Source organism: Apium graveolens, chromosome 3 (assembly GCF_009905375.1).
Source record: "Apium graveolens cultivar Ventura chromosome 3, ASM990537v1, whole genome shotgun sequence".
NCBI lineage: Eukaryota > Viridiplantae > Streptophyta > Magnoliopsida > Apiales > Apiaceae > Apium > Apium graveolens.
Genome location: NC_133649.1, coordinates 78,387,675 through 78,459,763, shown reverse-complemented (window position 1 = coordinate 78,459,763; position 72,089 = coordinate 78,387,675). Strand labels below are relative to the sequence as shown.

At 34.2% G+C, this 72,089-nt stretch overlaps 2 protein-coding genes across 2 annotated transcripts; both read right to left on the bottom strand.

The window, feature by feature from the left end:
* Positions 1-40,717: 40,717 nt before the first annotated feature.
* On the bottom strand, positions 40,718-43,593 carry LOC141712471 (putative LRR receptor-like serine/threonine-protein kinase At2g24230). The gene has a single exon (XM_074515440.1). It carries the CDS (start codon positions 43,328-43,330, stop codon positions 40,805-40,807), a length of 2,526 nt encoding a protein of 841 aa, XP_074371541.1. The 5' UTR covers positions 43,331-43,593; the 3' UTR covers positions 40,718-40,804.
* Positions 43,594-45,465: 1,872 nt separating this feature from the next.
* LOC141712470 (uncharacterized) lies at positions 45,466-52,889 on the bottom strand. The gene is made up of 11 exons (XM_074515439.1): positions 52,509-52,889; positions 51,753-51,867; positions 50,876-50,986; positions 50,003-50,175; positions 49,473-49,799; positions 48,862-48,987; positions 47,826-48,524; positions 47,650-47,748; positions 46,956-47,568; positions 46,718-46,811; positions 45,466-45,969 (listed from the first exon to the last, which is right to left on the bottom strand). The coding sequence occupies exons 1-11, from the start codon at positions 52,758-52,760 to the stop codon at positions 45,810-45,812; spliced, it is 2,769 nt and encodes a 922-aa protein (XP_074371540.1). The 5' UTR covers positions 52,761-52,889; the 3' UTR covers positions 45,466-45,809.
* Between the last annotated feature and the right edge of the window lie 19,200 nt (positions 52,890-72,089).

Here is a 72,089-nt window from a genome sequence, read left to right as displayed (position 1 = left end):
CACAATCTGCTGAGTGTTAGTCAAATCTGTGACAGAGGTTATCATGTTGATTTATTTGAAGAACACTGTGAAGTTGTAAGTAAATCTACAGGCAAAGTTGTTCTGAAAGGATTCAGGCGTGGTAACATTTATGAAGCTAAGCTTTCAACAAGTACTGATGGTTCTGCAATCTGTCTGATGAGTAGAGCATCAATTGAAGAAAGCTGGAATTGGCACAAGAAACTCTCTCATTTAAATTTCAACAATATAAATGAACTAGTTAAGAAAGATCTTGTGAGAGGACTGCCAAAGTCAGTATTTGCTCCTGATGGTCTTTGTGATTCTTGTCAGAAGGCCAAACAAAAGAAATCTTCATTCAAGAGCAAGACTGAATCATCAATTCTTGAGCCTTATCACCTACTATATGTTGATCTATTTGGTCCAGTAAATGTCATGTCTATTGCAAAGAAGAAATATGCTTTGGTCATAGTGGATGAGTTCACCAGATACACATGGGTGTATTTCTTGCACACAAAAAGTGAAACTGCATCTATCTTGATTGATCATGTCAGGAAACTGGATAAATTGGTCAAAGACTCAGTAAAGATAATAAGAAGTGATAATGGTACTGAGTTTAAGAATTTGATAATGGAAGAGTTCTGCAAAAACCATGGAATCAAGCAGGAATTTTCTGCTCTGGGAACTCCACAGCAAAATGGAGTTGTTGAAAGGAAGAATAAAACTCTCATTGAAGTTGCACGTACAATGCTTGATGAAGCAAAGCTTCCAACCTATTTCTGGGCTGAAGCTGTGCAGACTGCTTGTTTTACTCAGAATGCAACACTTATCAACAAGCAAGGAAAGACTCCATATGAGATGGTGAAGAAAAAGAAGCCAAATCTGAAGTATTTTCATGTATTTGGATGCAAGTGTTTTGTTCTTAAGACTCATCCTGAACAGCTATCCAAATTTGACTTAAAAGCTGATGAAGGAATTTTTGTTGGATATCCACTTTCCACAAAAGCCTTCAGAGTCTACAATTTAAGAACAAGGGTTGTCATGGAATCTTTCTTCTGGAAAGTGGATTTAACAGAGGAACTATAACAAAACACTGTTCTACCTCAACCATGGAAAGGACTTACTTCTGGTCCAGATTTATGTTGATGATATCATTTTTGGTTCTACAAATGACAAACTTTGCAAGAAGTTTGCCAAACTGATGCAGTCAAGGTATCAGATGAGTATGATGGGGGAACTTAGCTATTTTCTGGGCCTTCAAGTCAAGCAGAATGAAGAAGGCACTTTTATTTGTCAAACTAAGTACACCAGAAACTTGCTGAAGAAATTTGGAATGCAAGATTGTTCAAGTGCATCCACTCCCATGGCCACTACAACAAAACTGGACAAGGATACTGGTAAATCAGTAGATATTACTGATTACAGAGGTATGATTGGCTCTCTACTCTATCTAACTGCTAGTAGACCTGATATCATGTATGCTACCTGTTTTTGTGCAAGATTTCAAGCAGATCCAAGAGAACCTCACTTAACAGCTGTGAAAAGAATATTCAAGTATCTTAAAGGAACAGTTGATCTGGGATCGTGGTATCCCAGAGAATCAGATTTTAAACTAATAGGTTACTCAGATGCAGATTTTGCAGGTTGCAAAATTGACAGGAAAAGTACAAGTGGAAGCTGCCAATTTCTTGGAGGCAGATTGGTTTCTTGGTTTAGCAAGAAACAAAAGTCAATTTCCACATCAACTGCAGAAGCAGAGTACATTGCTGCAGGAAGCTGTTGTGCTCAGATTCTTTGGATGAAGAATCAGTTACTGGATTATGGGTTAACATATTTCAAAATCCCTATTTACTGTGATAATCAAAATGCTATTGCTATGACAGGTAATCCAGTTCAACACTCAATGACAAAGCACATCAGCATTAGGTACCACTTCATAAGGGAATATGTGGATGAAGGTACAATGGAATTGCACTTTGTTCCAACAGATCAACAACTAGCAGATATCTTCACAAAACCACTGTGTGAAGCTACTTTTACAAGATTGGTAAATGAACTTGGAATGGTTTCAGGTTCTTTCTCTAAATCTTCTTAGTTTTGTTTTGATGCATCAGACTTTATGATCAGTATTTATAGAATTACTCTCTTTGTGTATTCTGTGCTTAATTGAAAATTGCTTAAGTACTAAATGTTTTCTGATGTGACTTTCTAAACTCTGATAATGATATGTCTGTTTATGTAACTATTCAATCCTATGAGGATACATGTGATAGATGTTGACCTAGTAATCTTCAATATACTAAAGATCCCATGTTAGAAGTAATTATTTCTGTGGAAATCTATTAACACAAGCAAATTCTGATATTGAGCTTAGTTGAGTTTACTTTGTCTATCTTATTACTAAGTCACAAACTATAATAATGCTTCTCATCTGTTAAGTTCTGATGCTAGTACATCTATTGAATGTACGAAGTGCTGATAAACCTCACTTATCAAAAGAAAAAGAAAAGGAATCAAGGAGTAAAATCAGGTACTCCTTTGAGATCTAGAGTAAAAATGTGGAAGGGACGACCCAAGTGCATTGCTGGTATTAAGTAAATATGTATCAGAAAAGTAAAATATTTTCTTGGTGACTTTTCACACTTTATGATTACTGGAGAAATACTATGATAATGGCATAAATTCTGATAAGCAGTCGTGACTCACTTACATTGAGAAGCCACTGTACAATGGAATTTAAAAAGATGCACAAAATTAGCACAAAACAAGTGAGGTGGACTCAAGTATGAACTCATTCAATAGTAGGCCTCAGAATAATGACAGGTTTTTAGTAAAGTTTTAGTTATGCCTTATTTCTAAGATGTACTGAAGTGAATCAGACTTTACTCTATGTCTGATATTTAGCTTAATGCACACAATAAACACTCCATATAAATGATGAAAATTCCTGTGGTGATCTATGTTATTTTAGATGAACAGTTTATGTATCAAATTGCATATATTCTGAGGACAAGTTCTGATTGAACATTCTGATGATTAAGTTCTGTAGAATCTATATCAGAATTTGTGTGAGGAATTACAAAGATAGGCATTCATTTTTCGAGTTAAGAAATTATGTTCTGATGACTGTTAAGTTCTGATATAAGTCTAAGTTCTGATATTAAACTCAGATCCTTTATTTGACTTATTTGTGGATAAAATCTAAAAACAGTCTCATTTTAAATCAGAATATGTTTGGGTAGAATGTTAACAGTTAATATCATTAGGGATAGTGGTACACATAATGCATAGTAATTTTTTACTTGTTACTTGTGCGCATTTAACCCTGACTTACACTTCCAATGACTGTTTTTCGTCTTCCCAAGTCTAGGGAGATAAGGTAGAATTAATTCTACCTGTCAGCATTAAATTTCTTTGCGTCTCATGGCATTCTCTTTCCTATATAAATGAACACTTCACATCAGCCTATACATCAATTCTTCCTCAAACACTTACTCTCTTATCTCTCATATACACAACATCATGGTTAACTACAATATGTTTTTAAACTATGAAACCTTCAACATGGAGTTAAGCTGTGAAGCCTGGCAGCAGGAATGACACGTCACTTCCATTCCTGATGAGATATGGGACTCAGTTCCCCAGGAGGCACTCACCCACCTCCTATTTTTCAATATGGACTACCATCGCCATCTGGAGCGATTGGAGGAGGAAAGGCTGGAAGCTCTCCGCCAGCAAGAGCGAATCATCAGACTCGCTATTCTATTTGTCGAGAGTAGGAAGAAGAAATAATTTATTTTCTTCTTCCTGTTTTTCTTCATCGTCAGCCTTGCCCTGCTTCTTGAGCTAGGACTAAGGCTGTTGATGTTAGGTTTAGCAGCTTAGGACAATCTTGTAAAGTTCTGATGTAATTTAAATTTCATGAATGTATTCTCTTAATATATTAATGGAATTTCTACTTTTTTGCAAGTTTTTGTCTCTGAGATGTTTGTAATTTAAATGCACTGATAAATCCTGATATATCCATATTCTGATGACCATTTCAATTTTGATTTAAATTAAGTTCTGATCTTACAATATCAGTACTTGTTTACTTGATTTATTTTGGTCATTCTCACTCGATTTTTTTTTCAGAATATTAATGTTGCAGTGAAAAATAATTGAATAAGTGGGAACAATTTAAATTTTGAATTAAAACTGATTTACCTCGATTAATGGAATTACTGGGTAAGTGGAACGGTTTTTCCTTGAAAAACTGTAAGTGGGTAAGTAATGATTACTGTTTTCCCGTGCCCATTAACTATTCATTATTACTGCATGTCTGACAGGTGTCCAACGGTTATATTTTTTTTTCAAAGTATAAGTAAGACAGAGCGAGGATTTTATTAATCTTTTATTCACTTTTACACTTTATCTCTCTATTTGCTTTTACTCTCTTTCATCTCCTGACGTTGGTTTTTCATACAGACATTTTATCAAACACCTAACAGGCACTCTTAAATCTCAATTATTCTCATGGCACCTAAGGATTTAATCATTGATGGAGCTAAATTTGTTCCAAATAACTATGCTGCAATTCTTGATCATGCTGAAGCTCCGTCTGAGTTGCATTTTGTGCAAGATCTTCTTGCACACAGTGAAATTGGGTATGCATTGACCCAACCTTCAACCTTTTCGAGCCAACAAGTTCTGACGTTTTGGCGGACTGGGCACTTTGATAATGGTGGTACACATGGTACTCCCAGTATTGTTTTCGAAGTGGATGATTCTACACATGTGGTAACTCCTGGTACAATTCGCAAGGCCCTACATTTACCAGAAGGATGTACTTTTTCAACCCCAGAGGAATCAGCTCTTCAGTAGTTAATGGCCAGTTTGGGGTATGAGCAGAGTTTGGCTAAGCTTGGGCAGTTGAAACGGGCTCATATCAGAAAGGAATGGAGCTTCTTCTTCGACTGCATCACTAAAGCTTTTGGGAATAAGTGTTCCAACTTTGATTCCATCCCTATAATGAGTCAGCACATCGGGTATGCTATCATTAACCAAACTCATTTCAATTTTGCAAATGATGTGATAGGTTTTATTGGGGATAGGATGACAGAGGATAGGAATGTAGTTTACTTTGCTAGATTCTGTCAGCTTATATATAGTTTCTGTTGTGCTGATGAACCCCAACCTGCCAGTACCTTAACTCCACCATTTAAAATTGCAAAACGAGCCTTTAATGACTTGGTAAATGCTGATCTTAAGAAAATGGTGGTTAGACCTTTACAGATTCCTCAGTCTGTAAAACAGATCTTGGTAAATGCTGATCCTGAAACCTATAGATCTGTTTATTCTGATGTTCAACCTACCACCACATCCCAAACACCACAACAACCATCAGAACATACCACTCATACTACTCAACCATCCCTCAGAACATATCTCAAATCATATCTCTCAACTTCACCGACAGCTCAACCCTCATCCTCAGCACCTACTGTGAACCCTTCTTCTTCCAAGCCTAAGAGGATAAAGACTGTTCCTCAAACACCTCAGAAGAGAAGGAGGATTGTTTTGAGAGATGAGTCTGATAGTGAGGAACAGGTTCTACATCAGAACCTGTTGTAAAAGAAGCTGAGAAAGTTCCTTCTCAGAAGGATTCTGGAATTGGGGGATCTAAGCTTCTCAAAAGGCTTAGAAGAATGACTTCTGCTGAACCTCCCAAGGAATCCCCATCTTCAAAGAGATACAAGAAACAGAGAGTAAAAAGGCCAATTTCAGATGATGAGGAAGCAGCACCTAAGGAAGGAGATCAGGAATCTCTGATCTCACAAGAAAAGGAATCTGCTCAAGCCCCTGCTTCTCCATTAACTCCAACTACTGAAGCAGCTACTGAAATGGCTAACACACCATCTGTGTCTCCTGTTCATAAGACTGTATCTCCTGTTGATCCAGGCACAAGTGCTGAAATTGATATTCAGAACCTGGTTGTGCCTGAGGTACTTTACTTAGAAGCTCCAACAGCAACTAATCCATCAACAACACCTATTACTGATGCTGCTCAAACTCCAGAATTATCTACTACACCTTCTCTACATCTAGATGATGATGATCTGAATAAAGGTGAGCATCAGGACATGGCTGTTGATCAGAACTTGGATCCAGATCAGCACTTAGAGGATGATGCTGAAGCCTCAATTGCTTCTCATACTGTTGTTTTATCAGAAGATGCTGATTCTGAAAGTTCTGATGCTACCAATGCTGGAGATACTGGTGATGCTGCTCCAAATGCAGATGTTGATGAAGCAGGTCCTTCAGGACATGCACCTCAACAAACTGTTCTTAAATCTGAACTAATTAAGAAGTTTGTCATCAGCGAAGCACCAGTGCCTTGGAGTGAAACTCCTGCAGGACAGGAGTGGACTAAGGAATGGAACTCAGTTACCTGTGTTCCATCTGCAAAGAATCTTGCTGAGCACTTGACTAAAGCTGATGAGATGTTAATTACTGATGATTTCAAAACACAGCTTAGAGTCACTGCATTGAGTACTAAAAATCTACAAGGACTTAATTCAACTACTCATGCAGAGATACATAAGATTCAGGAAGAATTAATGAAGCAAAAACAAATTCAGAAGATTGATAAGAAAAAATTCTTCCAACCTACCTTTGACAGAGTTGCTTATATTGAGAAGACTCAAGAGAAACAACAAGCTCAGATTGATGATATTTTGAAAAATCAAGCTTCTCAGCAATCTCAACTTAATGAAATCCAAGCCTCAGTGGAATTGCTTGTCTCTCTTCTCTTACCTGCTGATGCCAAAAAGGGGGAGAAAGTAATTAAGTCCAAATACAAAACTGATAAGACACTGAAGGGGAAGGATGATGAAAAAGATGACCATGGAAACTCTGGAATGGGTAGAGGTTATAGTCAAGGTAGAGGTTTCTCATCAAGAAAAGCTGAAATCACAAGTCACATGACAAGTTCTGATACTGGAAAAAGAATCACTTCTGCTACTGGTAAAAGGATAAGTTCTGATGAACTTTTAGATCTTGATGAAGAAATGTCAAGATAGTTATTTCTTCAAGAAAATCCAGGAATGGACTTGGAGAGTTTAATGAAAGAAGAAGCCAGACTTAAATCAGAAAAAGTCAAGTCTAAATCTGAAGCTTCTGGTAAAAAGAAACTTCCAAAACTCAAAGGCATTGTGATAAAAGTAAGGACAAATACTGAAGCAAGCATGGCTAAATCACAACCGCAGATAGATCCAAGGTCCAAGGGTAAAGAAAAAGTTGGTGAACCTATCAAGGTTTATGTGCCTCCTGTGAATGAAGAAATTACTGATGAAGATGCAGATCTTGCTCTAACTTCAAGAAAAGTTTTTAAGACAACCTCTAACATGACTCAAGTTGTTCAGAGTCAAGAGATAGTAAGTTCTGATATTTCTAAGAAGCAAGTAACCTCTGACATAGCTCAAGTTAACTTGATATCAGAAGATAAATCAAAGACACTCCTACCAGGATTCACTAAAGCAAAATAGACTCAACCTTTGAAGACTGCTGCAAGTGGTTTTGAAGCAAGAGTGGTTACTGAAAAGGAAGCAAGAGATAAAACTGGATTGGGAAGTGCTGATGAAAGAGAATACAAAACACTACCAATGATCCAACTTCCTTAAGTGAACCAGGTATTGGAGCAACTCCTGAGAGATTGAATCAACTGGAATCTGTACAAATGGTTTACCATACCTACTTGAAAGAACACATCTTGTTGTACTTCATGACAGATGGTAGAGTTTATCATATAAGGGAAAATGCCATTCCATTGAAGTATTTTGAAGAACTGGAGCATGTATTATTCTTACTTCAAGTGAATGACAAAATAACAGAAAGTGCTGCAAACTATTTGAAGAATCAAATTCAGAGACAGAAAAGGCTTTATTCTGTTAAGTCTAACAGCACATATCTTCCAAAGTACAGAGATCACAAGGGTGATATAGTTGAAATGAAGCCCAACACTGCCAAGATTATAACTACCTTTATGGGTTACAGGGTTGTGGAATTCAATCTTGAGTCTGACAAGGCATATTTGATCAGACTGGATCAGGATATAAGAAAAGCTAGAATTAATGATCTCAGGGCTGCAATCTTTCAAATTGGTGAAGATACTGCAGAACTTAAAGATGCTAAAAGGAGGATGATTGATGAACTCAGATATGCTGAGAGATGTTTGTTGAAGAACTATCTCAGAACAACTCCTGACATTAGAGAGATCAGAAGATGAAGCCAAGTCAAGATCTACAACTGCTTAAATTCTGATATGAATACAGACTGAAGTTGTTATCAGAAGTTAAAGACTGGTAAAGCTTTAAGGACTGTAAGTTGTAGTTATCTAGTCTAATTCTCATGCATTTGTACTTAATGTTTTTGACATCATCAAATATATGTTGAACTTGTATATTATGCTAATTTACAAGTTGGGGGAGATTGTTAGATATATTTGATAATGTCATGGCTAATATGATTTATGTTTAGTTTTCAGATCTTACTTAAACAGGATAAATCAGTACTTACTGGAAGTCAGGACTTAAGGATATCAGTACTTATATTATCAGGAGATAATCATCAGAAGATGGATATCATAACTTAAGTACTGAAGTATAACACCCTCCAAATCCGGGGTATAGATTTGGGGCATTATTAACAACAATTACCAACTATACCTGCACAAGCGGAATATTAATATAATAATTACCCCGAACTATCACTACTCATGATCTTTTAAGGGTTGAGGTTGGAAACAAGAATCATGCACTACACTTTATTACAAACCTAACTAAATAAAACCTGTCTCAAGAACTCTCTTTATTACAAAACTTTATTCTATCTACAGTTTCACTACGCGATCTTTTATTCAACTACACAAAACTCTTATTCAACCCAACATCACTACTTATCCTGCTACACCTGATCTGGCAATTCAAAGCTCTCTTCGGGAATAGGAAGGAACACTCTTGGTATAAGAGGGTCCCGCTGCTTGACTCGCTTCTTGACTATGCGGGTCCTGATGGGTTTCATTCTCTACCTTAACTGTAAAACAATAGGAGTGACAATAAAAGAAATGAGCCAAAATTGCTCAACAAGCCTGCAATAATTTATATATATATATATTATAAAGAGAGAGAAATAAAGAGAAATAAATAAACCAATAAGCTGCTGGTTTGAACAACCATCAGTATCTGTATATGATAATAATTTGCCAATGATGGCGAGTGCCAAATGAACAAGACTGGAAACAAGAACCAACATATGCACTATAATCTGCTGATCAGTCAGAATATAGTACGGATCTATACCCAACTGCATAGACCCAACCAACATAAGGAGTACTCAGGCAACTATGGCCTATTAATTAATGGTCTGGGAAAAACCCAACCTTTATAGTAACCATCCAGTCCAAGGCTGAGCATCCGGAACAATCGGTATGCTATTGATATATCCCAACACCAGGATATACCAGAATATATGTAACAAGGGTAAAGGAATTGAAATATGAACAGGGAATTCAATAAATTGGGTAAATCAAGAATTGAAATGAAATGGAACAAGTGATAATAAATGGGTAACAGTGTATATGAACAATAATTATCAAAGAGAATTGATACGATAGAAAGGAAATATAAATCACTATTCTGAATTTAGAATAGGGGAAAAACTTGCCTTGCGCGTACTTAACCTGGTTTAACTTACTGCCTTCTGACCCTAGCTTGCTCTGCCTTGCTAACACTGAATAAATCATGGAAAGATAGGTGTTTAGATAATTTACTATATACGTGTATCTTGAATTGATATCACGCAACCTTATCAGTCTACCCATGCGTTTCTATCTGACTCGCATATATATATATATATATTTACACAACACATTTATGCACATAATCACATATAACACGTAACATATAAAGCACATAATTAATTTCTAGATTTATAATTATTTTTAGAATCAATTCTAGGCTTATACCTGCATTACTAGTCTTATCTGATTTTATTATAATTTTTCGGGATTTATTCGGCTCAATTATATCCCTACTAGGACCTACAAACTATCAGTTATCAACAAACCACTCTTTTTCAGAATAAATTATAACTTACAACTATTTTTATTGGATTCGTCTCATTTTTCTGAGTCTAGAGGTCTTCGTTTCACTCAAATCGGACTAACGGTTGAATTGTTATGAATTAAACACTGATAATTCAATTTATTATTCAATATAGATAATTATTACAACCTTTTAAATCCTAAAATAATTTTTAAATAATTATTTAAGAAAAATCAAAGTCAAAAATAATTTTTTTATAATTTTTGGAGTTAAAAATGAAGAAGTTACGATTTATTGAAAATTATGTGATTAATTATTGAAATAATTAATCACTTAATAAATAAATAACTAATAAATAATTAATAGATAATTATTTACTAATTTAAAATAATTAATCCCTAATTATTAGGATTAATCACAATTTATTATAATATTTATAACTTATCGATATTTATTCGATTAGATCGATTATTTACAAATAATCAATCGATTTTATTAACGGATACGCTATTTATCGAATATCTACTATGTGCTCGAATTATAATCTAACTCAACGATTAATTACTCGTATAAATACGAGCTACTCGCAATCCTCATATAATTATCGAACTTATTACATTATTACTGAAACTTATACGATTCGTTAATCCATTAATTATCGGTATTTAATTATACGATACAAATAATCACTACAATATTATTCGAATAACTATCGCTCGAATAATAATTCTCATTATCGAATCATTACTCGTAATAATAACTAATTATCGAATTATTAATCATATTATTTAATTATTTTTAATCCTTATTTATTAATTAATTACCTAATTATTAATTAATTAACTAATTATTAATTAATTACCTAATTATTAATTAATTAGATAACTAATAAATAATTAGATAAATAATTAAATAATTAATTAAATAATTAAATTCGAATTTATAAATCAATAAAATAATTTAGAAATTAATAATACTATTTTTCAGAATATAAAACTAATTTTTAATTAATTATTAGAATTTTTAAAATGATTTTCTGATTTATAAAATATAAATTAAATAATAGAAAATCCAGAAACAAAAATCTGGAAATGGTTTCAGGGTTGAGGGGATCAAACCCGGGTCGAAACCGGGTTGCAACCGGGTCGTCCCCAACCCAAACGGGTCGGGAAGAACACCGGCCAAGAACCCAGAACCCGACGCCGGTGTTTGATTCCGGCGGCCTTGAATCGAACAAACGAACCATGAAGGGACCTCGTTTCCTTGCGTTTTCGACCAAGAACAACACCAAAGCAACGTACCGTCCTTCCTCCTTCTCCCTTCATCGTTCTACAGCCGGAAACACAAAGAAGACCGCCGCGGCGGCGGTTCTCCGGCGACGTCAAAGACAACACCAAATCGCATGAAACCTGTGCCGTTCGACTCCCTATCCGACGATCTAAACGTCTATACTAACAGAATCATCAAACAACTACTCAATCACAAAACCCGAATTCAAGAATAAACCCGAAAATAATAAAATTAAATTCAAGTAATCCAACAACAAAATCATGTACATAATCAGAAACTACGATTCTTGGGCTTCAATTTGATTACTTACACTTCGATTTCTGACACCGGAATCACGTTCAAAAGTCCGATTGATTCTGCTGCTGTTCTTCACAAAAACCCTAACCCTAATTCCCTTTTTCTTTTTTCTTTTTATTTTCTGATTTTTAAGTATAATTAACTGATTTAATTAATAGTAATTCAGGTATTTATATTTATGAAAATAATACCCCTAAGTAAAATTAAGGGTCTAATTACACTCCTAATAAAAATATTTGGCCCCAATTTTTATAATTTTTGGGTATTAATAATGAATTTTTAAATATCCAATAAATACAAAATAAATACTAAAAATTCCCAAAAATTGTGAAAAATACAAAAATACAAAGAAAAATGATATATGATAATTTCATAATCATATAAAAATAAAAATGTGATTTTTGTGGGGTTTTTGGTACCCGAAGGGGTCCGGAAAAGTCGTTTTTCGCGAAAAAGGTCAATTTGTAAAACGTCTAGGGGTTCAGAATAGCTATACGGTATAGGGCATTTTTGGCAAAATAGGACCAATGATTTTGTTTGAAATACGGGCTTTTAAAACATAGTTTTGAGCTGTACAGGTTTTGATATAATATATATATAACTGACGATAGAACGCTCAATAAATATCCAAAACACGTTTGGATCAAAACAACCAACACATAACACATAGCAGTTAGGGTTCAACGATTTAACACATTTAATCACATAATAATACACATAATTTATTATTATTATAATATAATACAAGCGTAATTCCTCGGTCGTTACATGAAGGATGTTCATATAAGGACAGCAGCTGTTTAAAGGAAAGAAGATCGAGACAAACATAAGAAGAGATATGCATGAAGAAGAAATTCTATGAAGAATAGAATACTTGGAAGAAAAGATATCTGATTGATATATTTTAGGAAGCAGAATTATATTCCAAATCAATTAGCGATTATCTTATAACTGTGTAGTATATAAACACAGACATAGGGTTTACACTATAAGTGTTATCACAATCGAGAAGATTATTCATCGTAACCCTAGCAGCTCTCGTGATATTTGTTCATCACTGAGAGGTAACAGTTCCATATTGTAACAGAGTTTATTATTTCAATAAAGTTTGTTTCCTGTTACTTAACTTATTAAAGTTCGATTTGATTGTACGATACATTGTATTCACCCCCTCTACAGTGTGTGTGTGACCTAACATACTCTTTGTCTGATATTTAGCTTAATGCACACACATACACTCCATATGAATGATGAAATTTATTGTGGTGATAAATGTTGTTTTAGATGAACAGTTTAACTGTCAGTTGCATAAATTCTGAGGACAAGTTCTGATGGAAGTTCTGATGATTAAGTTCTGTTGAACCCATATCAGTATTTTTGTGAAGAATTACAGGAATAAACATTCACTTTTCGAGTTAAGAAGTCATATTCTGATGAATTTAAATTCTGATAATAATCAAATTCTGATGCTGACGTGGCATTATTTATTTACTTGATTTATTTTTGGTCATTACTTGAACGATCATATTTTTTACAGAATATTGGTTTATGTGAGATAAAATAGTCATACTCATTATGGGTTAGTGGTTAACGTGTATGTCCTGAAAAACTGCATGTGCACGGTAATTATTGCTTATTTTATGTGCCCATTAACTCTTGCTCTAACCATTTACTGACTGTTCACATGGTCCCAGGTGTAAAGTAATCCCATGCTTCAAACATATAGATGTTGAGTGGAGAGAGTATATATATGAGAGATAAAAGATTTTCTAATCTTTTATTTACTTTTCTATTCTAAATCTCTTTTACTTTCTCTCTCTCTCTCTTATTTTCTGAAGTTGTTTTTCTCTCAGGACTTTTCACAAACACCTCAAACTTCTCAACCTCAACCCTCAGCACCTACGGTGAAGCCTTTATCTTCCAAACCCAAGAGGACTAAGATAGTAGCTCAGTCTCAACAGAAGAGAAGGAGAATTATTCTGAGAGATGAATCAGAAACCGAGGAACAGGTTCAAACATAAGAACCTGTTGTTGTAGAAGCTGAGAAGGTCTCTTTTCAGAAAGATACTGTAACTGGGATAGAAAGCAAAGAGCTCACAGGGACACAGTTGAGTCAGATTCAGAAGATGAGGAAGCAGCTAAGGAAGGGGGTCAGGAATCTCTGATCCCAACAGAACCAATTGTTATTGAATCGCTTTCTTCTGCACAACCAGAAACTGCTCAAGACAGAGTGCCTACACCTCCTGTGTCACCTATAATTGAACAAGTACATACTGACGACCTAGGTACAAGTGCTGAAATTGATATTCATAACTTGATTGTGCCTGAGGTTCTGTACTTGGAAGCTCCAGCAACTCAACTCACTCCACCAACAACACCAATTCAAGATGCTGATTTCAATGAAGATGTTCCAACTACACCAATTAAGAATCTGGATGATAAAAATTAGACTTTACGTGGGCATCAAGATTTCGCTGTTGATCAGAACTTAGCTACAGATCAAAATTTAAAGGATGATGTTGAAATTTCGATTGCCTCACATACGGCTATTCTATAAGAGGATGTTGATACTGCTGGATCTATAAGTCCTGAAGCTGATAATGTTGAAACTACTGGTGAAGCTGTTATTAATCTAGATACTGATGCAGTTGGTCCATCAGGACATGCACCTCAACAAACAGTTAATAAAGCTGATTTAGTCAAGAAGTTTGTTAGAGGGGAAGCACCAGTACCTTGAAGTGAAACTCCTAGAGGAAAGGAGTGGACTAAGGAATGGAACACAGTTAGTTTTGTTCCTTCTAAAAAGATTCTTGCTGAGCATCTGGCAAAAGCTGATGAAATGCTGATAAATGATAATTTTAAGGCACAGCTGAGAGTTACTGCATTGAGTACTAGGCACCTTCAAGGTCTACACTCAACAACTCATGCCAAGGTGAACAAAATTCAAGAAACCTTGATCCAGCAAGATATGAATGTGAAACTTGAAAAGAACAGATTTTTCAAGCCAGTCTTTGACAGAATTGCCTACATTGAGAAAACTCAGGAGAAGCAACAAACTCAGATTGATGAAATTCTATAGAATCAAGCTTCTCAGCAAACTCAACTCAATGAGATCCAATCCTCATTGGAATTGCTTATCTCTCTTCTTTTACCTGCTGATGCCAAAAAGGGGGAGAAAGTAATTAAGTCCAAATGCAAATCTATTCAATCACTGAAGGGTAAGGATGATGGAAAAGATGACCAGGGAAACTCTGGAATGGGTAGAGGTCATGGTCAAGGCAAAGGTGGCAAAGTTTCTTCATCAAAGACAACTGAAATTTCTGCACAAAGAACAAGTTCTGATACTGGGAGAAGAATAAGTTCTGATACTGGTAAAAGGATAAGTTCTGGTGAACATCTGGAACTTGATGAAGAAATTTCAAAGAAATTATTTCTTAAAGAAAATCCAGGAATGAACTTTGAAAGTCTAAAGGAAGAAGAAGCTAGACTCAAAGCAGAAAGTGTCAAGACAAAATCTAAAGCTTCTGTTGTTGAAAAGAAATTTCCAAATCCTAAGGGTGTTGTGATAACGGAAAGAACAAATTCTGAGGCAACCAAAGCCAAATCACAAGTGGAAATAGATTCAAGGTCCAAGGGCAAAGAAAAAGTTGATGAACCTGTAAAGGTTTATATGCCAGTCATGGATGAAGAAATAATTGATGATGAAGATGCTAGTCTTACTCTGTTGCAAAAGAAGATTTCTCAAACAACCTCTGACATGGCTCATGTTGTTCAGAGTCAAAACTTAGTAAACTCTGATATGACAGTAAAGCAAGCAACCTCTGACATAGCTCAAGTTGACTTGATATCAGAAGATAAGGAAAAGGAAACCTCTGACATTGCTCATGTTAAACCTTCAAAGATACTCCTACCAGGATTCACCAAAGCTAAATAGACTCAACCTTTGAAGACTGCAACAAGTGGTTTTGAAGCAAGAGTTGTTACAGGAAAGGAAGCAAGAGATAAATCTGGATTGGGTAGTTCTGATGAAAGAAGAGTACATAACACTACCAATGATCCAACTTCCTTAAGTGAACCAGGAGTAGGAGCAACTCCTGAAAGATTGAATCAACTTGAATCTGTACAAATGGTTTACCATTCTGTTTTGAAAGAACATATCTTGTTATATTTTATGACAGATGAAAGGGTATTCCATATCAGGAAAAATGTTATTCCATTGAAGTATTTTGAAGAACTGGAATATGTTCTATTCCTACTTCAAGTGAAAAATAGATTAACAGATGGTGCTGCAGGTTATTTAAAGTCATAAATTCAAAGATAGAAGAAGCTTTACTCTATAAAGTCTGACAGCCTATAATGTCCCAAGTACAGAGATCACAAAGGTGATATTGTTGAAATGAAGCCTAATACTGCTAAGATCATAACTACTTTTTTGGGTTATAAGGCTGTGGAATTAAATCTAGAGTCGAACAAGGCATATCTGATCAGACTAGATCAGGACATAAGGAAAGTTAAAATAAATGATCTCATGGCTGCTTTTTTTCAAACTGGTGAAGATACAGCTGAATTGAAAAATGCTAAAAGGAGGATGGTTAATGAACTTGAATATGCTGAGAGAAGTATTTTGAAGAACTATCTCAGAACAACTCCTGACATCAAAGAGATCGGGAAATTGAAGCCAAGTCGAAGATCTACAACTGCTTAAATTCTGAAGTGTATACCGACTGAAGCTGATATCAGATCTTAAGGATGGTAAAGCTGAAAGGATTGTAAGTTGTAGTTATCTAGTCAAATTCTCATGCATTTGTACTTAATGTTTTTGACATCATCAAATAAACTGTTGAACTTGTATATTATGCTAATTTACAAGTTGGGGAAGATTGTTAGATATATTTGTGATGTCATGTCTAATATGATTTGTGTTTAGTTTTCAGATTTTACTTAACAGGACAAATCAGTACTTAACTGGAAATCAGTACTTATACTGAAGTCAGAACTTAAGATATCAGAACTTAAGTTATCGGAACTTAAGTTATCAGGAGATATTTATCAGGAGATAATATCAGGACTTAAGGAGACTTTCAGATAAGGCAGGCGGTTGATTGAAAGGAAAGAAGATCAAAACAAACGCAAGAAGAAATATGCATGGAGAAGGAATTCTATGAAGAATAGAATACTTGGAAGAAAAGATAACTGATTGATATATTTTATTAAGCAGAATTATATTCAATATCAATTAGAAAATTATCTTGTAACTGTGTAGTATATAAACACAAGCATAGGGTTTACACTATACGTGTTATCATTATCGAAGTTATTATTCATTGTAACCCTAGCAGCTCTCGTGATAATTTGTTCATCATTGAGAGAGGACAGTTCCATATTGTAACAGAGTTTATTGTGTTGAATAAAATATGTATTCTGTTACGTGTGTTCTTTAATTCGATTTGATTGTAGTAAACACTGTATTTAACCCCCTTCTATAGTGTGTGTGACCTAACAAGGGAAAAATAAAAAAAAATCCGTTTAATATAATACATTTGGATTTTTCCATATCTTAGTATTCTAACCTAATTATGAACTTTGTAATATATTTGTCTGCAAAATGATATAATGTTTATGTAATCGCTTCTCTATTACAAACATTTACAAATTTTTTTAAGGCTTAATTATAAGTTGAACCTTAAAGTTTGATCATGTGTACACGTAAACCTTTGAATAAAAAGGTATACACATCGACCCCTTATGTATGGAATGTTTATATTATCGCCCCTGCCAACTTCAAACACTCATAAATCATTGACTAAGCACAAAACAGGCGAGGGTAATCTCGGAAGAAAAATGTGGCAGAAACATTGTACAGGTATCGGTACTTAAGATAAGAGAACACATTTATAATCTTGAAACCCTAAAAAAGCTTAAAAGTTAAAGAAAAATTATGAAGAACAAAGTTTGAACATTGAGTTTTGAAATTTAAGGATCAAATTGGGTGTATTTTATGGGTACTTTTAACCTTCCGTGGCCCATAATCGAAGTGGCTTGTCACACAAATTCAAAGTCCTTCAGGTATTTTGATGAATGGATATTATTTTGGACATTGTTTATTTATAATATGATGTATTCCATTTTGTACGTATTTAATTTCAAGAGGCTGGTATATATTTGTTACACCCAAAATTAGCCTCATCTAATTTTAAGGCGCATCCGGCAGATTGCATGACAAAGCACTAATTATAAGGAAATCTGGAAAGAAGACTAAAAATAAGCTCATTGAGCTCCTCTTGAAGAAGGTCTCGCTTTTGGTTAGATTATAGGCTTGCCCGCGGATTAAGGCCTCACCCACGAAATATTATCTCACATTTGGAAGAAGTCCAGGCCATTTGCTGTTTTGGAAGTCTCTCCATTAGGCCAGGAAGGAAGAAGACTTTTAGTTTAAAAGCTACTTGGAGACATAGAGCATATAGGCCTTGCCCTGTGACTTATAATCCTTTAGCATTTATTACATCCGGAAGAGGGCTAGGCCTGTAGACAGCTTGTCCTGTTAATGGGCCAAAGAGCGTCGGCCTTGGGAAAGGCTGGTCCTATGAAAAGTTACCTTTTCTCTGTGGTTTTAGGTGGGCTTTGACTCCGTAAATTTTGGGTCAATGACTTATCCTCCACGCTCCGAGAAACTATCTGGGCTTTAAGTCCATGATGATTACTTAATATGGTGGCCTCTGTCCTATGGGCTTTTGGAGAAGATAACATAGCCCGTCTAGATTTCTTGCTCCCCAAGAACTGCATTTGGCTTGATCCCTTATATATAGGGGTACATAAGCACATTGTATGGGATGGAGCAACCTTTTGCAAAAAAGAGCGAATTTAACATTCAATCTTAATTGCAAATTTGATCATCCATACAATCTCAGCCATCCCCGAACATCTGAAATCCATAATCCCCCTATTTATAAATGTTCGTTATTCCAGCAACATTCGAAATTTGTTATCACCAAATTTATTCGTTAACAATATTGATCTTTAATCTACTAATTTTATCACATGTATATGTTTCTCATCAGATGATTTTTTTATTAATTAATTCAGTTCTAACTTAAAAAATTGCAGTACACATTAGCAGTGCATAAGCAGCATTAGAGCACACTAAAGTGCTGAGATATAATGTAACATGGATTTGTGTAATGTTTATAATGTTCTTAGCACTGCAAATTTCCCACACCTACAACTATTGGGATAACAGGATCTCGGCCCTGCATTTTACGATATGAAATTTGTAGAGAGAGTTCGAACAGAACGTTAACCTTAATTGCTACGGCACAAGCTATTCAAATCCACGTCTTCTACTGTATTCCTCGATTCTCCTTGGACGAAGTGTGGGCTTCGATCTCCCGAGGTTTACCTCTCCTTAAAGCTCCAAAAACTCAAAACCCTAGCTAGCTCCTTGAGAAAAATGTTTGCCTCTCTCAAACCCTACGATGTTATTTTTTGTGTTCTCGCACACACATGCACGCACACCCCTTTAGCTTCAGGAGAATTAGAATATTATAGGCTACAGTAGGGATCATGGATAATTAGGTCGGGCCTCCCAATGACATTCTGGGCCAAGCCCAATGTTATTAAATATTAATTTAATCCACTAAAGAATTAATATTTGCACTACCTTTCTTAATTTCGTAAATTAATTATTTAATTCGGCTCCCATATTATTTACTTATTAAATTCCCCATGTTTAAGATATCGCATGTCCATTCATTAAATTAATTTTTGACAATCAATTTAATCAATATCTTATATCCTTGATCATCCACTCAACCTTATAATTGTGCAAGAACAAATCTGCCTGCAGGAATAAAGCACAATTATCTTTATGAGCTTTCAAGAGGACATCATCACCCGAAACTATTCTTCGGACATGGTTTCCTTATATAGTCAATATCCCACTCTGTATATAATGTCATTTCCCAATACATAAATTTGTAATTTAAAATAAATTACTTAATGTATGAATCAAGGCATGTGCATTAAATACAAGTGTCAATCACTATATCCGGATTAAGAACTTAAGCAATAATAATATCGTAGAATCTTAGTTCTTCTTTATTGTCAGAATAAAAAAACTATTCTACTATTTTGATCCCGTTCAATTATACACAAGTATTATTCAATAGTCAAGATAAACTATTCCTAAATAATACTTCAGTCATTCCAGTTGTTTGTCTAAAACCACTTAGACTGTGAACCTTTACTATATTATATAAGGAGTCTGACAATCTAATCTTCTGCTATCCTATTTGATACTAGATTTTCTATAATATATAATATACAAACATTGTGAAAACATGCATTCAAGATTCTCAAAAGATCATTATATACTTCAAACGAATAGTTCAGTATATACCCTAACAATCTCCCACTTATACTTAAGCTATTCTGTGACTATATCAGTGTTTATTACAATCAATCCACCACCAACTATATAACTATTTGACCAAGTGCCTGACTCCTATCGCTTCCACGTGCTCCTGAAAAGCCTTAGCTGGTAAGCTCTTCGTGAAAGGATCTGTCCGGTTATCCTTTGACGGTATATCAGCCACAATAATATATCCCCGCTTAACAAACTGCCGTATGAGGTGATACTTACGCTCTATGTGTTTCGCTGCCTTATGGGCCCGTGGCTCCTTGGTATTCGCCACTGCACAAGTATTATCATAATAAATTGTGATTTACTGTGGCAAATTAGGAACTACATACAAATCCAGCAGGAAGTTTCGGAACCATATAGCCTCATTGGCTGCCTCACTGGCTGCCACATACTCGGCTTCCATGGTTGAGTCTGCAATATGTTTCTACTTCACACTCCTCCATATTACGGCTCCACCTCCCAAAGTAAAAACACATCCCAAGGTGGACTTTTTCTTATCCTTATCTTTCTGGAAATCTGAATCAGTATATCCTAGAGGCAACAAATCTGAGGACCTGTAAACTAACATATACTCCTTAGTCCTACGCAAGTACTTGAGTATTGTTTTTACTGCACTCCAATGTTCCAGTCTTGGGTTAGACTGGTATCTGCTAACCATGCCCACGGAAAAATAGATGTCAGGCCTCGTACATAACATGGCATACATTAAGCTTCCACATGCTGAAGCATAAGGAACTCCCTTCATGTTCTCTATCTCCTTAGGTGTCGAAGGACACTGACTCTTTGATAGAGAAACTCAATGTCTGAATGGTAAATTACCCTTCTTGGAGTCTTACATGTTAAAACGAGCTAATACGTCATCTATGTAGGGCTCCTGAGATAGAGCCAACATCCTTTTCTTGCGATCCCTTATTACTTTGATCCCAAGGATGTATGCCGCTTCACCTAAGTCCTTCATTTCAAATTGTTTGAATAACCATGCCTTTATTGAAGACAACATCTTAACAATGTTCCCAATGAGCAAGATGTCATCAATATATAGCACTAGAAAAACCACTGTATTTCCCTCACATCTCTTATACACGTATGTTTCGCTTAAACTTTGATCAAACCCATACGACTGGGTTGCCTGATCAAAATAAATGTTCCAATACCTAAAAGCTTGTTTAAGTCCATAAATAGACTTCTTAAGCTTACATACACGATGCTCTTGGACTTCCTTAATGAATCCCTCTGGTTTCTGCATATAGATGGTTTCTTCAAGACTTCAATTAAGGAAAGTTTTCTTCCATGTTTCAAATCTCATAATCGAGATGAGCTGTTATAGATAAAAGAATACGGATTGACTTAAGCATGACCACTGGCGAAAAGGTTTCCTCACAATCGATACCTTCTTTCTGAGTATACCCTTTCGTAATAAGTCTTGTTTTCCAGGCTTTCACCTTTTTATCTGATCCCCCCTTTTTCTTATAGATCACTTACATCCAATGGGTTTTACACCTTTGGGTGGTTCCGCGAGCTCCCAGACCTGATTAGAATACATCGATTCCATCTCAGATTCCATTGCCTTTTTCCAAAGATTTGTATTTTTGCCTTGCAGTGCATCTTCGTATGTCCAGGGATCATCATGTTCACTAGAGACCAAGTCCGAAGACTCTCCCAATAATATGAATCTATTAGGCTGACGAACAACCCTCCCACTACAATGAGGCACTGGTGTGGTATTAGTGACCAGTTGTGCATTTTATTATGGTTGTTCTACTTGTACTGTCGGTTTCTGGGTATTATCTGTCCCTCCCACTAGTTCCTCTAAAATGAGACTACTCATGGGTTTGTGATTTATTATATAGTATTGCTCTAAGAATCTAGCATTGGTATTTACAATAACATCCCGATTCTTCGAACTATAAAATAAATAACCTTTCATTCACATGGGGTAGCCTACAAACAGCCTTACTTCTGTACAAAATTCTAACTTAGTCGTGTTCTTGTTCAACATATGTGCTGGACAACCCCATATTCGAATGTGTCTTAGACTCGGTTTGTCCCCGGTCCACAATTCTAAGGGGATTTTAGGAACCGATTTAGAAGGTACTAGGTTTGGAAGATAAGTTGTTATTTCTAAGGCATGTCCCCAAAATGACTTGGGTAAATCTGAATAACTCATCATCGATCTAACAATCTATAAAAGAATCTGGTTCCTTCTTTCTGCTACACCATTCTGATGGGGTGTGCCTGGTGCAGTCAACTGGGATTCTATCCCATTTTCTGATAAATATTCCCTAAAATCTCCAAGAAAGTATTCGCCACCATGATCTGATCGCAGTGACTTGATACTTTTACCAAGTCGCTTCTCCGTTATAGCTTTGTACTCTTTGAACTTCTCAAAGCACTCAAACTTACGGCGCAACAAATAAACGTACTCATATCTAGAATAATCATCAATGAATGTGATGAAATACTCATAAACACCTCTTGCTTGGATATTCATGTGTCCACATAAATCAGTGTGAACCAATTCTAACACTTCTTTGGCTCTATTCCCCTTTGCCTTGAAATGTATATTAGTCATTTTACCTTCCAAACAGAATTCACAAACTGGAAATGGCTCCACCGCCAATGAGTTTAAAGGCTCGTCTACTACCAGTCTTTGAATCCTTCTCAAGTTAATATGATCTAATCTCAAGTGCCAAAGATATGTTTGGTTCAAACTAGAAGGTTCCTTTCTTTTAATAGATGTAGAACACGTGTTGTTCAATTCCCTATATTGTAGTTGTAGTGCAGGTTGACTAGGATTAATTATAAACAAATTATCTTGCAATGTACCAGAATATATAATTTGTTTATTCATCATAATAGAAACATTACGATTCAAATAAACATTATAACCATCCATAGCAAGCTTAGAAACCGAAATTAGATTTCTTCTAAATGAAGGTACATAAAGACAATTGTTCAAAACCAAAATCCTATTAGAACCAAAAGATAAATGAAAACTCCTACTGCAACTCCTGCTACTTTCGTAGCATCTCCCATGAACACGTATATCTCACCATCTCTAAGCATTCTGGATAGTTAAAATCTCTGCATAGAATTACAGATATGATCAGTGGCTCATGTATCTACACACCAAGTGCTCGTAGATAGAGCCGCTATATATGTTTTTGTAACTAAAGAAAGAGACTTACCAGTATTGTTTATCTTCTTAGGAAGAGGACAATCATGTTTCTACTGACCTGACTGCTTGCACCTGAAGCACTTTCCTTTAGGCTTTTTCACACCACCTTGAACTCCCACTGCATTCGCAGCTTTCTGTGTCTGAGCCTTTTTCTTCTTCTTCTTACCTTTCAGTTTAGAGGAAGAACCTTTCTCAGCCACATTCACTTAAACACTCTTCAGCTGCCTGAAGTTCTGTCAGAAGTTCCGCGAGACTATACTACCTCATTTTCATGTTGTAATTCAAGAGAAACTGCTCAAAACTCTTAAACAAGCTCATGAGGATAATGTCAATCTGGGTTTCCTGTCAAGTTCAGCACCAAGGATCTCTATCTCATTCAGATGAGACATCATCTTGAGAACATGATCCCTTACAGGCATTCCTTCAGTCATCTGAGTGTTCATTAAAGCCTTCATGGCTACTTGCCTAGTAGCTCTATTCTGATCTCCAAAATGTTCCTTGAGATTAAAGAGCATCCCCAGCAGTGGCCATAGACTGATGTTGATGCTGTAAAACACCTGACATTACTTTCAGAATATAACATCGCGATATCTCATCAGCCTTAATCCACCACTTATAATACTTTTTCTCATCTTCAGGAGCATCAGCAGCAGGCTGATCTGGCTTGGGTTCATAAGTGCAAAACTTTTACTCCTCAACGGTCAACACAATGTCCAAATTTCATTTCCATTCAATATAGTTAGGTCTGATAAGTTTGTTATCCTTAAGTATGGTAAACTGGGTATTAAATTCCAATTATCCTGAGAATCATGCATAATAATATCACATAACACATAAAGGGTGCATTAAATATTAAGACCTATTGATTCCTCTAACAATTATTAAAATTAATGCACTAAAATTTAAACACCATAAGTTTCTGGTACATCACGATGGGTGACATATATACCACCTAAATTTGTTTAAATGTTACTTCGGTCCTATTACTAAATAATACGTCACGTTGGGGTGGTCAATATTATTTTTCATGGCTAAGTCTATACCATTATGAAATCTTAAATCATAATTATACCATATGCCATCAAATGATATCTTATAATTATCCGAAATCTATGAAACTTGGTACACCACGATGGGTGACATGTATACCTTTCAATATTCGTTATTAATTTAAGAAGTTTGTTCTAGTAATCTCCTTAACATTCTAGACACCATATATTACATGCCATGATGGGTGACGTATATATAATTTATATTTATCTCTATATTAAAATTACATACAAACAATAATGGAGACCATGGGATTTGATTTCATATCAATTCCCTCTCCCACTTAATATTAAATTTGAGGATTTTAATCTAGATGCATCTTCCTATATTATTTCTTCGAATTCCACATGTAATATGTAAACAACAAAGAACACATAACATAGCAGCATACTCGCATGATTAAAGCATTTAAAATATTCTTATGTCCATGTCATTCTAGCATGTCGGGGTTAGTATCACATGGCATAATAACACAAACAAGAAACACATAGTAGCAATAATCAAGATCATCAAAAACTAATAAAGCACATTCATTATTATGGCCTCATATAAGCGGATCAACAGATGTCCAGATCAACGGATGTCTTGATCAACTGATGTCTTGATCAACGGATGTCTTGATCAATGGATGTCCTGATCAACTGATGTCTTGATCAACGGATGTCCTGATCAACGGATGTCCTCGAATTCAACCTTCGAAAATTTCTGAAAATATTCGAGAGCCTGGTTGAACCCCTAAACAGCCTCAGAATGACTTGAAAACTGGAGAAATAGATCTTTGGAAATAGTGCAGCATCTTCCTCTCGTTCTTCCATTTCCAAAAAGGTATTGTAAGCCCAAATCGAACATCGTATGCAAAATTTGCACCCAAAACAACGAAGCTCCCCGAAAACAGAATGCAGCAGCAGAAAATCTCTATTTCTTATAGCTTCATTGATCGAACAATTACAAACAACTTATTACAGCTGACTAAGCCTATTCTATTACATCAGATCATAACCTTGATCAATTACAAATTGAGACTACAAGATTACAAAACCAGAATAGAAAAGACTATCACGATCAACCCTCGTGATTTACAACAAAACCACGATAAACCACGTGGGATCTTAACCATAATAAAATGACCATGATTATACCAGGTGGTATAATAGTGAATAACAACCTGCATCACAGAATCAATACAAGCATACCATTATATATATGTATATATAATTATGACATGGACTTCATATCATAAAACGCAGAACCTAGAACCAGGATCTGATGCCAATTATTGGGACAACGGGATCTCGGCCCTGCGTTTTATGATATGAATTTTGTATAGAGAGTTCGAACAGGACGTTAACCTTAACCTCTACGACGCAAGCGATTCAAATCCACGTCTTCTACTGTATTCCTCGAATCTCCTTGGACGAAGTGTGGGCTTCGATCTCCCAAGGTTTACCTCTCCTTAAAGCTCCGAAAAACCAAAACCCTAGCTGGGTCCTTGAGAAAAACTTTTGTCTCTCTCAAACCCTAGGATGTTATTTTCTGCGTTCTCGCACACACATGCACGCATATGCCTTTAGCTTCAGGAGAATTAGAATATTTATAGGCTAAAGTAGAGATTATGAATAATTAGGTCGGGCCTCCCAATGACATTTTGGGCCAAGCCCAATGTCATTAAATATTAATTCAATCCACTAAAGAATTAATATTTGCACTACCTTTCCTAATTCCGTAAATTAATTATTTAATTCGGCTCCCATATTATTTGCTTATTAAATTTCCCATGTTTAAGATATCGCATGTCCGTTGATTAAATTAATTTCTGACAATCAATTTAATCAATATCTTATATCCTTGATCATCCACTCAGCCTTATAATTGTGCAAGAACAAATTTGCTTGGAGGAATAAAGCACAATTCTCTTTATGAGCTTTCAAGAGGACATCATCACCCGAAACTATTCTTCGGACATGGTTTCCTTTTATAGTCAATATCCCACTCTGTATATAATGTCATTGCCCAATACATAAATTTGCAATTTAAAATAAATTACTTAATATATTAATCAAGGCATGTGCATTAAATACAAGTGTCAATCACTATAACCGGATTAAGAACCTAAGCAATAATAATATCGTAGAATCTTACTTCTTCTTTATTGTCAGAATAAAAGAACTATTCTACTATTTCGATCCCGTTCAATTATACACAAGTATTATTCAATAGTCAAGATAAACTATTTCTAAATAATACTTCAGTCATTCCAGTGCTTTGTCTAACACCACTTAGACTGTGAACCTTTACTATATTATATAAGGAGTCTGACAATCTAATCTTCTGCTATCCCATTTGATACTAGATTATCTACAATATATAATATACAGACATTGTGAAAACATGCATTCAAGATTCTCAAAAGATTATTATATACTCCAAATGAATAGTTCAGTATATACCCTAACAACAACTAAGATCCATATTCAAAGTCATGATATATAGTGTTACATGTATACTTATACTACTTATATATAGTAGAAGTGTTTAAGTATTTTGGTGAAAAATGGGAAAGCAGCTTTGGATGGAAAATGTCAGTTTCTTCTACCTACAATGCACTCGCCTGTTATGTGCCTAAGTCAATGATTCATCAGTATTTGAAGAGCCAAAGACAAAAATATATGTATATACTCAATACATAGGGGTTTATGTGTATGTTATATTTCCTAAAGAGTTTTTTGTACACATAAGCTAAGTTATAATTAAGCATATTTTTAAAATAATGATTTAAAACTTACACAAAATAAGTATTTCAATGTCTTAAAAAATAAATATTTTAATGCTTTATTACATGTTACATATAATTGATCTTAAATGATCTTCATACTATAATTCATAAGTTTATTTAAATTATAAGAAATATCAAAATACACTAAGATAGCAATTAGTGACATAATTTTGCTAGACTCAAAATAGTGGTGTGCACTTAAACTCCCACAACTTATGCTTGTAGCTATATTCTATTCTGATATTATTTCATATTTATAAATAAATTAATTATATTTCCCTTATTTTTACATTTTTTATAAGCATTTATCTTCACATATTCTACAAATTTTAAAAAAAAATGAAAGATATTTATAATAAAAAAACTTTTTTATCATTATTAAATTTTAATGTATAAATATACAAAAACTTGAAATTATAATATCTTTCCTAAGAAATTTGGAACATAAAATAAGATTGCACAAACAAATCAAATGGTAGTAATATACTTCTTTATTATTATTTTGTAATACTTCAAATGGAAACATGCATCGGTAACGAGTTTTCACAAATTTTTTTTAAAATGAAAAAAGAGTAATTAGTCTGTTATCTAAATAAAAAATCTGATGTTTTAAATTTTAAGAATAAAAATTCACTTATTTCCAAAATTTCAACGGAGGCCGAAAAATATTATTATTTGACGAGGATGACATATTTGTTAAGTTGTAAGTAATTTAGTTATATAATAATTTTTTATTATCTAGATATTAATCAACTTAAATTTATAATATTGGTTTTTTTTATAAAACCGAGATATAATTATATTAATATTTAATTTAGTTTTTTGACAATATGATTTAATTAGTTTTTTGACAATATGATTTAATTAGTTTTTTTAACAACATGAATGGAAGAAGTTGATTATACGTCCACGTGACTTTTAGGAACAATGAAGATAAAATCAATTAATCAATGGACTCCGACATAATTTTATTATGTCATTTATTTAGTTCTTATCTACATATTTAGAAATATATGCTATTTTTATATTTATTTTTTGATTACATTGTAATGATTTACATAAACTATAATGCCTTACATCAACCAATGTCTTAGTCCATATTTTCACAAGTTATAATTTTAATATAATTATAAAAAATAATTAAAAAGTAATATACTTAGGCGGTATGAAAATAAATTAAAAATGACAACTACAAGTAAATAAAAAATTTTATATATCAAATACACGGGAATAAGAAATCAACAAATATGACGGATATATAATTTATGTTTATAATCTAATATCAATCAACTAGTAAATAATTTTTATTTATATTCTAAATAAATACAACTATGAAGAGCTGAAAATTAAGGGAACGACGGTCAAAGAGGAGATATCTTCTGAATATAAACTGCCCCTCAAGTTTAGATTTATCGATTATTATGTTTACGAACTTTATTTAAAGAATCAATGCATGGATGATCCCTCCGATGAGGGGAATCGAGATTGCGATGGAGTTGAGGGTTATACGATCCCAGATGATGATGATTAAGTTGGATATCATTATCAGATTTTATATTTTATTTATACTTTGATAATGCTTTATGCCCCTTGAGACTGATAATTATTATTATTATGTCTTATTCAGACTTTGATTTTAGGATGTTTTATACACTTTGGGATTCATTATATTTTATTTTTTTTAGAAAATATATTTGTTGGTCATTTGTAATCATTTTGTGATGTTATGTAATTTTTTAATTGTTATTTAGCTAATATTAACTAGCTTCTAAACTCGTGCAAGGCCCGCCATGTTCTGATATAATAACTTTTAAGTAATATTGCATATGTTAAAAATATTTGTAAATGTTTATAGTTGGAGAATATGAATATATCTATGAAAAAATATTTCATAACAAAGTGTAACATTCAGAATAGTTCTAGTTTAAGAGTAAATATTATGGTAACTCCCTCCTTTCTATACTTAGCTCTTACACTATGCTCCTGAGTTGTAAATGAGAGAGAAAAGAAAGGAACATAAAAGAAAATTTTGAAATTTTCTTAAATGCGTGTTCCTGGATTTTTTGAGGAGAGAACGGAAATAATCCGGAGAAAAAATTCTACCCATTTTCTTTCCAAAACTTTCTTCCCATTATTGGATGATTAGGAGAGATTGTCTCACAAAATAATTTATTTAATTACTTTTATATCCAAACTTTCTCTTCTCTCTATCAAAAACTTGGGAGCAAGGAAGAGAAAATTTATTAATTAATCTTTCCTTCTACTCTTTTTTCTTCTGTTTGTTTCTCTTCTCTTCTTCCTTATAAAAAAACTCGGGAGAACATTGTTAATGTCAAATGATATTGAATCAAATATGCAATGAAAAATGATTGAATTTAAGCATAGTTATTTAATAATGATTGAAAGTATCTTTTATTCTACATTAAGGTTTCGATTATTTGTCAAAATAAAAGTTAGAAATAAATTAGAATAAGACATAGAATCCTCCATTAGAGTTTCTTGTGTGGCACTATTCGAGAATCAAGTCAAACTAAGTTAAACTCGTCAAATCTTTCAAAAATATTTCCCGACACATGTTATATGACATTAACTTAGATATTTAAATATAAGGATACAATCTTAAGAGCATCTCCAATGCTAATAGCTATAATCGTTGGTTAAAAAAATTTAAAATAGTAAATAGCTAAAATTTTACATAAGGAAAATGGTGTGAACTCCAGTGGGCTTAGCTATAATAACAAGTATAATTTTTGTTATGAAATGATTATCTAAATCTTTTTGCTAAGGGGGGTGGTGCATTGTAGTGCTATTTTTTTAAACATATTATGTATAAAATGTGCCACATAGATTTTATAGCTAAGGGTTCTCTAATATTGGATATGCTCTTACTAGGTTATTTTTGTCAAATAAAGTTAGACAATGGCTAAACGCACGAAAATTGAGAAATTTTAAACACTGCTTTTACGAACCAAAACTGACCTGAATATTTAAAAGAATGTTATTCTTAAATATTTTATTGTCAAATACATTAAATATATTTATGGAATTTTTTTATTCAATTTAAGTGCCAAAGTTCATGCCAAAAAACAAAAAGAGATTTTATTCCAAAATACTCGTAAATCCTTATTTTTCTGAATAAAATTATTTTTAATTTAAACTTAAATATTCCCTGGTCTTCAAAATAATTATTATTTAAGGAATATTATGTTAAAATACATTTCAAGTCAAAAATATTTGTTAAAATTGTCGGTAAAGGCAAATGGATTTTTCGGACGTTCCGAAAAGTTGTTTTAATATACAAAAATTCATAAAAATACTTTCACTTGAATTTTAGACTTGAAACTTGTCCTTCGTATCTTGATTTCTGTCATGTATTAAATTTTCGTAAATTTTGGATAACTTCATTCTGTGACGCCTTAAATCGACGTGTAATTGAATTATGTTAGGTATGAAATGCACACAGATGAGGGGGTGAATGTGTATTTCTTAATTTTTACTTAAAAACTTTATGAATTGTTTTCAAGAAATCAAGTTCAGTTTTTTAGGATTTCTTGAACTTAACAGCAAAAATATTTTTATAGTGATAATTAATTAATCGTAAAGATTCAGAGAAGCAATTATCAAAACTCACTTGATAATTATTCAAATTCAACTGGGTTGTGCTACAAATCTAAGTTCTTTAATATTGAAGAACTTAGCTTCTACTTCACAGAATATAAATGATTCTAAATTGTTTAGTTACTTCTAGACAAAGGACCCGTGACATGCTCTATAGAACAACATGCACAATTTATAGAGATTGCACTAAAATAGACTAACATATTTTCTAAAACTCTTTTATCTATTTCTTTTATAAGTACTACATATCTGCAGACAATCTTCTAGAGCTCCTACACTCCTTTGTCCAGTTCATCTTAGCCTTTGATCTTTGCACTCTTCAAGCCGCATTTGTAGAATTTCCATTTTAATGATAAAATAGTTTATTGACTGGTAAATTGGAATCTTCATGATAGATGCATTCTATAAATACATTGTCGATATTATCTAAGTGCAAAAGCCTCTTACAGAGATGTATGTATCGACATGTGAAAATGCTTGTAGATATCTCTACACCTCGATATAAAAATGACTTGTCGATATCTCCACATTGCAATATATAAATGACTTGTTGATTTCTCCACATTGTGATATATAAATGACCTGTGAATATATCCACATCATGATATAGAAATGACTTGTTGATATCGTACTTCTCTATATGACTTCACGATATAGATCTCTGTAGCTTGTAGAGACTTCTATGTAGCTTTCATCTCGATGTGACTTCTCTACAGGCTAGAATAGATCTTTATATGACTTCTCTACAGGCTAGAATAGATCTCTATATGACTTCTCTACAGGCTTGAATAGTTCTCGAAATACTTCTCGATATTCCTTGATTTGTGACTTCTCGACATTTGACTAAGAACATTTTTCAATCTACATCATTATTTTTCTCCAAGCTACGTATCTTTATTCTGAGGCATGATCATGCTTGATCTTCTTCCATAGACTTATTCCTTAGTTTATTGGTTGTTATAGAAAAATATTCCAATCTGGTCTTCTAATCATATTTTACAAATTCAAAGAATATATTTACAGATTACACAAACTATTACAAGTCAACTAATTCTCGGGATTATCAGTATGACTTAGTCTTGTTATGTTAAGGCATGTCTTGCACAACAATCTCCCCCAATTTGTGAGAAGATTCCTTGTCACAAATTTATGCCTAATAACAAGACTAATCCCAAGTTAAACTGAGAAAACGAAGTACTGTGGGAATTTAGATTACAGACTTAACTAAAGTTTTCATATCCATGATGAGTTGATCCAATTTAGTAGTTGTAGACATATGAGTTTATGCATGTGAGCAATCCACTATTTCAAATTTCTTTAGAAGATCTTTAACATACTTAGTTTGACTGATGAAAATTCCATCATTTCTTTGGCTGACTTGTAGGTCAAGGAAATAATTTAATTCTCCCATCATGTATATCTCATATTCACTTTGCATGAGTCTTGAGAATCTTTGACAAAATTTCTCATTAGTAGAACCAAAAATTATATCATCCACATAAATGTGAACTAGAATAATATTATTACCATGTTTCTTGAAGAAGAGTATTTTATCAATTGTCCCTCTAGTGAATCCATTCTTGATCAAGAATTCTGACAAAGTGTCATACCATTAGGTTTTTGTTTCAATCCATATAGAGCCTTTAGAAGTATGTAGATAAAGTTTAGAGATTCTGGATTTTCAAAACCAGGAGACTGTTGCACGTAGACTTTCTCTTCCAATTCAACATTTAGGAATGTACTTTTCATATCCATTTGATACACCTTAAAGTTTGAGTGTGCAATAAATGCAAGGAAAATTATTATTGTTTTAAGTCTTGTAACTGAAGCAAAAGTTTCATCATAGTCAATTCCTTCCTCTTGTGAGTAGCCTTTGGTAACCAACCCTACCTTATTTCTGGTAACAATGTCATTTTTATCCATCTTGTTCCTGTACACCCACTTTGTTCCGATAACACATCTATTTCTTGGTGTATGAACTAGATCACATACGTTGTTTCTCTCAAACTGGTTCAATTCTTCTTGCATTGCAGTTATCCAATCAGGATCAAGCAACGCTTCCTCAGTTTTCCTAGGCTCATTTTGAGATAGAAAACAGCTGTATAAACATTCATTTGCAGTGGCACTTCTAGTTCTCACACCAGCATTGGGATCAACAATTATAGTGTCTTTTGTATGACTCATGTCCCATTTCCTAGTGTGATGATTTTGTTGACTAGAAGTGTCCTTATTTCCTACATCCATGGCATGACTTGCAGAACTATCACCTCTTTCTCCCCCTGAGTTTGTGCTATCAAATTCAGGTGAGTTTCTATTTTGAGGTGGATCTTCATTTACAAAATTGACTGGTTCACTAGCTTCTTCTTCTTCATTATCTGCATTATTTCCATCATTATCTTCATAATCACTGTCAAGGTTGAGATTTTTAAAATTTAAGGTTTCAGTTTAACTTTCATCAATGTTGTCTAATCCAGGGTACTTGTCATCATCAAAAGTTATAGTTGTTCTCTCCATAATCTTTCTTTGGTCTAGCACATAGACCCTGCATGCATTCCTTTTCAAGAAGTAACCAAGAAAGATTCCTTCAAATATTTTAGAGACAAATTTGCCAACATATTCTGAGTTGTCCTTTAACACAAAACATTTTCTTCCAAACACATGAAGATGTTTAACTGTAGGCTTCTTTCCAGACATGATTGAGTAGGGTAGCTTGTCAATGCTCTTTTTTAGCAAGTATTTATTCTGAATATAACATGTTGTGTTAACAGCTTCTTCCCAAAAGTTTGTTGGCAACTTAGCATCCTACAACATTGTCCTTACATCTTCAACTGGAGTTATGTTTTTCCTTTCAACCACACCATTTTATTGAGGTGTTCTTGGAGATGTAAACTCTTAAATGATGCCCTTGTCTTTACATAAACTATTTAGTATGACATTTCTAAATTCAGTTTTATTATCACTTCTCAATCATTTCACAGAGTTGTGATCTTCAAAATGATTCTCAATCTTCTTTATGTATTCAATAATAATATGTGGTGTCTCATCTTTAGAATGCAAAAATTCCACCCAAGTGTATCTTGAGTAGTCATCCACCATTACTAGTGCTTATCTTTTCTTGAAAATGGACATGACATTTACAAGATCAAACAAATCCATGTGGATAAGTTATAGAGGAGCATTGATAAAGTTTACAGTCTTACTTTTTTGAGTTGATCTTTTCATCTTTCCAATCTGACAAGCATCATATAACCCATCTTGAATAAAATTCAATACAGGCATGTCTCTCACTAACTTTCTTCTTACTAGAGTGTTAATTTCCTTGAAATTTAGGTGAAAGGGCTTTTTGTACTACAACCAGAATTGTTCATTTGATCTTTTAGTGTAAAAGCAACATATCATGTCCTTGTTTATTGAGTTCATGTCCGTAACAAATGGGTTTCCTTTTCTTACTCCTTTGAGAGCAATTTCACCAGTCTTTCTATTTGTGATTGAGTAATCTTCTTTGTCAAAATTCATTTTGAAACCTCTAACTTTAAATTGGTTGACACTTAAAAGATTAACCTCAAGTCCTCCAACTAGTGCTACATCTTGAATAAAAATATTATCACAAATCAAATTGTCATACCCCATTATGAATCCCTTCACTATTGTCTACAAGGGTCACCAAAGGGCCATCCATCTCCTCAAACTGTGATAGCAGGGCTTCATCACCTGTCATGTGTCTGGAACAGCCACTATCAATGACCCGCATGACTTTATTCTTCTTTCCCTGCACATAATGAGTTTTAAGTGTTTTTAGCTACCCAAGCTGTGTTGGGAACATCCTTCTTTTTTGTAGAGTTAGCAGGAGTAGAGATTGAGTTATCAAAAGAAACAATTTTCTTAGGTTGATTAGCATTCTTATTTTTTACCTCAAATCCAAAGTTGATTTCTTTTAGATATTTTATTAGTTTATGACAGCTAGTCATGACCTTCATGTTGCACGGAATGCAATCAAATTTGTCACAGAAAGAATATGGATCATCAGTTTGTGCTTCATTTTACTTGCATGCCATATTCTTGGGCTCACTAACAATCTTTTTACAAAGATGAGTTAAATGATTTGTTGAGCCATATTTTTTATATTATTTTCAAGGGGCATCTGCAACATAAGCATAATTTTTGCTATTATTTACTTCAATCTTTTCATTCCCATTTTTCTTTTTCTTTATTGTGCCTTCACTCTTCACTTCACTTTTAGGTATCTTTGGGACATAACTTGTCTCGGGCTTCTTTTTACTTTTAGTGTTGATAGTTGGTATTAACACTTTCTTTCATTTCATCCTCATCTGTAATTTCTTGCTTGACGATGAGCTCTTCTTCACTAAAGTCCACCTCAAAGGGTTTGAACAAGGGTGCATCCACTTTTTGTAGCACATTAGGAACTCCCTTGTTCGATCTCTCTTTACCTTTATCAGTTTGATTTTTCGTTACTGGTGGATTAGCTTCATAGTCTAGTCCAATTGCCACATTAGCACAAGGTTTTTTCTTTTCAGGATAGAGGCCAGCTAATTCAGATACATTCTTGACCTTAATTTTAAATTTATTTTTCTCAATCTTTTATCTTATAACAACCTCTATCTTCTCTGCATATTTCAACTTTTATTTTAGATATTCATTTTCTTGCCTAACAGAATGTAGGCTCATAAGTTGCAGTTCTAGCTCTTGTTTTTTTTCCAGTTTCCCATTCAACTTAGACAATCTGTTTATTTCTTCAGTGGCATCCGTCATACTTTTATGAATGTGAAACATTTTCATGCTCATCTTTTTAACAGTTTCTTTAGATTGAGAGGCATTCAAATCAATAATGGTTAAGATGGGTACCTCAGTTTTTGATATAGATGATTCTTCTTCCTCTTTAGCCATGAGGGCATAATTTTCATATTCTTCATCTTCATCATCTGTATCATCACAACTTTTTCCCTCTATAATATAAGCGTTTCCCTGTTGCTTTTTCAGAAGAGCCTCATACTTAGCTTCAAGCTCCAAGTATGCCTTGTCTATCTTCACGTTCTTTGGCTTCTTGCATTCTGTGGCCAAGTTCATCACAATTATTGCATCTGGTTTTAGACATGTCCACAGTTCCTAATTTGTAACCACTCTTTCCAGTTGTGTTTGAGTTCTTCATCTGAGATTTTTCTTTCCAGTCATTATTGTAGGAGGATTGACCTTTACCCTTGAAGTACCGGAGCTTCTTGAATCTTATGTTTGAAAACTTTCTTGCCAGGTAGGCTATTGATTGATCCATTTCATCCTACTCATCAAGAGTATAAAACTCTTCCTCTTCTATTTTCAGAACGACTTATTTTTTAGGTTTCTTGCAATTTTTCTCAATAGGCTGCATAACTTGAATCTGAGATTTAGTTTCATTTTCAATCATCTTTTGGTCACTTGTCACTTGCTATCAAGGCATTTGACACATCGACCACATGTCCTTGATTTAGATTTAATGACTTTCTCTGCAACATCTCAAGTTCGTAGGTTTTTGGAACTCCATATAAAACCTCCAAGGTTATTCTTCTTAGATCTTTTCCTTCCCCTATTGCATAAATTTTCTATTCTAAATGGTCAAGAAGAGTGAGTAAAAACTTCAAGCTGACCTCATCAGTCTCATAAAATTTTCCATGTAACTACAAGTCATTAATCAGCTTATTGAATCTCTCAAATACTTCAGTAATGCCTTCTTTTATTTTAGCCATAAAACCCTCATATTGTGAGATCGAGATTCTTCTTTGGTTTGATCTTACCTCTTCAGTACCTTCAAATAAGATCTCTATCTTTTTTCAGATTTGTTTGGTTATCTCACAGTTAATAATGTTGTTATACGTAATATTATCAAGAGACTCAATCAAGATGAGTTTCAAGCCATTGTCTAGTGAAACCTTCTCTTTCTCAGGCTCAGTGTATATGGATGGATTTTTTGGAACATACTGAGCAGGAATAACAATATCATCTTGAGTTGTTTCAGGCATCCTCGCCATAGGGATAAAAGTTCCATATATTCGGATCTCATGGCACAGTGGATGAGCCATCCTGATGACCAGCATCGTATTTTTCTTCCACAATGTGTAGTTTCCTTTGACAAATATAGGTATGTTGATAGTGCTAAGTATTTGTGCACTCATACTTCCAAGATCTGATCTGTTTACTTTCACACTTTGCTCTGATATCACTTGTTAGATATGAAATGCACACAAAGGGGGGTGAATGTCTGTTTCTTGATTCTTACTTTAAAACTTTACAAATTGTTTTTAAGAAATCAAGTTCAGTGTTTTAGACTTTATTGAACTTAACAACTAAAGTATTTTTGTAGTGATAATTAATTAACTGTAAAAGACATAGAGAAGCAATTATCAAAAGTCACTTGATCTTTATTCAAAGTTAATTAGGTTGTGCTAGAAATCTAGGTTCTTGAATATTGAAGAACTTAGCTTCTACTTCAGTGAATATAAAGAGTTCTAAATTGTTTAGTTACTTCTAGAAAAAGGACCCGTGACATGCTTTATATAACAGCATGCATAGTTTACAGAGATTGCACTAAAATAGACTAACATATTTTTTAAAACTTGTTTGTCTATTTCTATTTCAAGTGCTACATCTGCAAACAATCTTCCAGAGCTGCTACACTCTTTTGTCCATTTCATCTTGGCCTTTGATCTCTGCAGTCTTCAAGCTGCATTGGCAGACTTTTCATTTTAATGATAAATGGTTTGTTGACTGGTAAATTGGAATCTTCATGATAGATACATTCTGTAAATACAACTGTTGTCAAGATCTTCTAAGTGCAAAAGCCTCTTTCAGATATGACAATATCGACATGTGAAAAGACTTGTAGATATCTCTACATCTCGATATAGAAATAACTTGTTGATATCTCCACATTGCGATATATAAATGACTTGTCAATATCTCCACATCGCGGTATATAAATGACTTGTCGATATCTCCACATCGCGATATAGAAATGATTTGTCGATATCTCACTTCTCTGTATGACTTTGCGATATAGATCTTTGTAGCTTGTAGAGACTTCTCTATAGCTTCCATCTCAATATGACTTCTCTACATGCTAGAATAGATCTCTACATGACTTCTCTACATGCTTGAATAGTTCTCGATATACTTCTCGATATTCCTTGATCTGTGACTTCTCGATATTTGACTTAAAACATTTTTCAATCTACAACATTATTCTTCTCCAAGCTATGTATTTTCATTCTGATGCATGATAAGGCTTGATCTTCTTCCAGAGACTTATTCTTTAGCTTGTTGGCAGTTTATAGAAAACTGTTCTAGTCTGGTCTTCTAATTATTTTTACAAACTCAAAGAATACATTTACAGATTACATAAACTATTACAAGTCAACTAATTCTCAGCATTATCTATATAACTTAGTCTTGTTATGTTAAGGCATGTTTTGCATAACAAATTAGTAGTCCCCTAAGTCAAAGAAGGACAATTAATTTCAAGGTGAAATTTTATCTTTAATCCTCACGGAACATTTAAGTGGGATTGCCAAAATTCATAATATTTGAAATATTTTTTAATTTATTTCATTTATCGTATTTTTATTCATCGGCAAGCGCATTTCAATATTTTTACTCTTTATTTAAATGGTAAAAATGTTTGGGTAACGAACGGGTTCCTTTAATTTTATATATTTTTAATTATATTATATGTATTTTAATGAAAATCTAATAAAAACAATTAAATATTAAATTAATAATTATGTAATTATTACTTTGATTTGAATGTATATAATTTCAGGATAACATCATATAGTATAAAATAATATATTACTGAGACTTGAAATATTAACTTTATTTGTAACTTTATAAATTATAATATAACTTTTTTTTGTTGGTTTGATTCGAATATCTTTATAAATAATAACTAAATGTTTGTTATTGTAGGGATTCGTACCTCGGAGCCTGGGTAGTACATTATTTTCATATTTGAATAATATTTGTTGTTGGTGGAATTCGAACCTGATAACTTATTTGTATCTTTATAAATAGTAATATAAATGCTTGTTATTTGTATCTTTATAAATAATAATAATATAAATGCTTGTTGCGGGAGGGATTCGTGAGCTTGGGTTGTGCATTATTTTAATATTAGATCTAAAAATTTCTGATAAATAATAATAGAAGAGGAATTCAAACCTGAGTTTAGGTTGTGCATTATTTTAATATTTGGATTAAGATAATTTATTTAAAAAAATGAATAATGCTAGGTAACCCAAAATTCATAAAAAAAAGTCACAAAATGATGTGGCATGACATGTGTCGCAATTTATTCGTGGGCGCATATGAATTCACGTGCAGTCCCATGTTATTTTGACAGAAATTGCTATTATAAAGTATTTGGAAAAAGATTTTGTAACAATATTTGGGGCATCTAGTATTTTCTAAGAAAATATGACGGTCATACGGATAATTAAAAGGGAGACTAAACCAAATTATACACTATTCTGATTATTATACACTACTAATTTAAATCCTTTACGATGCACGGGATCGTTAATATTCAAATATTTTAAAATATTGTTTATCCAATCATATTATAACTTTAATATATTTATATGAATATTTAATAATTATAGACTTATAATAAAAATAATAAAAGAATTAGGAAGAAGCCATGTTCGTGATTTAGTAGGATAAGTGTTTGTCGTAGTTTAGTCGGATAAGAAGAATATATATATAATAATTTAACAATTTAGTAGTTTAACATATATATTACACTATTTATTTTTATCTTTAATGATTAAAATAGGGGATAACAGTTTAATCAAAATATATCACATTTCTATTATTATTTATAGTATATAGATTCATGTTATTATAGATCAGTACAGTATAGTATAGATAGATGAGGTTATACGTACAAGACAATGTTGGATTTGCCGCACATTTTTCACTAATGAATAAGAAGAGAGGAGTTCAATTATTGTGTGCGTCTGTACAATCAATTGGCAACAAAGGACAAAAATTGATTTATATGTGAAGGGCTTAAGCTAAACAACATAGAATAGAAGCTAGCTGTTCCAACACTTGAGAGTCAGTAAAAATGAAGAAGAAACAGAAAAAAGCAAGTCGACGTAAAGATATGGCCAAACCTATTATACGAAACTAACCACAATGTGATGGAAACTTTTCTTGACCAATTATTTTTTTGATGCAAATAAAAACAAGTTGCACTAACTTCATACATGATCCACATCTTTCTAAATTGTGGTCCGTGATCATATCACAGCAAGTTTCTGCACGTTATTCTGGAATGCCATGGTGCTGTCCCTTGATACACACAATAATAAAAAATATTAAAAATAAAATTAAATTGACATCGCTATATCTGAACTCTAGTATATAGTTGTAGGGGCTCAGGTACAAAATAGACATACGTTGCAACATACTTACAGCGCTTTGACGTCAAAAATACGATGACTGCGATAAGGATGACTGCCCAATATTGTAGAGTTTGTGGATGGCAATCACGCTATAATGTAATTGTGGTCTACATGAAGAAAGTTCCGAGTATATCTTACATGAATGAAACAAACAGAATCATGTTTTTGTCTTACTGGTGGTGTGTATAGCTTTTATTTTTTGTTTAGCAGTGATGAAGTAATGTAGCATTCTAGCTTCTGCTACTCTTCTAGAGAAATATTTATAATATTATAATTACTATAGCCTATAGTCTATAGTGAAAGATCCAAATACACAGATAGGACTTAAAGGCTGATTGATGAAACAGTGTTACATTTACTGAAGGGAAATCAGATAAGGTGAATGCATTGTGCAGGTAGTTTCTAGAACAAGTGAGTTAATGACAACATGTAAAGAAGCTAACAGTAGATATATGAGAACCACGAAGAATGATTTGCCTGCAGAGAATACTAATTTTAGCCTTGATGTAAACAAGTATTTTCCAACCAACAATGAAAAACCGAAAGAAAGCTGGCCAAATCTAAACAGTACCGGTTAGAACTACAGTAAAAATCCCCTGAATGACTATGACAACAAAAAGTGAGATTATCTATGAAATGAACTTGGAACTACGTTGCAATGTCCTTGAGAAGTCCGACGACTTGTTGCATGCTTGGTCGCTTAGAGGGAAGATCAGCAGTGCATAAGTATCCGATCTTTAAGGCTTCCTCAAAGTGAGATTCAGGTCCTACTCCACGGATTTTAGGGTCAACAGCTCTTGAACCCTCGTTTTTCTTCACTAATCCTCTCACCCAACTGACCAAAGTTGCTTCTTTCTCTGCATACGCATCTGCAGCTGGTTTTTTCCCTGTAACCAACTCAAAGAGAATAATCCCAAACCCATAAACGTCAGTTTCTGGCTCAAGTAACTCCGGTGGCACATAGCCTGGCGTTCCATGAGCAATCTCATTCTCGAGACCACGCCCAAATATCTTTGCCAATCCAAAATCAGACAATCTTGGTTCCAAGTTCATATCAAGATAAACACTGCTAGAATTAACATCCCTGTGAACTATAGGAGGAGAGCATCCATGGTGGAGAAATGCCAGTGCTCTCGCAGTCCCAAGTGCAATTTTGTATCTTAATCTCCATGTTGTTAACAACTCTTCAGACCCAACATTCTGGATCTCACCGTTATCATCGTCTTTGCAGGCGTCCCCACTCCAAATTTCTGTAGTTTGAACCCCAGGTGGCAGGTCATGAAGCAAATTTTGTAAGTTACCATTCTCCATATAATCATAAATGGCAATCCTTTGTTCACCTGCTAAGCAGTATCCAATCAGTGGAACAAGATTGCGGTGTCTAACTCTACCAAGATATTCAAGCTCTCTTACAGCTTCATGATCTGTCATTGTAGATTCGTGGACTAAAACTTTGACTGCTACATGAATCCCGCCTTGTAAAAACCCTCTATAAACAGGTCCAAACCTCCCCTCGGCCAACAGTGTACTGCTATCAAAGCCTGAAGTTGCGGACAAGAGGTCTGCAAATGTAAAATTTAACAATGGCTTCTCAAACATCACTACTGGGACTGAAGTTGCAAGTTGAACATCAGCTACCCAAGTGGTGGAGTTGGTCTGAAACGAGAAAGGGCCTGATATATCTTGCTCTTCGTTGCAAGAATGTTGCTTCATGGCCCACATTCTAGTTTTTCTTCTGCAACCAAAGGCAAAAGTCAGCAACCCCACGAGTAAACAGACCAATAAGAGGGCTAAAACTAGAGAGAGCTCAAGCCCCCTATGGGTTGCAGTTTCTCTTTTGTAGAGACTTGGATTTGCAGCAATTGGACAGCTGCTCAACAACCCAATAAAAGCTGTTTTCAGTTCGCCAGAAAATCGATCAGCACAACTAGTTAATCTATTGTATGAGAAGTTAAACCTGTCCATCCAAGGCAATTTCTCTAGGATAGATAAAGGGATGCTCCCAGTTAGGTTGTTGTACGAGACAACAAACGTCTGGAGTCTTTTTGTGCTCAAAGGTGGAAGTTGACCGCGGAGATGGTTTTTGGAAAGATCAATAGCTCTCAAATTACTTAACAATTGGATTTCAACAGGTATAAGGCCTATAATATTAGTTGCCGACAAGTTCAAATATTCTAAATTAGGGAAACCGTCAATTTGCAAAAACTTTTGTTCTGAGAACCTATTGTATGCAAGATTTAGGTACTCAAGATTCTGGGCTTCGTTCATCTTCTCAGAAAACATTCCACTTAGTTGATTTTCAGACAAGTCCAGATATACTAGATAAGACCAATTGAACCTAGAACTGAAATTTACCTGAGATATGTGACCTTGAAACTGATTGTGGCTTAAATCAATCACCTCAAGTGGCCCCGCAAATATATCAACCACGGAACCCTGAAAAAGATTGCATGAAATGTTGAGAAAGGTGACAGATACCATGCCTAAAAAATCTGAACCGCGCCCATGAATTTCATTCCCAGCCAGGTTCAAAGACTTGAGCCTAGGAAATGCAGAAGCAAAACCTTCAGGAAGAGAACCATTCAGCTGATTCCCGGAAAAATCCATGAAAACAGTAGACTTACAATTCAGGATCCCTTTAGGAATGCTTGACTGAAACCTATTTTGTTGAAGGTTAAAAACTTGCAAACTAGCAAGGGAACTGATACCTTCAGGTATGTTCCCTGAAAAATTATTGTAAGAAATGTCCAAGCTTTCAAGTAGACCGAAGTTGCCAATGTTGCTTGGGAGGTTCCCGGAGATTTGATTAAATGAGAGGTTGAGGATCTTGAGCGACCCTAGACTCCAGAAATCAGACGGCAGATTAGTGATATTATTACTGCTTAAATCCAAATATTGAAGGCTTTTGAGCTTGCCAATAGTATCATCAGATATCAAACCTGATAGACCAAAACCAGAAGCTACAAGCTTAACAACATATTCTTGTTCCGTATCACAAAATACACCTTGCCATGAACAAACATGATTGGAAAAGTTGTGAACCTGAGATGATTTAGCTCCCACATTTTTCAAGAATTCAAGGAGAAAGTACCCATCTGTATTAGGCTGCTGACACATAAATGGCCTGAAGAACAATGTTACTAGCAGAATCAAACACATATGACCGACACCCATTTGAAACTGACCAAAAACACTTACCTACTCAAAAAACTACTCTCTTTCTCTCAGAATTCTCGACTACAACATTCTGCTAAAACTTTATGCACAGACATAAAGATGCAAGATACTACATTCATAATGAAAACATGGAAAATGGCATAATAGCACTATATCTATTACTATATCACCAGCCCAGCCCAGATGGACCATTAGAATGTTACAGTAAGACAATACTTTCTGTTGAGAGAATCCCAAATTTCTATCAGTGGAATGATTAAATGGAGGATAAGTTATCAAAAACCAGAGGTCAAAACAAGGGGGGTCAATTTTTTTACAGGAGAATGAATAAACCTTGAACTTTAGTGGTCTAGCTCTGCAGCATCAAGAAAAGGCCAACAAAGAAAAGCAACAAGAGTTTAAAAGCTTTTGTCCCTTTGGTACACAACTTGGAGCAATCACTTTCTTTTCTTTTTGCTATTTAGATAGCTTGCTTCCAAATTTTCATCAGGGAAAACAGGAAATGTCAAAGTTCAAACTCATCAAAAAGCTTCAAATCCTTAATTTCTTGTTAAGAAAAAACAAACAAACTATCCCTTTAATTATAAGTGAAGACACTATACATTCTGTATTGAAAAGAAAGTTGCCTCATGATACATTATATATCATATAAACGATGTAACTTCTGTTAATCTAGAGAAGTAAAAATTCAGTGTAAGGGATTATTTAAAAAATAATGATTGAACGAATGCGCACATAATGTTTTCTAGACTGTGAAGTGCACACAGAGAAATGTTCTATGAATTTAGTAGGAGATCCTGGAAACCATACATGTTAAATACGTCTAAAAACCTATTTAACGGGGTAATATATATAGCAATGTTTTGCAAGCATAACATATATGGTGCGCATAAGATACATGGTGTGATATGTTTTACTAGCAGAATACATATTACGGAGTAATATGCATTGCAAATTACAAGATATCTATTTTGATGATGGTTTTTATTATGCAAAGCAAAGCATGTTATGCACATAATTTACATTTGCAAAACATATATGATTAATTGATTTTTAAGGTTTCCATGATCTCCGTACACACTGGAAAATTGTTCACTGATTCCAGTTATGAACTTAGTCTGACAAAAGAAATTACTACATAAAAAACATAGAAAGATTAGCTAGTTCAAATCTTGAAAAGAGTTTATAAATAACATTACAGAAAGCCATGTTTCAAGGAACCAAATCACGGGCGCTCATTTTTGAAGTATTAATTTGTCATTCGTGCCACGATAAATTTTGAGAATATTGGGGGTTGCATGTATCGAACCAGAGTCCTCTGTCGGTCTCTGGTACCATGTCAAGGAACTCGTTACTCTAAAACCTCACGGTGTTAGAAAATAACTCTTTCCAGGATCTTATATTCTAACACCATGTTCTACTAAAAATCAGCTTATTTTACAAACTCTACAAATGTTCCAAATCACTAGTTGGAACTGCACAAATCAAGTAAAAACTATACAAGTCACCCGATAACATTGCACAAATTACCTCGACGTGTACAGTACAAAGCATTCGGACAAACATCGCATTAATTAAATAAACAAATACTTAAAATCACTGTAGGAGTTGTATCAATCCTATCGTATAATAATCTTCATCATTGATACATATGCAGATGACCGGGTGGATTAGAAAGGCCAGAAAGGTAAAAAGTGTTTTTGTACATGCTCCCATACTTGAATAGGTTTGGTTTGATGAGCCTGGTCACACTGATCACCGGTTTACTCTAAAACGTGAATTCAATGAGTTTGTACAGGCACCATGTTCTTGCCGGTAGTTGATGATAAATTTATGAAGTTGCAGGTATCTGTGATCTGTGAACCAAGAAATGGAAACTGGTGGAACTCAACAGACCAAAGTACTGCACTTGCAGATTTGGAGACTAGTTGTAGATTTGGAGGCAAGTGTGAATTAAAAAGGCCTCCATACCAAAGAGAGGTCATTTAAGCCATTGCTAATTTGCTATGGGTGTCGGGAATTCTAAGCATTTCATTCTTTGATCAGTACAGATTCGGAATATTAACAAAAAGGTACTTATAATTCAATTAAACAACTTTTCCGGCAAAAAGAAAAAGAAGGAACTTCCCAAATTCAACAAAATAAAATTAGTTTATTATCAGCCTGGAATCAATAAATATATATATATAATTGTGCATGCACTTCCCTCTATAGAGAATAGAGGCATCACATTTCTCCTACAAAATCTTTTAAGCTGAACAGAGACATCTCCGCTTCTGTAGGACTGTGCTACATCATCAAACCCTAGGCTTTGAATCAAAAGGAGAAAACGTCCTTAAATCAGTTTGCACTCAACTTGTAGTAGCTGCTCAACTTCAGCTTTAAACTTTAGTATTAAAAATATATAACACCAATAGTGAAACATGTTGGGATTTCCGGATCCGGATGAGTATGAGGATGAATATGAGAGCTTCTGTCATATCCTGAATGGCCTGTTTCCAGAGCTAGACCGATCTATCCTTGCCCTTTTTACCTTTGCATTCATGGTCGCGATTTCTTGAAATAGATTTTGCTTGCTAAAGTTGTGCTTCAATCTTCGTATTCTCTTTCTCCTCCCTTGATCATATTCGTTATTCCTGGTAAAGCAACCAATGCGTCATTAAAAAAACTAAGGTAGTTCTTATGACCTGACCAGGTTCAAGAATTCGGTACTTTATTCAACAAGTTCTCATGGTAAGCCCAATTTAACATTCGTGATACAACATAAGTGGGTGCATGGAAACCATATAACACTGAATAGTCTACTATATCCTGTAATGTATATATAGCCGCAATTAGGTAAAGCATACAGCACAGAATTCCCTTGATCAGCAAATATTCACCAATATTTGTACGAGGGATGATGGTGGAACAACGTAATACTAAACTGAACAGTTCCGGAAGGGTTGAGGTATATATTCTAAAGGGAATTTAGGTCCACAAAGGGAATTTGAGGTATATATTCTAAAGGTTGCTTCCTAATTTCCAACGCTAAATAGCAAATTACATATCAACAGAACAATTAGCATGTTTCGGATTACTAGAATTCATGATATAGATTGTTATTATTATAGTGTCAAGTTCAAACCTAAACCTGCCAAGAAAGGAGATTCATTTTGTTATGCTCCTCAAAAACAACAAATTGAGATTGTTTTTAGAAACATGATATTCCATTTCAAATTCCCAAATTTATACTTATATTTGAATGTCTTAAGATTTGAATCAAATCCAAATTATTTTGGTTATCCAAGCATGTCATTTGTACAATCCAGAGTTTCAATTGAATTCCAAGTTCCAGAACAAGCCATCAAATTGGCGTTCTTACTAGTAGAGAGATCCACTTACCATTCATCTGCAACATAACCAATAGCAAAATTGTTCACGCAACCGGGATCTTTCATTTGCAATGACTGAGATTTAATCTCATCCCAACGGGCAGCTGCAATATAGCGATAAAAGTAAAAAAAACATTTAGGTATCAAAAGCTGATATAGTGAAGGCATTCTATGCAATAGTCGGTCAATATCTGCACCAAAATTAAATAAAAAAATACTGAGGAAACTGCTAAATCCCAAATACTCACCTATTGTCTCCTCGAGGCCCCTGGTAAGCATACCCATTAAACCATTCTGCATCGATTTTTGTGTGCTGTCGTTTAAGTTATTATCTCGTCTGACGTTCCATTGATTTGCTTCTGAACCAGATTTACGATTCTCTAGTGATTGATGAGTAAGCACATCATAATTCTGACCATCTCCTTTTGCAAACTCTCCATGGGTACCACTCATTTTAGAATTACCGTTAGAGTTCAAAACCAAATTATTGACCTCATTTTTCTTGTTCCTCTTGGACTTTGCTTTCTTCACTTTTCTTTGAGAGATGGCCATACTACCAGAAGGCTGGTAGCCTGTGCAAGTAGATGGCTGAAGATCTAATGGTATACCACTTGCATCCACCAAAATCTTCTCACTGAGATGTCTGGTCTCTGATATGCATTTCTTGTTTCTTTTATGCTTTTCCTTCCGCACACGTAAAGCTGCTGCCATAAAGATATTGGAGCTAAGCTGCATTTTCATCATTGGATACTTTGTAAGCTTCTTCATCTGCTTGACGTGCTTTCCTGCAGGAACATTCTTTTGTACCGATGTTCTGTTTGGCACGCCTGATGATTCTGCTGACTGGATACCTTTCATTCCCTAAATATTTTTTACAAAGATATGCAAGTATTAGGACTTAACTATCTAACATCTGAGAGATTTAAAATCAAAGATCCTTACCTGACAATTTTCTCCATTTCCTGAGTTTGAAGATAAAAGAGGAAGGATCTGTTCCTTTGCCTTCACGCAAGGATCCAATCCGGAAGCTCCACCATTTGTCTAGAAAACAAAGCAAATAAACACAAATTATATGACAAAACCAATGTGGTTAATGCCTGAATTCTGTAGAGATATACCTTTCCCAGATCCTCCTTCACTAACGTATTCCCAGAAGATCTCTGAAGGGTGCAACAGTTGGGAGATATAGCAACTACCTCGTCAAGATTCTTCATAGGGCTCATGTGAGCTCTGCCGGCTGGTAAATCTCCAACCGGATTCAAAGAATCTTTACCAGCACCATCTTTACAGTTTCTGTCGGAACCACATTTGACAAGAATAACATCACTTGTATTCACCGTATTTTGTAGTTTAACAGAGCCCGTACCAGATAAATCCTGTTGTGGCATACAGTCTCCGTCTTCTTGGCTCGCGACAGAAACTGTCTTCAACGAATCCTTTAACGGCGGCGGCCTTAAAGAAAGTCCAAACGGAGGGTCCTTCTTAGGCGTTGGGTGCTGTGCAGTGGTTAAGCCGCTAACAGCCTCGGTAGGGCAATCTTTCTCCAAGTTTTTTAGGGATAATTCTGCAGTTATTGAGTCTCTCTGAGCAACAGCAACAGAAGATGCTTTATTATCTAATGTTGTGTTTGTTCTTGTACTCTGAATGGCTTCTTTTGATTCTTGCTTGACACTAGAAGACATTGTTCTTCCCATAGCATTTGCGGTCACGTTTTCTTTATAATCCGATCTCTTAGATCCAATATTTCTATTATCTCGATAATAGAACAACATATATGCTTTCTGCTCCAAAACCTTCTTCTCACTGACTTGAAAAACCTGAAAATCACCATATGCAGCAACAATAAACTTTCAAGAGTAAATCACGCGTGAGTTTTCATTTTACCAAACAAATCAGTACTATACGGAAAAGTCTGGTCTAAAAATAGTTGACACTTAGCATAGACAATATGTACAGACACTGCAGAATATGCAACAATCTTAAGTTGATCAAAAAGACGATGGGGGAAATGAATAATGCAGTTTGCCACCTGTGACTACTGCTACAAATCTCTTCACTAAATCTTGATAATCTGAAGTTGTCACTGTTTATTGGTGAAATTATAAGTTTCTTCAAAACAATTAAAAACCCCACTGATAATGCTATCCTTATTACCTGATTGTCATCAAGGGAGTACCACATGCCACTTGATGTGCGAACAAAGCAGTAATAATGCCCAGAATGGGTACTCCATCCAGCATGAACCAAGACACCATAAAGTGTGTAATTCAAATTTCTATCCTGCAAAATCAAAAAAAAAAGGACAAAATTAGAAGTCCTTCGCTAACTAGTATATGAGATATTGGTGCATGTAAATGATGCTACTATTGACCACATCAACATGTACCAAAACTCCGAACTCCAATACATGATGCAACAGAGAAATCAGTATCATTTCAAAAAAAATTAAGTAAACCAATTGACTGACATAATAAGGAATTTTAAACAAAACTGACTAGCACCAATATCTAGTTTAACACTATAAAGTATAAACAAAAAACATAATTTTTTTTAACCATTTGTGTTCCATCTTACATGTTAGAGAGCCAACCAGAAGTGTAGCATACACGTAAAATTTCAAAAAAAAAAAAAAGCTAAAATAGTTTACTTTCCGAGTGATGCTGGACATGGTTCTGTTTTCTAATCAAATGGTGGAAGTTCTAATACAAAGATTTGTAAAAATTTGTACAACTGCATAGAACACTAAAGTTAGCAAGTAAACTTACATATGGATCGGTTACAAAGGGTTTCAAGTCCAGTGTAGGCCCAAAATGAATCCTTTTGTCTATCTTTTGTCCAACTAAATATGATCCAAACCTCTTCAAATGAATAGTCAGCACAAAAGGTGCTTTGTGAATGGTAAGCTGTTTATGAGCCCTAACTTTCTGTTTACATTGTTGGCAATTATACTGCTTCTCCCCGCCATCTAATTGTTCTTTGGCAGTAAAATGGGCAAGTGCCTTATACAAAGAATCTGCTTTATAAATTTCAAGGCTCAAGTCTATAAATGGATCAAATTTGTTGGAAGAGAAGGAACATTGTGTACATTTCACCTGAAACAAGTATCAGCAGGGAAAATATAAAATAAAGGCAGGAAATAACAACCAAAAATTAAGAAAATGCTCTCACATTACTGCAAGAACCTTCATCCATGAACACATTTACAAATCAAACCATTTTCCGAAATTTGAAATTCTTAGTTTTTCTTTCTCTTAATTTTACAAGTCAGAGTGCCGTACACAGCTAAAACCGCTACCTGACTACGGAGGCTGCCACCGAAAATTTTGTGAACCAAACTGTTATCATAAGCAATTGGAGATTCACTAGGTACTCCCGAAGGTAAGCAGCACTTGTGCATCGATTCTAGCAAGTTTACCATGTATTCATGAGCATCCTCCTGCCTAGAATTACGGAAACTCCGTGATATGCCTGATTCTATGGTCAAGGACTCACAAAGAACGGAAAAAACCGCTTTCTAGCAGATCATACAGCAGTTCACATTGTAAATTGAGCGCTGAGAATGGCATTTTGTATTCAGGTAGGAGAATCACGATTTTTTGAACTGTGAGGTATTTAAAGGCTTTTCATGTGGCTGGCAGAATAAAATGCCACTGATGCTTATAATGGTAATGTTGAAACCTACATATAAACTCAAAATATTTTCTTCTGATAATTACGGATGAGAACATCGAATAAATAATTAAAAAGTAAAAGAATACAATTGTGGTAGAGTTCAGACACACTTTTTCAAACCAAGGATGATTGTACAATTACCTGTCTGATAATAGATTGAGCTAATACATTGCTTCTCTAAGAACAAGTACAAAAAAATAGACAAACCGGTTAAAAAAAATTCTATCATTTGTGCAAAAATGGCTCAAACAACACAGATCATCCACATCTGCATGTAACTTCAATGTGGCACTCAACAATCAGTATAGAAAAATGCAAAAAAAAAAAAAACTTGTTCAAAATACACACAAACATATCTAATACAAAATGAGCATGTCATAATATTGGTATATAAAAGCTTAATTCAGTCATACAAGTAAACAACCTTGCAAAATATGTAATAAGTTTTAATTGAGTAAACTAGGAAACAAGAAAATGCAATACATCAAAAGGATACACCTCAAGTTTGAGACAATCTCCTTGGGTTCTAATATTCTTCCAGGTGACTGCAGAGCACGGCTAACATGTTTTTGGATAGCACACAAAGCACAAAATCCAGACGTACGACCTTCATGAATAAAATTATTACCAAAAAAATTACCAAATGTCTTTAACACAATCACAATTATTAGCAAATGGAGCTGGGAAAAAATTGTTTAGTTATTTAGATATATCACAAAAACAACATATTATATTTAATATCCTGCCAATTTCCCTTCCAATATTTCATCGTGACAAGACTGGGAGTCATGGATATCATGAAAAACCAATATCTAGAACATGGAGCTGAAACTTGAGTTCAAAACCAATTCTTCGTGTTCTAGAGGAATTTTTAGGTTTTACCCCCATGGACCAGAACTCATACAGTAAAATGTTGTCAAGACTCGATACTTAATTTTAGGTTGTGTAGCAGATGATCCTGTTAAAAAACTCTACAGATACAAGGTATAAAAAAACTATTTTATCAATTCTAACAGTTCAGTTATAGTTGTCCTGGTTAAATCAGAATTAAGATGTGGTACTATTATTATCTTCTCCTTATAAAGTGAATTATAATATAGGAGAAATACTGGGAATAATACCAATTAATAAACATGTGAGAGAGAATTTGACCATGCATAATAGAGTGTTTAGCAAGTGGTAGAAGTCTACATATTAGTCAGATTTCACTCTGAGATTTTCCCTTGAGCCAATTTAATTTTAGTAAGAGTTTTTTCCACAATAGTAATTTGTGTCAGGTTTGGAATCGGTAATGAAGAAATGGTGCCATGTCATGGTTACAGTGTATATTATATATTGACTGATTGCAATTGAGGACAGAAAATAGAACTCACACGAAGTCTGATGCTTTCCGCTCTGTAAATATGCAGCTAAAGGCTCGGTGTATGTCAGACACTGCAACACTGAATTCAAAAAACAAGTGTTTCCAAGATTGGCCAAACCAGCACCCTGTAAATCATTAATAGTGTGTTAATTAAAGTAAGTAAAAATGGCATATATTACAACTTGTAATGTAAACCTATCCTTTAACCATAAAGTTGGGAAACACGGCATAGGGATGGCTACTGATAATTAATTAAATTAGTAAAGGGCAGACCAACTCTCGTGCGAAGATTTAAGATTATTCAGTAGAGGCTTTGGATACCATTGCAATTAGAAACAAACTTCACAAACGAAGCAAGTAAGTAAACCTCGAATTCAAAGATAATACAAGGCAAGGAAATTACTGTAACTTAAATTTAAAGGCACCGATTTTACATTTAAATATAGGATATGACAGTGACGCGCTATACATCATACACTTTAGCAATGTTTAGTTACAAGAATTGGAATCCTGACGCACACATCCATAGCTTCAACCAATGAGCCCAATTTTAAAAGATCTAGCACAATTGTTACGATACACTACATCATCTGTGTCACATATGGAAAAGTCACTAATCAAACAAAACCAGCTATCTTTCCAAACAATAAACAACAAATAAACGAAACACAAACTAGAACAAAGTTACTCTACAACTATCGAAACACCGAAAACAAAACAGCTACTAGCAAAACAATAAATACAAAAATAGTAAAAAAGAGCTCACTATTTTGCGAAAAGTGATCCGAAAACTGAGCTCAGGATCCATCTCCAACCCATCCGACCCATCAATGATCTTCTTCCCGTTAGATTTCGGAGTTTGCGTTGGTGAATTCGAGCTGCTGTTGGAATTAAGAGGCTCAAGGCGAAAATTTCGCGGAGCATAACTAAAGCTCCTTTTATTAGCATTTCTCCGGGAGATATGAAAATTGATAGTAGTAGTTGTTGAATCGGATCTGGATAAACCATTCCCGGCCATTAGATACACAATTGAATGAGCTCTGGGTTTTTGTATATATGGTGATGAAATGAGGAAAAGGGAGGAAGAAAGAGAGAGGGGGGGCAATAAACCCTACAAAAACAAATTAGTAGTTTAGTCCTCGCTAGGGTTCAGTAGTTACCGGTCTAATGTAGCTCATCCCAAGTGTACACATTTTTTTTTTATTTTACCTTTTTCTTGTAAGGGCCTATGTGTACAGGCAGATTAAAATGTAAACCATGCTTAAATTTTTTAGAATCCTTGCACTTCTTTTCTATATTTTATTACACTTTTTGTTATCATAAATTACATTCTTTTTATTTAGATATATTTGAAATCATGCAATCCTTGTGAAAATTTTCAATATTAATTCAATAAATATTATATAATATCCTATACATAATTAGTGTATCATTAGGATTAATATTGTAAGGCACTTAAAATGATACGGTTATATGATTTCGTGGTAATCACGGTTAATAAGGTCATATTAAAACTAAAACTAGTTATTCACTTCACACGCAAGGCTTGCGTTGTACATAAGTTCAAAGTACAAAAAAAATTACTCAATTTTTTTTAAATTAGTTTTCCCAATGAACTCATATAATAAAGATCTAGTTTGTTCAAATAAACTCATTCTAATCATTTATAATATGTAATTATTTTAGATAAAAATCTTACATAAATATCAAAATGCTATAGAACCGAATGAACAAATAAAAAACAAATACATAAAAAAAACCTAAAAAATATATAAAAAAAATTAATTTAATTATTTAATACATCATATATTACAACAAATAAAAATTCAAATCAAAAATTAAAAAAAAATAAAAATAAAAATAAAAATAAAAAATCATAATAGTTGTGAAAACACTATAACAAAGTTTTATATTATTTACATACATATGCGTGATTGAAATTAAATAAATAAATAAATAATTTATAAAACATATTTCATGATATGTTAAAATTTATTTTGCACTGTATTAATATGAAATTAAGTTTAATTATAAAAAGTACAATAATGGGTTATGAAAATTATATCATATTGAAGGTTAGATATTTAATTTTTATATTATAAATTTTAGAACACGTATTTTCTTAATATTAATATTAAAATATTAATCACAAATCAAAATATCTAACAAATCATATAAAATTTATATATTTAAATGTATTCAAATCATTATTTTTCTAAAAGTCATAAATGAAATAGTTTAGTTGTAAATAAGTTTAAAAAATAATTTATTTTGAAAAAATAAAAGAATTGTCATGTGTAATACACCACTAAATTGAGCAAAAATAATACATCTTTAATATTTGTTAATTTCAAATTACTAACAACAAAAAAAATATCTAATAAATACAATACAAGTTAAACTAATAAAAGAATTGTCACGTGTAATATACCACTAAATTGAGTAAAAACAATAAAATTTTAATATTTGTTAATTTCAAATTACTAAAAAAAGATATCTAATAAATACAATACAAGTTAAACTAATAAAAAAACTAATACTTAAATATATAGCATCATTAAAAATTATTTTTATTATTATGGGTTAATATATGAATGTGTAATTATAATATATGTATATGTATATTACTAATATTAAAATTAAATTGTTAAATCATAATGCTAACTTAACAAACATAAATATTTTTAAAAAATGTTCAAAATTTTAATAAAAAATTATATATATATATATATATATATATATATATATTTTATAAACTAGCCCGGGCATTGTACGGTATAAAGCTAGTAATTGTTAGTTTAGTTTGGAGCGTCGCTTCTTAATTCAAATGGTGGTGGTTTATTTTTTGAATTTCAGATTTTAGTTTGATTATCAAAAAAAAATAAAATGAAATTTTTTATCGCATATATATTTTCTTTTAAAATGTTTTGAAAATTTTACTACAATTTTATTGTTGGATAGGTTCCAGGTTTAAGTTAGGGATGATCTACTAACATAAAAACAAATTTTATAATTTTCACCTTTAATTTTTATGAAAATAATAAAAGTACCCCTTCAAAATTCATAAATATAAAATTGTCTTCGCAACATTTGCTCGATATCCGCCTAAATAAAAATTCATGGATCCGCCCATGCGTTCAACCCTCACTCACCCCGAGAATTTTTAGAACAAATATTATCATTATTAGTAAGATTTGATATTCTTTATTTTATTATTTAACTAAAAAAATATACTTCGCGTAAAAACACTAAGAACAAACATAGAATCTTGGGCCATAATGATTGGCTACATTTTAAAAATGATATGTTAATATTAATTCAAATTGTTATAAATAGAATATTTAATTTCAATATGGTAATAGATGATGTAGAGTTATGTTAGTGGTTCAACAAATTTGGTCAATATAATAAGTTTGCCTAAAATTTTAACAAGAGAAATGTCTTATTGGAAAGCAATTTTTTTTACACGATCTCTATAATTATATATATGATATATCATTTAAATTTTTAGTTAAGGACTTAAAATACACGGCTCGCTCGTTTGGCCACCTTTACTTACAAGTATGCAAATCTTGTGACATTATTACAAATGTTTGCCTAATACACATCCTTGCTGGATCTGTATCTACGCACATCATGACATGAAACGTGTCAAATTTTTATGTCAAATGAACTCATTATCAACATTTGTCATCCTTCCAATTTTCAATACAAACATATGAGATAGATAATTTCCAGTGTAATAATAATAAATTAATGTCTTTATAAATAATAATAAGTCTTTGACAAGATAGTACTAAATTGATGAATTGCATATAGGGCTGAGCAAAAAATCGAAATGAAACCGAAATTGAACCGAAATCGGTAAAAACCGATGCATATAAAATTGAACCGATCCGAAATCGAAAAATTAAAAATCGAACCCGAATTCGATTGTTAGGTTCCAGTTTTATGTTAAAACCGAACCGAGAAACTAAACAGTTCTGATCAATAAAAATAAATAAATTAATATATATATATATTATATATTTACAACTATCACTCTATATTCTACATTAAATTTTTTAGTGTATAAGTCACAAAGAAAGGTGTAATCTCAATAAATCCTCAGCTACCTTACATGTCTCGTATATATGATATCATTTTGTCCTAGATTAAGCATAGAATTTCCAGGATTAAGCTTTGGTTGGTCACTTACATTTTTTATCTCTCCATGTAAGTCGGGTTATGATAAAAGAGAAGATTAGCACAATAATAAAAGAAATCTCGTGTATATATTACTAGGACATCACCGCAGAGGTGATACACCAATAACATTTATTGCCTCTCCTAACAAAAACAACAACAACAATCTTAATTTTTTTATAGTTTTGCCTTGCAAGATGAGTGTTTTCTTAGTAAGTTTTATTTATTAAATTCAAAATAAATTTTCTATTTTTATTTCATGCGATTTTATAACCGTAACCGAACCGATAAAAATCAAACCAAGGTTTTTAAAACTGGAATTGATCCAATGAATCAACTGCGGTTGCGGTTTTTAATTTTAAAAATCGAGAACATGCAGTTTTGGTTCCGGTTTTATCTAAAAACTGAATCGAGGTTTGCTCTCCCCTAATTGCGTATACATAAATGTATAGACATATATATCATATCACAATGATATGATACATCAAACATTTTATGTTATAACGTGATAAGAAATACATATCTCATGCAGTACTATCAAACTTATGAGTTTATAAATAAGGATAAACCTATGATAAAATAGTATCAAGCTAATACATTCATAAATAAACAGTTACGTCAAGGAGGAAACACATGTATCATATTATAAATGAGCCTCCATTATATATGTATCATACACATATTCTGATGTGACAAGATATATGCATCTGACAATGACATGTCCGTTGGACTTGCTAAGCATGCCTAACTTCATATTACTATGATATTTTTTGCTCTGGACCGAACCCGCACAGATTTGGTCTTGGGAACATCCCAAAAGGCCTCATACTAATGGAGTTAACCGGCTGCTTATCTACTAGCAATTTGCCCCTCCTACAAACGATGTGGGACAACTCCTAACAATCTCACCCTTCACACATCGGACTCGACACCTACCGAATCTGCCACCTGATTGTGTGATCAGATTCCCCATTGACCCATACTAGAAGGTCCACCTGCCTCCCCCTTAAGCCCATCTGGGGTTAGCCCCATCTACCGTTTCCTAGGTCCATTCTGGAGCTCACGTAAGATTGTAATGGACCGTTATAACCTAAAGCGCGGATACCACTTGTTGGGTTTGCTAAGCATGCCTAACTACACGTTATTTATTATGTGCATTCCACTTATTTAAGGATTTGTCCGCACATTAGTTGAATGCAGATAATAAATAAGATTTATACCCCACTTTTTTATAATGTATACATCACAATCTCTATAATTATATATATGATATATCATTTAAATTTTTAGCTCAGGGCTTAAAATGCTCTTATATAAATGATATACAACATATATTACCATGCATGTTTACCTAATATACACTCTTGCAAGTAGAGGTGGCCAAACGGGCGGGTTGAACCGCCCGAACTCGCCCCGGCTCGTCAATAACCCGCGTATAATCAGCACGTATCGGGCCAAGTTGGAACCAACACAAACCATTACAAGAAGCGGGCTGGTCACGAGTCCAGAAACTATGATTCGGAGAACGGCACGGCATGACATGCGGAACGGCACGTGACCCGACACGACTCAGTGAACTGCTTCACCCCGCTTAACCCGCCTGGCACGACACACCCAGAATGTTTAGCACGTGCCAGCCTCTCTCTCTACCCTCTCCTGCTGCCCTCTCTCACCCACTCATCTCTCTCTTTCTCTCTCTCTCTCTATATATATATATATATCTCGCTCTCCTATCTATCTATATATGTTATGCTTGAGTGACATTATTTAGTGGAAATTAATTTTTTATTTGAATAGATTGTGTGGTATACTGATGCATGAAAAGATGTATACAACAATTATACATTTTCACAATTATATTTTTCTATGTGATTGTGACTCACAGTGGTGCAACACATGCACATTTATACAACAATAAAAATACCTCGTCCACCCGATTAACTCGTCAACCCGTTAACATGCCAGCCCACCTATGCACGCGCTTGCACCGTCTCTTTCTGTAACCCTCTAGCCTGACCCGTATAACTCATATAAACCACGAGTTACTCACGAGCTCACCTCTCGTGATTCGGCACGAATTCAGCACTCTCCGTTCAGTAAAACGTGCCATTCGTGAGCCTGAAATTTGAGAATCTGGCCCGCCGAAAATCCGGCACGGCACTAACGACCCACTCGTTTGGCCACCTCTAGTTGCAACTATGCATATCTTGTGACATTATTATAAATGCTTACTTAATACACATCCTTGCAGGATCTATGTCTAGTCACATCATGACATGAAACATGTCAAATTTTTATGTCAAATGAACTCATTATCAACATTTGTCACCCTTCCAATTTTCAATACAAACTTATGAGATAGATAAATTTCCAATGTAATAATATTAAATTAATTCCTTTATAAATAATAATAAGTCTTTGACAAGATAGTACTAAATTGATGCATTGCGTATAAGACTGAGTAAAAAATCGAAATGAAACCGAAATCGGTAAAAACCGATCCATATGAAATTGAACCGATCCGAAATCGAGAAATTAAAAATCAAACCCGAATTCGATTGTTCGGTTCCAAGTTTATGTTAAAACCGAACCGAGAAACCAAACCGATCCGATCAATAAAAATAAATAAATTAATAATATATATTATATATATTTACAACTACCACTCTATAATCTACATTATATTTTTAGTGTATAAGTCACAAATAAAGGTTTAATCTCAATAAATCCTCAGCTACCTTATATGTCTAGTATATGAAATCATTTTGTCCTGGATTAAGTAGATAATTTCCAGGATTAAGCTTCGGTTGGTCACTTACATTTTTTTTCTCTCTATAAGTAAGTAGGGTTTTGATAAAAGTGAAGATTAGCACAATAATAAAAGAAATCCCATGTATATATTACTAAGACATCACCGCATAGGTGATACAACAATAACATTTATTGCCTCTGCTAACAACAACAAAAACAATCTTAATTTTGTTATAGTTTTGCCTTGCCAATTTCATACTTATAAACTTCAATTTTGTTAACTTTAATAAATGGGTGTTTTCTTCGTAAGTTTTATTTATTAAATTCAAAATAAATTTTCTATTTTTATTTCATGCAATTTTATAATCAAAACCGAACCGGTAAAAATCAAACCAAGGTTTTTAAAACTGAAACCGATCCGATGAATCAACTGCGGTTGCGGTTTTTAATTTTAAAAACCGAGAACATGTCGTTTTGGTTCCAGTTTTATCTAAAAACCGAACCGAGGTTTGCTCTCCCCTAATTGAATATACATAAATGTATAGACATATATATCATATCATAATGATATGATACATCAAACATTTTATGTTATAACGTGATAAGAAATACATCTCTAGTGCATTACTATCAAACTTATGAGTTTATAAATAAGGATAAACCTATGATAAAATAGTATCAAGCTAATACATTCATAAATAAACCGTTACGTCAAGGAGGAAACACGTGTATCATATTATAAATGAGCCTCCATTATATATGTATCATACACATGTTCTTATGTGACAAGATTTACGCATCTGACAATGACATGTCCGTTGGACTTGCTAAGCAGGCCTAACTTCATATTACTATGATATTTTCCGCTCTCGGCCAAACCCGCACGAATTTGGTCTTGGGCACATCCCAAAAGGCATCATACTAATGGATTTATTTGGCTGCTTATCTACTAGCAATTTGCCCCTCCCATAAATGATGTGGGACAACTCCTAACAATCTCTCCTTTCACACATCGGGCTCGACACCTGCCGAATCTGCCACCAGATTGTGTGATCTGGCTCCCCATTGACCCATACTAGAAGGTCCACCTGCCTCCCCATTACTCCCATCTGGGGTTAGCCCCATCTACCATTTCTTAGGTCCATTCTGGAGCCCACGTAAGATTGTATTGGACCGTTATAACCTGAAGCTCTGATACCACTTGTTGGGCTTGCTAAGCATGCCTAACTACATATTATTTATTATGTGCTAATGTACGAATGTGTCCGTACATTAGTGGAATACACATAATAAATAAGATTTATACCCCACTTTTTTCACAAAAGTGTCATAGTTAAGCAAAAGACAAATTTGAATATTACATTTTTTTATTATAATTTAGGAAATGACACTCGTTCAATCTTCAATGTATTGTTGCCGTCATTTTTGGTTCATATTCTTTTAAAAACTTTTCAAATTTGTTTGTATGCTTTACCATGTGCCCTTGTGATATTGGAAAAATTACAAGTACTAAACTTTTGATCTTTTGTTTCTTCAATCCTCAGAAGATTTGTCTGTTGTAGTAGTTTGAAATTTAACTAAGTTCATATATCATGAACTCCTTTTTATTTACAAGACTTTATGACATTGAACTTTAATTTATAACGAGACTTCACGATATAACCATTAAGATTTAAATTTTGTGACATAACTTTATTAGAATTTACAATGCAATGACTTGATGGCATAACTTTATAACTTTACTATTTTGTAAATTCATGATACAATATTTAGACTTTTTAAAATTAGCATTATGCACTTCTCGGTATAGTGGTTCATGAAATTCGTATTATAACTTTGTATATTTCACAATACAACAATTACGAAATTTATGATATCATGCCTTATATTATTTTTCCACTTTTCTGCAACTTCATAGTTTGATAAACTTTTTATTCGCTTAAGACATGGTCAAAAATGATATTCTTATAAGATCGTTCCATTGACTTAAATGCATTTGAGAACTATATAAAATACACTAACATAGTAAGTATGAAGTATTAATGTGTTTGAAAACAAAATTTCTTTTAAATTAAAATGTAAATAATGTACTGAATTCTTGTAGAGCGAGACTTATCATTAAATTTGGCTTATATACATTTGAGAACTGTAAAAAATATCATCATCTACTAGGTACAAAATATTAGTATATTTAAAAATAAAACATTTCTTAAGGGATTATGTAAATAATGTATTAAATTTCTATATGATGGGGCTTGTTGTTAGATTTTTACAATATGCTTCTTTATATAACAAAAAACTTGGTTTTGAATTAAACTTGAATTTGTGTAATTGGTTTATTATGTTATACTTATTCAGTAGCCTTAGGTCATGTATAGGGTAGTTGACCTGTTTTTTTTATTTTTTCGGTTAATAATTTTAGAGTTTTTTATCATCGACTGAAAAAAAATTAGAATTGTTAAGGTAACTGATTATCTAAGTATTTTGAATAAAAAAATACTAACTGTTATGGTTTCGATTCCGTATATCACAAACTATTTAGGACAACATACATATGAAATTCCCTTATACACGATTCATATTAAAATTATAGTACCGGAATTAGTTTATATTTCAATTGATATGGATGAAAAGTAATCTGTAAAAACACAATTAATGCTGAATTAATTATTCTAAAGTTGACTAGTCAAATCCCAGACGCCAAGGGCCAAAGTAGGTCGTCATGGCCACGGTCCAATATCAGCCTTGATAGTCCAAGCAAACTGTGACGACCACTGTGACACCCTCCAAACCCGGGTCAGAAGTTTGGGGTCCACACACATACCTTATTTATAACCTGCTTATAACAATATTAAAGATAATAATAATATGCAATGACCCTACTTACCAACTACCACGGATCGCAATAGGTTAAAGTATGCACACAAGCCAAACACACTAATATACTACATACCGATCAAATCCCAACCATTCAAACTTAAACTGAGTATTAAACTTATTACAAACTTTTACAATTTTAAATTATTCTAAAAGAAGCCTACTAGCTCAGCTCCAACAGCCTTAATCCCTAGCTCTCGCACTGGGCTGGGGATCCTTGCTACCAACTGATTCCTTTTTAACTGGAAAGAATATAAACAACATCGCACAAATGAGCTAACTAGCTCAGCAAGTCACAATGACAAAACTGAGAATAATGATCATCAAGTGAATATGGTTATGATACCAAGTGAACAATGGATTATGATTTAGAATTGGATACTATATTTTTATTTTAAAAAAACCAAGGTTAGGCTGCTGATCAGTCACGCACTAACCCTTGAGCAAAGCACACAACATTGCTCTAACTACTGGATCCAAGGCACACATTGGCCTAACTTGACCATTAAATGGTCTGACCATGAATCTGGTCCACAATTTTATAAAAGCAATCCAATTCTAACATAATAATAGAATGAACAATAATAACAATAATCAGAATCATTAACAACAGTGAATACTTAACAATGAAAGGGTTTCAACCCTTGTAAGGATCAATTAGGTGATTTCAAAGCTTGGATGTTGCGTAATGAAAGAATTGGATAACAAAGGAATCAACGTTTCAGAGTTTCAAGGATTTAGTCTTTCAAAGCATAAGATATCATGGGTTGAGTATATAAGCAATTCAGTTTAGTGTTTGGTATTTAATTTGTATGTACTTGTGGAGTAGTATCGTAGATTTGTGGTTCATGTTTGGGTATACAATAATAAATGGTTTAGAAAGAATAAGGTTTATGGCTCAAGAACAATAACTGAAATCAGGGTTTAGGTTTCAGTGCTTCAAAGCACTTGCAATATCAACAGGACTATCAAGTACTAGAATATCTCGAGAAAGTTCAGAACACTTTCCTGGTATTAGCTTACTATCCTGCACTCGCTTCCAATCACAATCGTCTTACTCCTCAACTACCTGTTTCCCTTTCCTACGTCTTGCCTCTTCTGCTCACATATGATAAGCATCTATCAATCATCAACTCACAGGATTTTATTCAACACATACTTCTATCTACCCTTCGTTTCACCCAAATCCAATTAACGGATTGAAAGTTATGCAATAACCAAGTAAACACCAAATATATAGACCGATAGTCAATCAACAAGTCACGTATAACACATAATACATCACGTAATCAATGACATATCATTTATAAAGAAGTTTCGGGTCATAAATATGCTTTCGGGTATTTAAAATGATTTTTAAAATATTTTTCAGAATTAATACGGTCGTTGGATCAATTTCGGGTTAATAAACAGGGTTCGGTTGGCCACTTCTGGCTCCGAAACAATTTTGTAATAATTATCGAGCCTTGGAAATAATTTAGAATAATATTTTAAAGCTCGAAACTATTTTTCGGAATTTTTAAATCATTTTTAAATAATTAAATCTAATTAAATAAATAATTAAAATCAATTAATAATTAATTAAATCAATTAATTAATTAATTTTTTGAATTAATTGACCAATTAATCAATTAAAAATCAACTGAAATTAATTAACTAATTAATTCAGATTTATTTTTGAATTAAAAATAATTTTCGGAATCAAAATACTAATTTTTAGAATTTTCAGAAATTAAAAATGAATTTTTATAATAAAAATAAATAGGAAATATGATTTTTAAACATTTTATAAACAGGAATCCTATTTTTGAAAACTTTGCAAACTACAGGGACTAAACTTCATCATCTACAAAACTACAGGGGCCTGTTTGCAATTTTGCCAGCCCAGCCGTCGACTCGCCGGAGTGTGGCCGGAGAACACGATTCCGGCCACCTCAGGCCACCAAACTGTCCAGATTTATTCTACAGGTTACCAACAACTTATTCGTGCAATCAAAACTCAATAATCATCTCCGTTCTGGCCGGAAATTGGCCAAGAACATCGCCGGTTTCCGGCGAACATCGAAAACTTTCAAAACACAACTCCCTTCGATCCATTAATCCTCTGTTAACGAGCTATATACTAATCGATTGCAAATTTCATAAGGAACACAACCCACTATAAATCAACAGCTAATAACCCCTGGATCAAAAACCCCCAAATTTCAATTGAAAACATTCATACGGGTTATAAACCCTAATTTTGAAATTCGAAAATTAAACCTACTTTTGAGCATGTTATTTAACTCCAAATCAGACGTATAATATATCAAAATCATCAGGAAAACAAGCTCTACCACATGCAATCATCAAATCATACAAACAATCATCCGAACAAAAATTCATATTTTTCATAAAAATAATTCGAAAATAATTAAATTTATATAAAATCAACCTTTGATTTTGTAGTAAAACAAGTCCTGGAATCTGATAGTACTCCTTGAAACCTTCAAATTGGTTACTCCAACTTTCCAAACGGATTTCACTAACACCTTGAATTTGTGGTTTGATTCTCAGAAAGGTTTATGAATATATGATTTTTCTCTGTAAAATTATATAATTATCTGTCTGCAAATGATTTTGATACGAAATAAAATACGGTAAAAGGCTATTTATACTTACGGGAAATTAGTATCCTGTTGGATCATTCCGGATATAAAACGGTACGTTTATTTGTAAAAACTGATCCAAACGGTATCGGTTTTCGGGATAATTATCCAAATCAGTACAATTTGTACCGCGGTCTTGGTCTCAGCGCCTGGTTACACGTATTACGAAGTGATAATTGTGATAGTTTAATAAAAAGCTCCCGTTTATCGAAAATACGGGTTTTATTGATTTACCGAAACGAATATTGTATCAAAAATGTTGCGCCGGGACCCGCGCAGGACAAACCGTACGCCGGATCGAAAAAGTCGAAACATGGAGAATGCTCGGAATATTACAATTAGGTTAGGAAGGAGTTCTCGGAAGAGTTTCGGGTTCCAAAAACGTAACAACGGTTGACGTCGATTGGTTCCCGTTTTTATAAAATAGATTTTAAATACTCGGAAAAAGATTTTATAAATTTCATATAATTCGTATAAATTCATAAATCAACATAAAAATAATTAGAAAGATATGACAATTATCTATATTTTATTTTGGACATATAAAAAGTAAAATACTCAATTAATAATATTTTTAAATATCTAAACACCGATAACACTTAACAATTAATTCACAGAATAGATACTGAACACACATAATAATTATTTAATAGCAAAAATAATTACACGATATATCCCGGATATTACATCCTTCCCCCCTTAAAAGGATTCTGTCCTCAGAATCTCCTAAGAAAACAAATGAGGGTACTTTTCTCTCATATCACTTTCTAACTCCCAGGTTGACTCTTCAACCTTTGGGTTTCTCCACAATATTCTTACTAACTTTACCACTTTATTCCTTAATACCTTCTCTCGCTCCTCTAGAATCTTTATCGGACTCTCTATATATGACAAATCTGCCTGAAGCTCTATTGGCTCATATTCTATTACATGTCTGGAGTCTGGATTATACTTCTTAAGCATTGATACGTGAAAAACATTGTGAATGTGCTCCATGTGCGGTGGTAATGCCAACTCATAAGCTACTTTGCCAATACGCTTTAAAATCTCAAAAGGTCCGACATATCTTGGGCTTAGCTTCCCTTTCTTCCCAAACCTCGTTAGTCCTTTCCATGGTGTTACTTTCAATAATACCAAACTTCCTTCTTCAAATTCCATGTCCTTCCTTGACTGGTCTGCATACTTTCTCTGAAGATTTTGTGCGGCTATTAATCTCTTCTGGATAATTTCAACAACTTCTTTTGTCTGCTGTACCAATTCAGGTCCGAGTATTTTGCGTTCTTCTACTTTGTCCCAATATACTAGAGATCTACATTTGCGTCCATAAAGGGCTTCATAAGGTGGCATCCCAATGCTGGCGTGAAAACTGTTGTTATAAGCAAACTCTACCAGGGGTAAATGCTCGTCCCAACTTCCTTTGAAATCAATAGCACAAACACGTAGCATGTCCGTCTGCGGGTGATAGGCCGTACTCATATTCAATCTTGTTCCCAAACATTCTTGAAAACTCTTCCAGAATCTTGAATTAAACCTTGGATCTCGATCAGATACGATAGACACTGGAACTCCATGACGAACTACAATTTCTTTTAGGTACATATGGACCAACTTGTCGAGTGAAAATCTTTCATTTATAGGCAGAAAATGAGCTGACTTGGTAAGTCTATCCACTATAACCCAAATGGTATCATGATTAACCCTTGTCCTTGGTAATCCAACTATAAAATCCATGGCAATATGTTCCCACTTCCATTCTGGAATCTCCAATGGCTGTAGCAATCCGCTTGGCCTCTGATGTTCTGCTTTAACCCTCTGACAGGTATAACATTTGCTAATCCATTCCGCAATTTCCCTTTTCATGTCTGGCCACCAATAATTATTCTTTAAATCTCTATACATTTTGGTACTTCCCAGATGGATGGAATATCTTGAACTATGCGCTTCCTGCAAAATTTCATTCTTCAGCTCCGTTACTGGTGGAATCCAAATTCTAGAAGAAAACCTCAAAATACCTTGATCAACCTTTTGTGTGCACAATTCTTCACCTACCAAACGATTTATGTTTTGATCCATTATATCTTCCTGACATTTCTTTATTTTCTCCAACAATTCCGGCTGGAAAGTCATATTGTACACTTTAGCTTCCTCAGGCTTGCAAACTCTAATATCCAATTCCAATTTCTGAAATTCCTTATATATCTCTTCAGGTACTGATAGCATATTCAACCTTTCCTTTTGACTTAACGTGTCTGCTACAACGTTCGCTTTACCAGGATGATAATTAATCGAGCAATCATAATCCTTGATCAATTCTAACCATCTCTTTTGCCTCATATTAAGTTCCTTCTGGGTGAATATATACTTCAAACTTTTGTGAGACGTATAAATCTCACATTTCTCTCCATACAGATAATATCTCCAAATCTTCAAAGCAAATACTATGGCTGCTAACTTCAAATCATGAGCAGGGTACTTCTATTCGTGTGGTTTCAATTGCCTTGACGCATACGCAATCACCTTGTCGTGCTGCATAAGAACACATCCTAATCCTTTGTGAGAAGCATCACTATAAATTACGAAATTCCCTTGATCGTCTGGAAGTGACAAAATAGGTGTCGTGATTAATCGTTGCTTCAATTCCTGAAAACTTTTCTCGCATTTGTCATTCCATATAAACTTCTCATTCTTCCGTGTAAGCTTTGTTAATGGTGTGGCAATCCTTGAGAAATTTTGAACAAATCGACGATAATATCCCGCCAATCCTAAGAAACTTCTTACCTCGGTGGGTGTTCTCGGTCTTTCCCAATTCGTAATTGCCTCGATCTTTGCCGGGTCCACTTTGATCCCTTCATTACTAACTATGTGTCCTAAGAACTGAACCTCCTGTAACCAAAACTCACACTTCGAGAATTTAGCATACAACTTCTTTTTCCTTAAAATCTCCAAAGCTGTCCTTAAATGTTCCGCATGATCCTCTTCCGTTTTTGAATAGATCAAAATATCGTCTATAAATACAATAACGAACTTGTCCAAATATTCCTTGAAAATTCTGTTCATCAGGTCCATAAATGCTGCCGGGGCGTTAGTCAATCCAAAAGACATTACTAGAAATTCATAATGTCCATACCTTGTTCGAAAAGCGGTCTTTGGTATATCCTCTGGCTTGATCTTCAGTTGATGATATCCCGATCTTAAATCAATTTTGGATAAATACTTGGCTCCCTTCAATTGGTCAAACAAGTCGTCAATTCTGGGCAACGGATACTTGTTCTTGATCGTAAGCTTGTTGAGCTCCCTATAGTCGATACATAGTCTCATGCTTCCATCTTTCTTCTTAACAAATAATACCGGTGCTCCCCACGGGGATACACTGGGTCTGATTACTCCTTTCTCTAACAACTTCTGCAACTGCTTCGCTAGCTCTTTCATCTCAACAGGCGCCATTCTGTACGTGGCCTTGGATACTGGTTCTGTTCCAGGTGCTAAGTCGATCGCAAATTCAATTTCTCTATCTGGAGGAAGTCCTGGCAATTCATCGGGAAATACGTCTGGAAATTCATTCACTACTGGAATATCTTCAAGTTTTGCTGGCTCTTGATTCTTGTCAATCACGAATGCTATAAAATGCTCGCATCCTTGCCGTAATAACTTCTTAGCTTGAATTATTGTTAAGAACTTCTTTACTTGGTTCTGTCCCTTAAACGTTACTATCTTTTCGTCAGGCGTCTTCACCATTACCTTCTTATTTAGACAATCTATCTGGGCATCGTGCTTAGATAACCAATCCATCCCTAATATAACGTCAAATTCTCCTAACTTAAATGGTATCAAATCTACACAAAACTTACTACCAGAAATCTCAACCTCACAATTCGCACAAACTTGATTCACAGTTACACGTTCTTGATTTGCTAATTTCACAGTCATTATTTCATTTAAATACTCAACTGGACAATTTAACTTACTAACAAAATCTTGTGAAACAAACGATCGAGTTGCTCCCGAATCTATTAACACTTTGGAACATAAAGAATTCACATTAAGCGTACCTGCCACGACATCCGTATCATGGATAGCATCCTTCACTGACATATCGAAAACTCTAGCCCTTGGAGTCTCATTCACTGTTATGGTAGATCCCATAATTCTTAATGCATTACTGATTGGGGCTGATGTCTTGCAATCCCTGGCCATATGTTCTGGCTTTCCACATTTGAAGCACGTAAATCCAATGGCTGGAACCTTCACTGCTGGATTCCGGATAGGCTGATCTTTATTTGCTGACTCTCTAGCTGGCTGATTTCGGCACTCCCTCGAATAGTGCCCTTTCTGGTTGCATTTGAAACATACCACATTCAACTTGTTACAAATTCCTCCATGCTTCTATCCACAAACTTGACAATCTGGAAAAGTTAATCTCAACTGATTCGGTTGATTCACATTAGCTAGACGGTTGCCCTGGCCTCCGTCTCCTGCATTTTGTCTCCTGAAATTAAAATTTCTCCCTGGCTGGAACCTGCCCTTCTTAAAGTTTGGAAACTTCCCTGGTTGTGACTAACCCTCACTTCCATCAACCTTCCTTTTCTTTCTCTCTTTCTCCTTCTGTGACATCTCACTTTCGGTCTCCACAATCATAGCCTTCTGTACAACCCCTGCATAGGTCTCTAACTCAAAAATAGCTACCTTCCCTCTGATCCATGGCTTCAAGCCTTGCTGGAATCTCTTAGCTTTCTTTCTATCAGTATCAACATACGACGGCACATACCTTGACAATTCTTCAAATTTACTCTCATAATCTGCCACCGACATAGTTCCTTGCTTTAACTCTAAAAACTTCAGCTCCATCTGATCTTGAACAAACTAAGGAAAATACTTTTCTAGAAATAATTCCTTAAACCTCTCCCAAGTAATAACATCTGTACCTTCCAATATCTTCACCATCTCCCACCAGTAGGTGGCCTCATTCTTCAAATAGTAACTTGCAAACTCAACTTTCTGTTCCTCCTTCATTTTCACTAAGGCAAATGCCTTCTCTATTTCTTTTAACCACACATTTGCTTCAATCGGCTCTAGGGAACCCTTGAATTCTGGTGGGTTTACTGCCTGAAAAGTTTTGAAAGTTACCTGGGGATTGGTCTGTCTTTGTTGTTGTTGTGCCAGGTGAACTGTTTGTTGGGCCAAGATTTGGAGGATCTGGGCTACTGCTGGGTCTATGGGTCCTGGGTTCACATTCTGGTTTGTCTCATCTTGGTTATTATTGTTGTTGTTGTTGGTTTCTTCATTCTGGGTGTCGGTGCGGGTATTTCTTCTAGGAGGCATTTTCTGTAAAGAATCAAACAATTTATTTAGCTTTTGAATCAAATCTTTGCATAAAAGAAAAGTTTTGTAAAACAGGAATATCTCTTCTTGAAAAAAGTTGTAACTAAGTAAATTGCATGCTTCTTTACAGAATATAAACAGTTATGGAAAACAGGGTACATGGTATCACAGGGTATAACTGGTGCAATAAATAAGGTAAAGTAAAACAGGTGCGATAAAGTAAATGACAGTGTTGGAAAAGAAAAGGTACTGATATATAGATCAAAAGTTTTAGGGTAGTACAAGCGTAAAGACACTTCGAAAGTAAAAGCAAAAAGGGTACAATAACCTACTCACTAGTCAGCATAGCTAGTCTATAAATACAACTCAAAAGTCTACTGATACACACTACACACTACTGTACATACTATACAATCACAACAACACTGCTCCGCATCTCCATCTCTGAGTCTCTGTCTCAACTCCAAGGAAACTCTGGTCCTGCCAGCCTCTCAAAGTCCTCCATCACCTCAGTAGCCCAACCCATCAATACATCAGGGCCTCTGCCAGGTAGTGTAGCTCCATGTAGCCTAGCCTCAAGAACCCTCCGTGTCACATGAATCTCCTCTCGAAGCTCCCTCACACCACGATCAACATCTGTAGTCCTGATGATATGCTGTAACTCTCTGATCTGAGCCAACAAGGAATCATGCTCCAATAGAATAGCCTCATACCAGTAATAAGGAACTGAGGGTAATGTGGACTGAAATGGGGCACTCGCAACTGAATGTCCAGTGGAATCTGAATCAGCTGGTGGGGGTCCTCTGATAGGTGGCCTCATGCCTGGAGGTGGAATAGCATGCAGTGGTACGGGCTGCAACACTGGTGGAGGTAGAATAGCCAATGGTGGTGGAATAATAGGACGTGAATCCGATGCTGGTGCTCCAACTGAAGGCTCTGAGTGATCAGCTGATACGGGAATAAAAGAGTCAGCCATCTCTGCTATCTGAAATCATATTGCAATATAAGAATCTCGAACCACGACGCGAACTATACTAATACTGGTTATACCATAATACTCAACCTCTCGACATTCTATCATCCTATGCCTTACTTCTAATCCTAACCCCCTACCCATTCCCGTCAACCTAGGCTTGTGTCAGTGACTTATAACCTGTGGCTCTGATACCAAACCTGTGGCACCCTCCAAACCCGGGTCAGAAGTTTGGGGTCCACACACATACCTTATTTATAACCTGCTTATAACAATATTAAAGATAATAATAATATGCAATGACCCTACTTACCAACTACCACGGATCGCAACAGGTTAAAGTATGCACACAAGCCAAACACACTAATATATTACATACCGATCAAATCCCAACCATTCAAACTCAAACTGAGTATTAAACTTATTACAAACTTTTACAATTTTAAATTATTCCAAAAGAAGCCTACTAGCTCAGCTCCAACAGCCTTAATCCCTAGCTCTCGCACTGGGCTGGGGATCCTTGCTACCAACTGATTCCTTTTTAACTGGAAAGAATATAAACAACATCGCACAAATGAGCTAACTAGCTCAGCAAGTCACAATGATAAAACTGAGAATAATGATCATCAAGTGAATATGGTTATGATACCAAGTGAACAATGGATTATGATTTAGAATTGGATACTATATTTTTATTTAAAAAAAACAAGGTTAGGCTGCTGATCAGTCACGCACTAACCCTTGAGCAAAGCACACAACATTGCTCTAACTACTGGATCCAAGGCACACATTGGCCTAACTTGACCATTAAATGGTCTGACCATGAATCTGGTCCACAATTTTATAAAAGCAATCCAATTCTAACATAATAACAGAATGAACAATAATAAAAATAATCAGAATCATTAACAACAGTGAATACTTAACAATGAAAGGGTTTCAACCCTTGTAAGGATCAATTAGGTGATTTCAAAGCTTGGATGCTGGGTAATGAAAGAATTGGATAACAAAGGAATCAACGTTTCAGGGTTTCAAGGATTTAGTCTTTCAAAGCATAAGATATCATGGGTTGAGTATATAAGCAATTCAGTTTAGTGTTTGGTATTTAGTTTGTATGTACTTGTGGAGTAGTATCGTAGATTTGTGGTTCATGTTTGGGTATACAATAATAAATGGTTTAGAAAGAATAAGGTTCATGGCTCAAGAACAATAACTGAAATCAGGGTTTAGGTTTCAGTGCTTCAAAGCACTTGCAATATCAACAGGACTATCAAGTACTACAATATCTCGAGAAAGTTCAGAACACTTTCCTGGTATTAGCTTACTATCCTGCACTCGCTTCCAATCACAACCGTCTTACTCCTCAACTACCTGTTTCCCTTTCCTACGTCTTGCCTCTTCTGTTCACATATGATAAGCATCTATCAATCATCAACTCACAGGATTTTATTCAACACATACTTCTATCTACCCTTCGTTTCACCCAAATCCGATTAACGGATTGAAAGTTATGCAATAACCAAGTAAACACCAAATATATAGACCGATAGTCAATCAACAAGTCACGTATAACACATAATACATCACGTAATCA

Bases quoted from the DNA above. Each gene is read 5' to 3' on its own strand.
- LOC141712471 (XM_074515440.1), bottom strand. From the start codon at position 43,330: ATGGGTGTCGGTCATATGTGTTTGATTCTGCTAGTAACATTGTTCTTC.
- LOC141712470 (XM_074515439.1), bottom strand. From the start codon at position 52,760: ATGGCCGGGAATGGTTTATCCAGATCCGATTCAACAACTACTACTATC. The intron at 50,176-50,875 runs GTATCCTTTTGA...CCATAGAATCAG, and splicing joins GATTGTCTCAAACTTGAGGT to GCATATCACGGAGTTTCCGT. The intron at 45,970-46,717 runs GTAAGTGGATCT...TTGCTTTACCAG, and splicing joins GGTTATGTTGCAGATGAATG to GAATAACGAATATGATCAAG.